Here is a 66411-nt window from a genome sequence, read left to right as displayed (position 1 = left end):
TGTTAAGCTTAGTAACCACAAATTAGTGCTATTGCAGAGCACTGATGGAAGACTTTTGAGCTTCAATAAAAACTAAAACCATCTCCTGGTGCTGCTTTCAGCGCGGGCAGACCCAACCTTTGTGTGTTAAGGATCAAGTTCAAAACATTGCCTTCCATAACTCTTCCGAATACATGTTCTTCACACAATATTCTGAATTGTACAGGTGCTTCATTTTAATCACCTGTCTGTGTATTACTATGAGTATCCCCATTTTATAGTGGTACCAATTCCAACACGAGCTGGTCACTTTCCATGGCGACACATCCTCTTTCCATGTTTTTGGCAAAAGATCTCTGAACAAGCCCTGATCATTTCAACTGTACCGTCAACTTCAAGCTCTTTAGAACCTCTTACAGTGAGTTGTATTTATGAAGGGAAGAGGGTTTGTGTTCTGCAGTCTGCTACGAAAACAGGACAGTGTTTTAATGCAAGTTATAATTAATGACAAGCCAAACATGCTTGGCTCCTTTTTAAAATGTTAATGAAGTGTTCAGCAAATGCCAACTAAGTGTCACCAATATTTGTAACTGCACAAGTAATCATTTGTGCTTCTGTTTCATGGACTCACTGTTTTATCGCAGTGAACCAAGCATTCTTGAAAGCAGGATGGCAAAGATTAATTGCAAAGTTGTGTCTCAAAACATCCAAGTGCAGAGGAGAAATACTGGTCTATGATGTCAGCTGTATTCCCATGTATCAAGGCCACTTAGAATAGTTGATTTAGTACATCAATAGTTTCAGTGCCCAATGAAAGAAAATGTGAATATAGACGTTGTGGTTTGGCTAGATGAACATATTTTGCAGGCAATAGAATTGAAATAAAAAGTTCATTTGTTTTTAATGATGACAGCTAACACTGCACAAGCCAAATGCATGACTGCTTTTCCAACAACAGACTGATTTTGAACACTTTAAAGTATTTTACAGGTCTGTGACAACTAATGGCTTGCCGTAATCTTTTTAGGAAGAGCTGCTTTCCTGCTAGCTGCTCACCACACACCTCTTCTGCTACCTGCTGATTAATAGACACTAGGTGGCACTGTTTTTTCAAATAATCTTCCCAATTGGTTACTTGTAAGTCATTGGTATGACACTGTACAGTGTTGTCTTTACTGTGTTTACACATGTAATAAATATATGAAGCTCATCCTACCCTTATGTCCTTAATGTATAGACACTACTATACGTTATCATCAAGTGAGTCAGTGGCACACTGAGCTTGGGATGTTGTGGCTCTTCCAGTCCAGGTCTGTGTTCCAAGTGGGGCTTTTAATTTGAATTATTTAATTGATCCTTCTCCTTTCAACATGAGTTAAAGGCCACAAGAACCACAAGTGAGCAACTCTGTTCTAAGTCAGAAAGCTGTCCTATTTAGTTTAAACTGGATTTTGTTTTGCAATTTAACGCGCAGACATAATATATACAATGTGTATGGTGCTTTTATGTAAACTGGATTACAAACTGGAATAAACTGGACTATAATAAGCAAGTGCGCTGCCCTAAATTGCTAATGCAACTGTCCTTTTCATCACCAGCCCCGCTCACAGCTGCACAGAAGCAGACACAAGCTGAAGGTAAGCTGAGAAGTCAGTTCCACAGTAGTACACGTCTCTTTTTGATGCTACGAAAGACTGTTGCACTGCTTGGGGAAAAATGTGCATCAACGTCGAAGAGTGGAGGGGATTGAACATATTCCTAAATACAACAGAATCATGGACACATGAAACTGCAGTACAATTACTAGCGGTAATGAAACTGCAAACACCCAACGATCATTCGTAGCTTCTCAGAATAAACCCCACACATCCCTTTCAATTACAGGAACAGTTTTCTAAGAAGCCTGGTCAGCTCCATGAAGCAGCTCCTGGCTGAAAGGGAGTGAATTTCCTCGTAAAACAGCAGGAGGCCTGGCAACAGACGGCTAGTAATGCCTTCCATATGGTGGCCAGTCCCCAGTGACTGTCCCCCTGGGAGGCCAGTGTAGTCAAGTGGAAGGAAGTTAATGGGAGAGAAAGTTGGAGCTAAATTACAAGGACTCGTTTGAGCAGCAGAAGGGTCTAGGACCGCCGTGTTAACAGTAGGAAAGTGGAGACAGCTCCAGAAACGGAACCCTTGAGCATTGCTTCCGCACTGAGAGAACAGCCTGACACTGGACTTTTTCACACATAGCTTTACCAAATTAAACATTCAAATGCTGACACTTAAATTGTATATAATTGCTTTTTTCCCCCCATCTGTGTTTGGCTTTAAAATACATCCAGATTCACAATTTTTGTTATTTTAACAGTACTTTTTACTTTAACAGCCTACATTCGATCAAATTAATATCAATTCAAAGATTTAATATTGAAAAGTTGTAGCTGTACTGGAATGAGATTTCTATTGCACATCGATAGAAACTGATGCGGTCGTGAAATTGTGTTAAATAAAAAAAAGGCAGGGTTCAGGATAATCGTGGAAGTGCAGTTTTGAAAAAAAAAAACTGGTGTTACAGTACTTCAGTTAGTCTCTACACTTTAATGAAGGGATTTAAAGGGCAGTTTTAAAATGCATTTTGTGTCTTTTTTTATATCAAATTGAAAATAAAAGGAATCCATTGTGAGAGAAAATAAATGAAAGAATCTGTGACTTGCAGTGATGTGTCCGGGAATTTTTCAACTGTTTCAAATTTTTTGTCCTGATGTGTGGGACACCTGCTTTTTCAAACCCTGATTTGTAGATACTGACTGAACTTAAGTGGCATCAGAATAGCATCCCATGCATCCCTTGTTTGCAGCTCTCCTGTTCTCAGCTCCTGGGTCGCGTGACGGACTCTCTTAGCGTATCTAATTGTGAAGGGTTCCATTCGCTCAGTGCCTGCCAGAGATTATTGCTTCTGACATGCAGAGTTCTGTGGTCTGTGAGCAGTTAAGATAAACATACACAGTTGGAGCACTTTGCAGCTTGCCGTCTTTATTCTTTAATCCACTGTACATACTTGTAATCGTTTATGAATATGCTATTATAACAGAGGTGCAAATTTGGCACCAGTAGACCTGTTTTAAAATATTACCTTTACTTAACAACACTAATTGCATTATTGATTTTAGTTTTGGCCAATGGCCTCTGATCAAAATAAAAATACTGGAGAATTGAAAACCAGCCTGCCTATAATTCATCTAGATGCTATACTGTGTAAATGACTGACTCTACAATTAAGTGCTGCCAAATTTCAACGTTTTTGGCAACCGTGGCGATGCATTACTTACCGGTACATCTGGCCTTCTCTGCTCCATGTCTTGAGACAGAATTTATTGAAAAGACGTCGTCTGAAATGTAGCCATACAGAAAAAAGTTCATTGACAGACTGATAGCTTTGGATTCAACAGATATGCAGACATTTAAAAAACTGTTCTCCCTCCCTCCCTGTTGACCTAAAAAGCTGCCGTCTGTTACTCCGTGGTCTTGATACTTCAAACTACAGGATGACAGCCTGGGCAACTGCACTGGTTCAGTGTCTGAGTGAAATACAAAACTTGTACCAATGAAACCTTAAGAAGAGCATCAGTGTATTTCTTAGCACCCGTTACTACTTCCTAAACAAAACAGCTGTTTGCAGTCACATGTTGTATAATGTTTATTTGTGCATTAGTAATGGATAGGGGTTAGGGGACCATAAGCCTTTTGTTCCAGTAAAAACTGCTAGTGTTTGACAATATGAAATAAATAACTCAGAATGGTAATTAAGGTTTACTGCAAGTACCGACAGTTGGCTTAGCATTATTTAAAAAATAAAAAAGCAAGGCACAACAGCAAATCTTTAATAAAACTGATAAATGAGATCCTATGCTCGGCGCATAGCTGAAGTTTTTCCTGTAAAAGCATGGTTAAGCAAATATGAAAAAAGAGTGGGATAGAGAAATGCATTCTTAGGAAAGTCTACCATGGTAACCGAGGGCAGGAAGGGTTCTGAGGGTGCTAGTTCATAACGTTAAACTTTTGATTTTTAAGTTACTTGGTGCCAAATGTATCCATTCACTTAGTTTTGTAATGACTGATGATGATGGCCTCTGTAAACTGTTAAATAACAGCTTAGGGAAGCAGGGCTGTCCTTGTGGGGCACATTTGTTGAAATCCACTTAAAGATCTGTGACTGTATATTATCTGGAGGGAAGCAAAGCAATGAACACAAACGGAAACATCTATCTCAATAATAACACACAGGGTGTGGGTTGGGGGGGTTTGGATAACCCACAGCTGTGAAAGTGTACCTCATCTTCAAGAACAAACACTGTGAAAGCTGGACTGCAGTTACGGAGGAGGGAGTTTAGAGACTATGACTAATCAGTACCTTTTTGTTGTGCATATCTGGTAACCTAGAACAATTCTGCTATTGTTCTGATGTTGTACACATTGATCAATGTCCTGAGCAGTTTTGGCTCTTGTATTAATTGCCCTTCATAAAACGTGCTTTTGGCAAGATATATTTAAGTTTATGTCATCACTGTTTAAGTAGTAGAATGAATACATTTATTATAAAAATCAGCCAAGAGATCAGAAGGCCTTGATTAATTTCAAGTGTTATGTGTGTCTGATGATGAAAATGCGTTGAGATATTTGTATTTGTTCTAATGTGCACCAGGTGCCAGTATTGTCACAGTGAGGAGGACTTGAATAACACAAATCAGAGGCAGCTGTTGATTTACATCGTTACCTCCGGAGCAACATTCCTGCACAGATATTCCACATTAAGCAATCAGCCACCATCTAGAGATCCCATCTAATTGCTTGCTGTCTTGCTTAGGTGAAGGCTGAAGAGATGTGTACTAGCCAGCAAACCCATGCATGGCTCAGACACAATCTTTGACTTCATCTTGTCAAAAGCTGCAGGGGTTTTGGAGGGGGACTTATATTTTTTTCCAAAACTAGTTTGAGCGCAAAATGTTTCCCCTGTTAATTAGAAAGAAGTCAGTTCACTGTTACAAGGGGACTGCAAACTTAGGAACTTAAGTACAGGGACAAATATATTCTTTCTAATTTTGTTTTTGTACAATACTTGGCTGGTGCACTATGATCTGATATCATTCGAATTTTAGTTCACAATCACTGTTGCATCCTGTCATTACAGTGGGCTGTAGATCAAAGTGAAGGAGAGAGTCATAATGCAGTAAAATTGTTGGGGGCTGCTGATTTCAGTGCCGAGTGTGGAGCTTCTACACAGTTGGGAATATGCTTCTATAATTTATTACAGTATACACACGTTGGTCTTGCTTTCCTTCTAACTGGTTTTTGAAATAATAGACTTTTGTTCCATCAGAAGGGAGCTGAGCCGTATCTATTGCCATCATAACAGCACAACACTAAAACCACAGTGTCATTAGAAACTCTTTAGCCATGTGTTCTACAGATGACTTTAATTAGTATAAAACTCATTTAAAATACACATGTACCTGTGAAGCTGAACATGTTTTTTCATTTCTTCATTTTAGGTATTTTTTTCTGTACTCTGCATGGCCAGCTCTTAGCTAGGTTTAGTACACAGTTCTGTAAATTGTTTCAAGGTAGTTTTTTTTTTTTCATTCATTTTAAACAGAAAATAGGGAAAGTGTACCCACAAGCCTCCAGGAAGTGATCCAAATTTTGTTTTCCAGTTTACCCTGAAGCTACAGCAACAGTTACTTCTAATCAAAACAATGTGCTCTGCAATGAGTAGGGCTTTTATTTATCAAAGTGTAACTGATACAACAGTCAGGGCCCAGGAGACTGAAAAATCTGAGTCAGTCAGTTTCCCTTTTTTCAGGTCTTAATTGATTAATTAAAGGATAACTGTTTAACTGGTTTCGGTGTGTGTGTGTTCATTTGAAAGAAAGTTTTGATTAAACCTTGTTTTACCTCTATAACAAGAAGCGGCAGCAACTTTTTTTAACCTAGAAATATCGTCACATACTGTACCAAATATAAGAACATCAGAAAATCTTTAAAACCTGAAAGATATTTAGCTTTTTCACTGGTATTGGAACTCTTTAAACACTGAAGATCGGGTTATAGGAAAGATTACATCTACTCAAAGAAAATATAACTCCACTTAAAACGGCATATTTACTAATACTCATGTAATATGTATACCAGTGCCCATTGTTTTGTTGTTGTTTTATTCTACAGCCTGCCTAGTCTATCCAGAATATAAAAAGGTAGCAGAACCATTTATTTGTCTCTTGTCTGATAAATGGCTACAATTGTGTTACTCTGAGGCTGCACTTATGAAATCCAGATGTTGCTATACTGTTTTAAATTGCACATCACTTTTAATTGAGCAGTTTCAGATACAACTTGAACATTATTAATGATGTTGTTTTGGCTTTGTGATATGCAGCGCCTGCCTGTCATCCTCCCAGCCCCTATATCTCCTCTAGTAGGAGAATATTCATTACCTGCAAGCTTGAAGCTCCGGTCCTCACAACGAGGTTAAGAGGCCCCACTCGAGAGTATTAGGTAAGAGGTTGTAGATGCTATGATAATCCTGAAGTTAAGGACCTTTTCACTTCTTATTAGACCTTCCCTGTGAAATCATCACACCCAGGTGCAGGGCACTGTCTTGGAAACTGCGTGAGCTGAGTGAGTCCACACAGATAACAAAGCACACTGAATTCTCTCGCCCATCATTTTCAAAAATGCATTCTGGACTCATTTTAAAGTTATTTCCAAATACTTTCAAAGGTGCTTACCTGTTTTTTGTCTTGGCTTGTCCAGAACTTTCAGCGTTATTATGTGTTAAGGGCAAAATGTAACTGTGCTATTCACTTTGACCTGTGTTCTAATACAGCTGCCATATTATGTTCACATGACTTCCTGGTTTCTAAATAAAAGCCTAGCACAAAAGTGGCTTTGTATTTGGTAAACAGCTGTATTCTATGACTCGCTAGTACAGTATTGTCCAATAATTAATGGATGCTGTAACATTTTCTCAGATTTTACTGGAATGGTTCTGATCAAGGAAGAAAGCGTTAAGAAATCAGAAAACTCAAATTAAGTTTCCAGAGGTAGCATTTGGTTTCTAGTACATCTTATCTCATGGTACATGTTTTGGTGCAGAGATGAAAAAAGTTTATTTATATATATATATATATACACACATATACATATATATATATATATATATATATATATATATATATATATATATATATATATATATATATATATACACACACACACACACACACATACATATACACACACACAATTATAATTTATTGGCCCAACATAAAAGTTGAAAATATACAAGCTTTATCAGTTGAAAGGGAAGTAGTAACCTAGCTTATATACAGTTTGTTAGTAGTCTCTCTATGTCTTTCATGTGTGAAATTTCTAACATAGAAAAGCAATTCTGCTCCTTTTGATGCCTGGCGCAGATAGTCAACAGATTATGGCCATCTAATTCAAGAGACAACATCCTGATCAGTAGAATATATGATGCTGCCTCTGATGCCTGAATTATGAGACACCCTCATGATCTAATAAAAAATACGAATTTCAATAAGCTGAATGAGAAGCTTATGGTACGTACACCTATTTTAAATGTTCAGTTCCCTATAGCCACTCTCAGCGTAAGGGGTAGCAAAGAATAGCATAAAGGGTTTGTAAATATCTTTAATGAGTTGTACCATAATAAACTTTTTCGTTGTTCTCAGAAGAGATATGACTTTGTTTATGTAACGTACGCTTTTCTATTCTATTCTATTCTATATCAAAGTTACTGGTATGTGTGTAATCATCGAGTTTAATAATTGTTTCTCGTTACTCCATGTGCATTCAATAATCCAAGTCTTATTATAATCTGTTAATGGTTCACTGGAAACCGCTTAGGGGCAAAAGGTACAGTTGAAATGAGACTCCCAACAGTTCAGAAGTTGAATTTGCTACTGCAATTTAAGTCTTTCTTTTTGTTACTTAATGATGTCCCACTAAAGTCTTATTAGCCAATGACCATGAAAAAGCATTTACAATTGGAACCGAGCTAACCATAGCCTATGTAAATCTGCTACAGAAACCCAGAACCTCGCGACAGCCCTTTTGCATTGCCCTCCTGCGAGGGTGTCTTGCGAGTTCTGGGAAAAGCTTGTGCTGCACTCAGAAGGCTCCAGCTCCACTGTCCTTCTATTGTAATTCAATAGGGACGGAGGGAAGGGTAGATTTAGTGACTTCAGTGGGGTCAGAAGTTGGAAAAAACCATATTGGTCTTGACTTCCGATGAGTTGGCAAGAGCCAGTAACGGTTCCAATAGGAATCATTAATCTAAACAGAAAGTTGGGAGTAAAACTACAATGCACTGAGCAGAACAGAGACAACATGTGGTATACATTACCAATATAGGTAATTGAGTGCAAACGGCATAAGCAAAATAACAAAGTGTGTTTCTTGCGAAATCCGAGAAGGTTACTGTATTTAGACAACACCCTACAGAGGAGAGAAGAAAGTCAACCAGGTTTTGGGATTACATTTTAATTCTAGGTGCTGCCACCCATAGTGGCTTTTAAAGAAGTAGCAAATAAGGAAACGTAAAACTAGTGGAGCTGTAAATAAAATGTATCTGAATTGGAGGCAGGCTCCCTATCCCCAGCAATGTGATCCATTCCAGGTTTTACCGTAACCATATTAATAAGGCCAGACCTGAGCTTGTCCTCTAATTTTAAAATCCTGTGATTAAAAGGATTCCCCTTATAAAACCTGGAATGGCTCAACTTGTAGGAAACACATTTTATCCAACACTGTAATCTTTCCACCCCCCACCCCCGGAAGGATCTTGCATTTTTACACAGTTATGGGACGACTGCTGAAAATAGCTAGGCTTTCATCTCTCTCACTTTCAAACAGTAGATAGTAATGGCGCTGCCATAGGAAAGGTCATCGCTTGGAAACAGAGATTGACAAGCTTGTTCCTACACAAACTGAAGTGCAATTGAATAGGCAATGTGCCCAGTACGCAGTGTAGGGGCCACGCTGGCACATCGGGGTTTCCCAGGGGTCTCTTGATCTTATTGTCACAGTGACATTCATAGGCTAATAACTTCATGCCTCCAGGTTACGCATTTCATGTTTTTGTCAGAGGGAGAACAAAACACAAAACCACTTCATCCCAGATCTTCTGCTTATTTAATGAGACAGTTGCAGTAAAAACAAAAAAGGAAGGATCACATTTGTGTGGTTTTGTAAAATAATTTTATTCCTTAAAATATAAAACTATACCCTTTGGAACAAGGTTTGAACATACTGAAAACAAAAGCCCTACAGAAGTAGAAAAAAAAGGGAGATTGGTCTTCACTGTGTAAACCCAAGTGTAAAGCACAGAAAACACACTAAACACCACCAGGGTGGATTACTGTATAATCAAATTGCAGAATAGTCCAAATCCACACAGACAGCTATGGAGTATTTGGACTCCAGCCCCTTGGTCAGACTCCTCTGTGTTTCATACACAAGGTTGTACAGTATGTTTCTCCGTTTGCTGTGTATCTGCAGTATATCCTGTTCTGGTGGTTATGTACCTTCATACGCAGGGTATGCACAGACGCAGAAAGTCAAACAAAGAAGCAACTGTGCAAAAACTCTTTGGAAATCAATTTACTCTGAAAAAAGTAAAAAGAAAAAAGTAGGCTACCCAAAAGAGTGATAACGAAGGTCAAACAATCCTTCTAAAATACGTAAGTAACAGTACATCAACCAATGATCTGATAACAGAAAACAAAAAGTGAATGAATATTCAATAAATTAGACAGTCAGAATTTAATAATGCAGACATATTAAAATCCAGCAGATGACTGAGGAAGAAAAACATTTCTTAAAATGTACTTCAAATGAACAACATAAAATTTAAAAGTACTTAAATAACATGTTCAGTGTTACTCTCAATTTTACGGAAAAAAAAAGACAACACACACATCCATGGCTTGCTATTATGGTTTTCTTTCTGCAATTCTCAATTCCCTGTGAATTATTTTGTGTCTTCATGCACCTTCCTGTAAACCATAAACAAAAAAACATTACAAATTTAGCCTCATACCGTTGCTCAAAATTCAGGCTTGATATACCCAGTTAAAACAAAAAAAAGGTTTCACATCACACCCAGTTTACATATACACTCCCGAACCCAGAACATCATTCAAACACTGTACCTACTGTAGTCTCCATTACTTGAACAATCTTGATAGACACTGATAGCACAATACTGTCACAGTATCTTCAATATTTACGCTTTCTGGATATTCTTAACATGCTAGGAATACAAGTATAACAACGTAACCCCTCTATTTGTTCGTAGTTCCCATTCCATTGCTTTAAAAAAAAACAATGCACATTTACATTAGTTTAGGCTCAGCCACAAGAAAACAAAAACATATATTTTTTTTTCTTTTTCTTTTTTGTTTTGTTCAAAAATCTCATCTCGAAAAAGTCTGTCTTTGTTAGAAATTTCCTTTTCTAAAATATATCGTACTGTGGTCCTTTTAAAAAAAAAAAAAAAAAAATTGTAAAAATAAATTAGGTAGTTAAAAAACAGTCAAGCTTGTTCATGATGTCCTTGTTGATCCATTATTATTATTGCTGACTCTTCAAAAGCTGGGGTCATTTTTTTCAAGCCACAGTTCAGCCAGCTGCTGTGTTGACCCATGCGATGAGGCTTTGGATCCCAAGCACATTTTATACTGTTTTGGATCAAGATTGGGGTCACATATGACCGCATGGTGAACATGCACAATACCAATGTCCGTGCTCCTAAATATTTTAATGCCCGATTGGACAAATTTGTTAAAAAGGTCCACATCTTCTAAACCCCATCCCTGGATGCCGACGTCAAAGCCTCCGGCCTGAACTAGGTCACCTTTATAAACACAGGTAATGCCAAACCCATAGTGCCTCCACAAACCAGTTTTGAGAGTGAAAACGTAATGGCTGTCACTTTGGACTTTTCCAGCATAGACAACCTTTGGATCGTACTGGCTAAATATGATTGGGAAATAGGACTGCTCTCCTAATATTGTATTGCTTCTACATCTTTTCATGAAGTCTGCTGTAAACAAAAGGTCTACATCACAGTAGAAAAGCAAAGAATCGTTAGAAAAACGGGAAGAGCCAACTTCCAGAGCCAGGGCCCTGGAAAAGGGACCAGACACTGACTTGATCTCCATGTCAGCCTTTGGATACTTCATATGATAGTCTCTCATCAACTCGACCTGTTTCATCTTTTCGGTATTGTTGTCTGTGCTGAAAAGCAGAAGCAGCAATTTGACATTCTGATTCGGGATAAGGCAAGTTTTCTCAAAGTTCGCCATGAATCTGACAAATATTTCGTAACGCCCTGAAAGCGGGACCAAAATGTTGATTTTTGTCTCTTTGGGCTCTTTGTACCGTGCGTTCGTGCCGCCAAGTTTGAAAGGAACCAACATCTTCAAGGAGTTGGAGAGGAATGACAAGGAGCCGAAGTCTTGGTTGATTCTGCTGGCCAATTCTCTGGCATCTAGCTCCTCCTCTTCTTTAAACTGGATCTTGCTGAAGGTCTGCTGCAGGTAGGCATGTCTCCTCACCGGGACAGTCATTGCCTTTCCCTTGTGCTTTTTGTAGAGCAGGAGCAGATCCAAGATGTACTCGGCTCCGTACATAGGGTTGACTCGGCGGTAGCCATACTGGATCTCTTTGAAGTCAATAACCCTTCCCCTGGTCTTGGCGTTGGCATTGATCATTTCCATAACCTGCATGACAATGTCGTCCAAGGCAATCTTCTGAGAGGCGTCCATTCCTCTCCGGGGAGGCTGCCCATCTGCTGCTGAATAAATGTACTTCCCAGTCAGGAACTCCCACTCTAGAATGTCCTCGCGCTGGTGGGGGTGGAAGCGCATGAAGGAGGGTGGGATTCCCAGCTGCAGGTCATCCTTGTGGACCTCTGTGTTGCTGTATTTGCTCATCTGGACAATTTCGCGGTGTAGCTGGATGGTGCGATGGCGAAGCTCGGAGATCTTGCGGCTCAGCATGTAGCTGTGAAGACGGTACTGGTAGGGCGGGTTCTTGTTCGGGTGCAGAGTCATGGCTCGGTGGATCTTGCTGTTGTGCAGGTCTCGGATGTAGCCTTTCTTGTTGGGTTCGTAGTTTTCATAGAACAACTGCTGCATCTGAAAGAACATACAACAACAAATTGCTTGTTAAGGAGATCATAAAACCTGTTTAAAAAATAAACAAATAAATTTGAAATCCGGGATCTAAACCTACAGTGAAATCACATCTTGAAAGGGGACACTTTTAGACTTTCTGTGATTGGGGTTCATACTGATTTTATGGAATATGAATAGATCTTTGTCTGTTATACATCTCTATTATCCATAACAGCTCTTCCTGTATGACTGTTCAAAGAAGCAGATTCTACAAAATAATAACAGTTATGACCATTTAAAACTTGTCCCTGATATTTCCACTGTGACAATATTACCTTACATGTGCAAATAAAAGATTCATGCCAAGTACTTTTATTGCAGAAAACAGTTCTCTCTTGAATTTTAAAATTAAATGACTTACATGTTTAACAGGCTATAATTCTTAATTGTTATTGAAAACATGTGTGCATTCAAAACAAAACAAGCCCATTTTTGAGCTGCCTCCTTCCATGATACAGAACTTTTCTACAAATTGACATTGGACCGACGAGCAATAATTAGAACTAGTTGTTAGTTTTAAATCAGGTAGCAATGATCCAGTCCAAAATATACTACTGTAAAATACCCCCCTCCTTCCAAAACAAGATGTACAGCAGTGTCCATTTAAAACACCTCAAAGAAAAATAAAAACATCTAAAAAAGGAACTATCCACAGCACACGGCATTCCAGAGACAGAAGTCTCTTACAGCTGGACGTGCAATTATTAGATTAGATTAGAAATTTGCATGCATCAAAATTACCTACAGCAGACACTGGTTAAAAACCCCTCATAGTGAATAAAGCCCCTCAATACTGTCAATTCTAATGATTTTAAGGAACACATCCTTCGGGAACAGTGTTGTGAAAGGCCACACATTGGGGAAGAGCAGGCCTTTGTTGGTCAGTGTTTACTCAAAAACCTGTCAACGCTGTAAAAACCAAATGTTGAGAGTCGTTCGGGACCAAATGTTTAAACTGTGCTACAGCTGCTACAGCCTCTTTTGGCAGGAGCTGAATACCTTGCAGAGAACTGAAAAAAATGTGTTTTATGCTGTTCGTTTCTAATGAAGAAATGATTTGTGAAAGATGGTTAGATGGAGGATGCTAATTCAAAAAGGCAGCTTGGACTGTAACCTTATTCTAGTCCCAAAGGAATCTCTCACAAGTCCCAATTTAAAAAAAAAAAAAAAAAAAAAAAAAGGAAAACAAAACCAGCACTTAGAAAATGACAGCCAATGTTGTACAGAAACAGGGGCTATGCGAGTGCTTCACTAACACTCTTTTATAAATAAGAATAGTGTGCTTTACAAACTGCACAACCACCACAGGGTCTGGATGACGTCTAACTTGGCAACATTTTCACATTTAGTATGTGACGCCCATGCTAATCAATTTGAAAGAGTAACTTTTATATAAATATACTTAATGTAATAAACTTAATGTATGTGGACAATAGCCTATGTTTCTAGTTCAAGCAAATTAAAATGGACTGCTTGCAGTAGGTCATCATTTTGTCTGCCAGTCTATTGTCTAACTTAAGTCAGCTTGAGTTATATAATGAAATTTCTCCTCACACCTGTTTTTTAACAGCTGCATTAACACAAGGGTCAAATTAATAAAACAAGCACCAAATCAGACAACTTGAACACAAAGTATCTACAGTAAAGATCTAGCTGGTTCATTACTGTGGACACAATACAGAACTGTGAAAAAAAGACCTCCTCCCCACCCTTTCTACATTTACTACAGTATGTGACAATACGAGGAAACTATTCTGCAATTTTTGGTCTATACAAACTATGCAGATTACTAACCAAAAGCAGTAAAAAGGCACACTTTATTCAGTACTGTATCTGTTTATAAACGTTGATTGACAAGACCAGGGGTGCCCAATCCTGGTCCTGGAAGGCCGGTGTCCTCCTGGCTTTTGTTCAAACTGTCCCCTAACTTACTTAATTGAACCAATCAAGCATTTATTAGAAGCTTAATTGGTCCAATTAAGCAATTTAGTTTACAATTGGAACAAAAACCAGCCCTCCATGACCAGGATTGGGCACCCCTGGACTAGACCATGCCAAAATCCAATTTTCCACGGGCTAGCACTCCAGTATCATGCTAAACAGTCCAGTAGGCTAAAAAGCACATTGTCAATTTAAAACCAAGCCAAAAAGCAAGTTCAGAAGGTTCCCATGGAAGCTGCAGTCCAGCTGTGAACAGCTGCCTGGGCAGGAGCAGGGTGTTTACTGCATGTTCATAGAGATTGCATTATTAGTCCTACAATAATTGCCTGCCCTTTCGAATCCCATCTTATTCATTATAACAATTTGTTTTACAGTCATTAACTTGGCTGCACTATTACAGCCTGCTTTCATCTAATGACCCTAGGTATGCAATTTTAAAAAGAAGGCTTAAATGGACTGTACAGGACAGCTATTTGTTTCCACCAATTAGGCGATACCAGCAGCCCCCTGGCTGTTGTACAGGTTGGCCACACTCTCCAGAACATCAGTGGCCCATGCTGAGCACATTTTAGTGCTGAAGCTTTTTTATTATCGCCAACAACTTTGTGTAGAAACCTGCCCAACCTCTAAAGGGCTAAACCCCATTCTTGAGCTCCTCGAATTAAAGTAGAAACCTGGAAATGCTCTGTTCTCAGAAAAGCTTCTGCCCTCATGGCTGTTACAACAAAAACACACTGGGGAGGAAAACATTTGGGAACAAACTTGGGAGGGACTACTTTACTTGCTGGTATGTTTTGTAGAAAAATCGGCACATCAATTGCACCTTACTTTCGTTTTTTCTTTTGACACTTGGCGCGCACACACACACACACACACACACACACACACACACACACACACACACACACACACACACACACACACACACACACACACACACACACACACACACACACACACACACACACACACACACACACAGATTGCCCAAGGTCAAGCTGAGCAGCTCAAAAGGGGTTATTCACTACAGAAAATGCCCAAACACTGAGCTATACTGTAACACAAATAAATAGGGACCTGTAATGGATGGGTTCCATTAGTGTTTAGATAAGATTGTCCAAAGCACAACTGCATAAACAAACAGAAAGACTTCATGTGCTAAGATAACAGGCCAGGGGAAAGAGATTTGCTCAATTAATGGTTGGGTCTGTTTAATGTTACTTACACAGGCGTTTCAAGCAGAGAATTTTACTTGGGAAACCTTTAATTAAACTGCCAGTACTTTGCTCTGCAACCGACTACAGAAACAGCCAGATAATTACAGCACAGCAACATTCTCAGCTATTTCATGTTTTTAAATACTATGGGAGCATCAAAACTAAGCCTGTAAATATTCTAAAAATTTTAACATTTTTTTGTATGCAATCGTTGATCATTTAAACTGCCATATACATTTTTTATAAATTAGTAGTAGACTTGAACCACTTAAACATTTACAGCCTCATATTAACAAAATGTCATCCTAAAATTCTTCAGGTAAGTTTTTTACTTCATAGACCAATTTGGAAGCTTGCCTAACAGTACAGTACACAGCACATTCCTTCAAGAGGCATCTAATGTGCAACTTCACCACCATTCCTGTAGCACCTGTAAGCAATATGTTTACACAAAGTGGAAAACCATTACTTCTTACCTCTGCTACTGTTGCTTGTTAATGCAACTCTGATATGGCCTTGTCATTCAATGAAACACAGTATAATTAACACAAAAAGGAGTAATACACTCTTGCCTTATTGTAACTGTATATAGGCAGAGCATTGTGTCTGTCTTGTTAAAACACAAAAGGACAGTGCAGTTCATCAGCATTAAAAGCACTGTTTAGAGTGCTTTCAATTACAAACACAACAGCACCGCTGCAGTACGAACAGCACTCTGGAAAGCTGGAGTTCAAAGATTTCACAACAAGTTTGTGCAAGTAGATTTTTTTACTTTATGTGCCACAAATGGATGTCAGAGCTGATAAGTTGTACTGTATAATGCCATCAAATCATGCTGCTGGTGCCGCTCAAGCCAATCTGTTAATGGAGATAACATCCCCTATTGGCTGTTAGACCAACACTGTACAAGCATGCCTGTGTGCAAATTCCAGCTTAACTCCTCTATCCAATCACTGATGAAAGACAAAACAAGATATCAACTCATTTGAATAGCATGCAGCTTTGAATCAAAGTGTAGTCCAGGATATTTGACAAAGATAAAAGGGCAGGATATTAAAATAATCTTAAAAGGAAACAAGCCAGTTTTAAAATAATATGCCTGTTATTGTTATGCAGTATCCCATAAAACTTGTAGTATGTTTAACAGAATACTTTAGACCAGTGGTCATCAAAGTGGTGCCTGCGAAGCCAGGCCATCGTGCCCGTGGCAGCTGTTCTTAAATTATGGGTTGTGAACACATTTCTAGCGGGTTGTAGCATGGGAACACATTTTCCAACAAAAGCATCACAGCAGTCTATTTATCCTCTTGTTTTAGTTTATTCATGGTTATCTGTGTAAACATGCCATTTAAAAATATTTTCATTGCGTATTTTATATAAATTATTTAAAAGAATAAGCGTAGCACGCACAATTACTGCCTGAGACTGGGTCTTATCAGAGTCAGCCAAGAATAACTCCCACTAAATATATATATATATATATATATTATATATATATATATATATATATATATATATATATATATATATATATATATATATATATATATACATACATATATATATATATATATATATATATATATATATATATATATATATATATATATATATATATATATATATATATATATATATATATATTTCATTACACACACATACACGCACACACTGTATGTCACGGGAAGGCAGTGTTTAAGATAAGAACCTATGCAATAGTCAGCGTGCCTGCAAACAGCCAAGTAAGATCAATGTATGCCTATGCCCAAATTACTTTGAGGTCCACTGCTTTAGACACATCTAGTATCACAGCTGCTAAACAAAATGTAGTATTCAGTATGATGCTGCTCCACTGGGAAAACAATTAACTATTGGGGAATATATTGTAATATTGTATTGAATGTACACTGAATTCAATTTTCGCTCTTGTGCTGAATGAAGCCTAACTATTGTTGGATGATTAAATTTGTTGATGTGCATATAAAAAAAAATAAACATCCTAACCTAGAACAAATAAATATGTATTTTAAACGTTACAGCAGTGAGTTTTAGGGGCAATGAGGAGACTAACTATGGTAGAATCAAGTCCTTTTGGATCATTCACTTGATACTTTTGTACCCGAGGCTCAATGTGTAAAACGGATTTACGAAGTCCATGGTTTTAATAAAACTTCCAAGCTCCAGCAAAAATCTGGTCTTTATCTGTGTCCCACTGCAGGGTAGCGAGAGTGCACAGGTGAATGATGTTACCTTTTTATCAAGTCAAGAAAGCAAGTCTGTTAAATAAGATTAACAATACAACTTGAAATGGAAAAACCAATATCAAATTATTACTGTGTGTGTGTGTGTGTGTGTGTGTGTGTGTGTGTGCGCGCAGCAGTAGTAAAACGACCTCACTACAGTAATCTTTCTGTGATGTCAAAGCATGAGGATTTTAATACATTTGATTAACAGGAGTAAGCCTCAATGATTTTAAAAGCAATAAAGCCGGCATAGTAGACCAATGTGAAGCGTATTAAATCAGCAGTTAATTAGCTTTTTATGACGTCCATTCGGTTCATTTTATGTTCAATAATCACAATAAGGTTGGTCCAAGGGTGGGATTTGTGCAAAACACTGAAATCTACAGCTTTATTGTTTCATTTACATGAATGTTTCATTTGAAAAGTAAATATTGCTTGGTAAAAGCTGTTGTAGTACAGTATGGAAGCAACACATGGAAAGAAAGGTTCTTTAGTTGATCTCATTATTGCACGTGTTACATGGTTTCATTTGTTGTTTTATTTTTCTATGTGCTTATTTTTTAGTTATGGCAGATAAGCTGCTCACACAAAAACACATTTTTTGCTAAAATATCAGCGGACAACTGAAAAATATGTGCCCATTTATATGCGGCAAAGTGATTATCTTAATCCATACAATGACTGGTTATTCCCCAAACTGAATCAACCTGTGCAGTGTTGTTATTGTAAGCAGCAGGATTACTGTAAACTTGACCAATTAACCCACTTTATCCTGGCTGATGTTGGTTTCACAGTAACAAAAGGCAAGGCTCAGAAACACGAATGGGAGTCACTTCTTCAGGAGGTGCTGCAAATTTAAACTAGTAAAAACTCAACCAAATCATCACATAAGAGAGAGATCTTCTGGAAAACCTTTTTGGTATGCCAAACATAAACCCACTGGATATGATAAATTAGCCTAAAAGCTCTGTGAAAGGAAACAGCAAGAGCACTAAAAAACAAACAAAGCTGTGCTGAACAGAACACACAATTTCTCCATGCATCGTTCCTCAAACAGCACTGAGAATAATTAAGCTCCAGTGAAAGTAACACCTAGCACTGTTCCTGTGGAGCTAATGCATCAGATCCAGCAGCTCATGTTGACAAAGATTTATTAACCATAAATACAGCAGCATACAAACTGGGACTTAATTAACAGTAGAAGATGGATGCAATCACGCAAGTGAAAACTAAAACTCGGTTTCCAAAAGAAAACGTTGATTTGTATTGAAAGGAAGTGATAAATGACATTCCTAAACAAATGGCTGTATAACCACGAGCCCAGTGTTTCCTCAGAGCAAAGACAAGGCCAGTTTACTCACAGGGTGGGAAGTACTGTTACAGGGCACTCGATTTCTCATTTAACGGTGAAGTACCATGTCCTTTCCAACATGATAATAACACTAAAACTACATATTAAAAATTCACTGTACGTCATGCTAAACACTTTAAATATGGCAGTCGATGTCAAGACTGTTGCTACTGACACACAACCCAAACCTGCTGACATCTCAATTTGCACTCCGCTGCACTTTGCAGTTCAAACCATTCTTACAGGTGAAACTGTCAGACTGGAGCACTATCTAACATAACATGGTACAACAGGTAATCCAAACAAATACCAGATTTTGAGAAACGTCCTTAGTTCGGAAGTAAAGGTATTTTCAGCTGCTGGAATGCTGCGCATGACAAGAAACAACACCAGCAACCTAATTAAATAACCTTCTAATGTACTGGAATTGAACGCACACAGACTCTACAGAAAGGCAGCTAATAAGATACCTCTAGTTAAAGTGTGAAGATATACACACACAGAGAATGAGTTGTAAAATAATGAAACAAGTTTAAGTCCTTCCATTTGGCAAAATTATGCTGCTAGCAATCATTACTATGACAGAAACAGAAGCAGCTGGCCAGACACCTATGCATTTTTTTCCTGCTGAAATGATCTAAAATAAGACTTGTAATATCAAAAAACCAGCCACAGCATGACGAGGCTGTCCTGCTTTTGACAATCCAGCCTTGGCAAAGGAGCTGTGACAGTCTAATTGGGACAGTAAATCTAACTGGCTGTGAAACCACAACTTTGGATAATATGAAGCCCGATGGAAACAGCGTTTGCATCAGACTGTCAAATAGCCGAACGTTTAGTCAGCTGCCAATAAAAAGTGAAATAAAAAGTTCAATCTACAGTTTAGACTTCCTACCTCTTAGACACATTTGCAAACATGTCTTAGCAAGCAAAGCTATTTATATTCAAGGTAAGCCATGAGGGAACATAGAACACCATAATATGAATTGGCTCCTTTGCTGATGTACAAAGATTTAACGGTTGTGAAGGCTTTGTCATAATAAAAGATTGTAGGCTAGAATGTGCCAAGTAAACATCTTATAGTATCATGGTTGTAAATACTCCAACATCAGCTGCAGCTGCTCATAGTCCCTTTGAGGTAGTGTGTGCATGCTGAAATCACATCAACATACTGGAAACTAAAAGGACTTCTATAGTTTAAACTGTACAAGATTCAGTATCAATAATTGTGCTACCTCTGTGCTATTCATACAGCACGTCCCTCTATCAGTTCTTCATTCTGCTATTAGAAATTAAAAGAAAAACAGGAAACCTAATTCGTTGTGCTCCAGCAATACAGTTTTTTTATCTTTTGGGGGAATCACTTCTGCAAAGACAATTTGCAATGTTGGAGAATCCATTCATCCTTTGAACCAAGCATATACAGAATCTTCATCCTTCAAATTCAATTTCATGTATCAGATGTATTCATTTTCCTAAGGGTGGGGCGGTGTGCGGGTGTACATCTGAACCAAATTACTGCAATAAGCATCTCGACCTTGAGCTAATTTAAACACTCAGATTCATGCCACATAATGACTGGATAATTCATCTTTTTTGTATTATCATTCACATTGGGTTTCCATATTAAAAGCACTGAAAACGGAAACCTGTGGAAATATAAACAGCAGCTGTAACTGGTACTGTAGCCTTGGTAAATGCACAACTAGGATTGGCTTTTGCTACTACACTGAACTGGCCTGATCCCACTCCTTCAAGGTACAACCAATTGTCCTAGGCACACGAATGCTGAGAATGCCACACACTAAAATCCAGTGTTCCAGTTCTTTGTGTGAAGCTACAATGCTCTTCATAATGGAGAACATGGAATCTATATGTTCAGTTTTTACAGGTGAACACATGTGTGCAGCTCATTTTAACGAGTGAAGTCAGTCATTTTCACTGTGCTCAATCGGCTCAGAATGACAGTAGCAATAACTTCCTCCAAAGCTGCCTATATCCTTAGTTCTAACAGCAGCTGGGTGGTACAAAGCCACAGACTTTCTGAAAGCTTGACCTCTAACAAGTATATCAAATTCCAGCCTTTCCAACCATCAGAGAACACGAGAGAAAAAACAACAAGTGAAAAGGTAGGGAATACAATAAAGATGGCAGGACAGACAGACTAGAGGATGGATAGGGTTTAATACCAACAGCATAATAAACAGGGACGATAATGAATGCAGGTCACACCTGTGCAACAAGAAGGCTGAGCTTCCTGTGACAGTGGGTGCTCAGTAGAATCAAACAGACAAAACTCAAAATGTGTGCCTTTGCCAAAGTGTCTTCCCAGGTCTTTCTGCTCCACTCTCTGTCTAAAAATAAAAAGCAGGACAGCAGGGCATGCCCAGGCTGGAAACAGGAAGAGAATCAGCAGCAGCCTCGCAGCAGGTCTTTAAAAGCATCCAATAACGCTGTATCCACAAAATCAAATATTGCTGTTAAGCCAAACGTGGAGGAATACTGTCAGAACAATGTATTGGGCTTTTTTTTTTTTTCACCCCTTGCCGAGAGATTTCTAAAAACCCCTCCTCACTAAATGATCACGCTATTTCAGCACTAATTTCTGAAACCAATGAGAGGGACTCAAGGGGAAAAAAAATGGTTCCTGCAATAATTTTAATTGACTTTCTCATTTCTTTAGGCTCATAAAAAAAAAATAATATATATATATATATACACACACACACATATATATATATATATATATATATATATATATATATATATATATATATATATATATATATATATATATATACACACACACACACATTATATATATATATATATATATATATATATATATATATATACACACACACACACACACACACACACACACACATCACCACAATCTCCAACATACACATTATAAAAATGTCCATTTCCCAAAAAGTAAAAGTAGATCTACAATTAAACTAAAAAAGCCTTCACATTGAATTAGGACTACAGACAAAATGATTAAACTGTCGATTTCAATACACAAGCATGATGTGTCAATCTGCTAATGTTGTCGGATATAAAATATGTACAAAAAAGTTTTCACAATCTTATCTATTGTAAATATTAAATGTAACATTTACTGTTTGATTAAGTTCGATTTAAACTGATCACTTGGCAGCAGGCAAAATGGTGTAACCACAGGGCAAATATAAGAACATAAGAACATAAGAAAGTTTACAAACGAGAGGAGGCCATTCGGTCCATCTTGCTCGTTTGGTTGTTAGTAGCTTATTGATCCCAAAATCTCATCAAGCAGCTTCTTGAAGGATCCCAGGGTGTCAGCTTCAACAACATTACTGGGGAGTTGATTCCAGACCCTCACAATTCTCTGTGTAAAAAAGTGTCTCCTATTTTCTGTTCTGAATGCCCCTTTTTCTAGGCTCCATTTGTGACCCCTGGTCCTTGTTTCTTTTTTCAGGCTGAAAAAGTCCCTTGGGTCGACACTGTCAATACCTTTTAGAATTTTGAATGCTTGAATCAGGTCGCCACGTAGTCTTCTTTGTTCAAGACTGAACAGATTCAATTCTTTTAGCCTGTCTGCATATGACATGCCTTTTAAGCCCGGAATAATTCTGGTCGCTCTTCTTTGCACTCTTTCTAGAGCAGCAATATCTTTTTTATAGCGAGGTGACCAGAACTGCACACAATATTCAAGATTCGGTCTTACTAGTGCATTGTACAGTTTTAACATTACTTCCCTTGATTTAAATTCAACATAATTATGTTTACAGCACGACCAGGGGGTTAGTTACTCGTTAGGGTCCCTCTGAGGGTTCAAAACGTCCGTAACCAGAGGAAGAGTGGTCCATTGCCGGAAAAAGCTGAACATTTAGAATGGCTAAAAAAAATAAAGAAAACTAATGTTATTGGAGTCCTTTCAATGGCAATGGTAATTATGCCTATGTGGTGAGGAAAGGCACACACTTGAGGGACCCTGGTATCCCAAAGAGCTGGGAATTAGATGCCATAGGGGCACTCCACCCAAGAAAAGAGAATGAACCACAGGAGCAGAGATACAGTGTGGTCCAAATCTCCTTAAGGATGTTTATTGATAAACCTGACTTACTGAAAGTGAGACAAGGAGGGGAAAAAACTAAACAAAACACAGCGTCCATTTAAATCTAAGCCTGTAATAATCTTTGCATAGCTGGAGAAAACCATGCTGAAATTTGAGGCTCCATTTTTTAGTATTTGGTTTTTTTACAATATTTTATTACTTTAGTTCCACCTTGAAGGATAACTGAAATTATAGGGATGGGAGCATGTTCTATAGCAAACTCCCCAGCTGTTGCTATTTGTTGCCTTTAATTGTTAAAATTGCAGATTACTGCACTGGGCAGCATGCTCACGTTCCAGCCTGCTCTAGTCCGTGCCAAGGAAGCCCTACAGTCTGAAACAGACTGGAAAAAAATGATCCTTTGCACAAATGTAATTAAAAACAGGAAAACGATTTTATTTTTATCTTCAAATCAAAATCTCAGTTTTCTTCAATTAAAGGTACCACGAGAAAGCTGGTTAAAATGGCTGATGTTCTTAAAACTCTCAACATGTATTAAAGTCAGAATGGAAACTTTGGGTAAAGCAATAAAACATGCATGTATTCTTTATTTAATCCACATGTTTCGTTGAACCCAGGATCCTGCTGTTAAGATTTTTTTTTTTAAAGCTCCTGGTTGTAAAGCAATCTGCTACTCAACCACAGAAATACAGTCGATACAGAAAGCATTGGAAATCATTTGGGCACGCTCACATTAAAACGTCTTCATTTGTCTCGAAGAGTAAGTCGAGGCATGTCTTTAGACTGGAGTTCAAAAGGAATTTGGGGTGATTTATGTGCAGCTTCCTTTTTTGTAGTTTCTCAATGAAAAAGGTCAAGAATTTGAGGTTTGAAAGTTTCAGACTGAACCTAAAAAGTGCTGAACACTACAGGAATTTCAAACAAGTACTTCTTAACTGGTTTATACTCCTTGTCACTTTCAAGACAAGGCTCACCGTCTTTGGTGGTTTAACTGCTACTGTATACATCCTGTATTTCCTTCTCTCCTTATCCAAGACCATCAGTGCTGGTTGGTTACAAAAACATTGTCACATATCACCTCCTCCCCCCCTTTGCCCCCAGCACTCCACACTGAAATCATACTACAACTGCCCTCCAGGCTAGAAAAGATTATACAATATATAGCAGTTGTTGATACAGCAATAGGGGAATTAAATGTTTCAGGTGTGCACAAAATCTTGGTTATGTTTTTCTTACAGCTATCGGCACAAATCAGCCAGTTAACATTCATGCTGTACACAGAGGACTTTGATTGCAGCATGACTTCTGTCAGATCAGCAAAGCAGCCAGAAAGAGACAGCTTACAAGAGGCTCTATGCTGTTGCGTGACTTTAAAACAGCTGTTATTCCTAGGAAGAGTGGGTGGCAAGACACTGTCCTTCGTTATCCTTCACCTCCTTTGGTCTCAGCCTTTGGTCTCTGTGCGGACGTTCTAGTCTATGTTGCAAAAAAACACCACCATATTAAAATGAGCACAATTAAAAATAGAATGCAAGCTGAACAAACTGTAGTCCTATTGCTGAGTGCATTATGATTGCCTTGTTTGTCTATTGGTGTTACTTTGCCACATACTTGCTTTATTAAAGACGCTTTACTGTAAAACAGAAGTGCAAAATGTACAGATCAGTAAAAAACGAGACCCCTCAGTAGGGCTATCCTTCATACATATTTGTTACCAGGTTTAGAAACACTCAATTCAGAAGCAGCATACTGGCACTTGGCAGGCATTGTTTTCCGCCATTTGTAAGACAGTGCTCCCATAATTCCTTACTGACATGAGACAAACAACACCCCAAATAATAAGCACTTCAGGTTAACAAGCGCTGTGGAGGCAGTCTCGCTGTAGATGATTTACTGTTTAACCTCTCCGGGACTCAAGATAATCACTGTTTAATGAGTTGCAAACATTGGTAACTTGTACAAATCCCTTCACTGCAAGGAATGAATGGGAACTCAAAAGAAACTTCTTGACAAATAGCTTTAAGACATCATATGCTTCCTATTTCACCATTAAAATCCGGAAAAAAAAAAAAAATATATTAGGATGAAGTACATTTCTTTATTGCCTGGAAATTGACTTTGTAGAAGTATGAAATAAGTCAGAACTGTTTATAACATGGCTTCTATTGCTTTAGAACGGACGAGTGATTCATGAAGATAAATGCTATCTACCCTGGGACTCAGTTTGGTTCTCTATGAGAATATTGGCGCTATTCATCAATAAATCCCCCCCATAAAAGTTTCAAATGAATCAACTGCAATAAACCAAATAGTCTGCCATCACAAAGGCCAATTGTGACGGCTGAAACCAAGCCAAACTGATATTTATAATTTTATATATTACGGGGTAAATGACAAGACGAGAAAGAGATAAGTTAAGAGAAAACAACCTACCTAAAATTACAGAAGGTCCAAGTGAAAACTAACTCGGTTTGTTAACAGTTAATTCATTTTGTGAGCACTCAGTAAGTGGTAATGGGATTAAACATGCTGCCTCTCAGGGTAAATGTTTAAAACAATAAAATAAAATAAAAATTTCCCTGTCGCCTATTTGCAGGGCTTTTCAGTAATGATCTCCCCCACTGCTGGAGTGCCTTAATGAACATCAAGAGATATTTTCCTCCCCACTGAAGTGTAATGGTTTCAGTTTATCCACCTTCACTCGTGGCAGTAATACACTGAGCAGAACGAAATTACTCACGCTGTGCCCAGTCACTGTTAGGAAATGTGATTAGCAGCACTAACATCATTCAATGTTGTTCTTTTTTTCCTTCTAAAGATTTGCAATATATTTTTTTTCTGCAAGCAGCTTGGAGGTAATTATTCAGAATTAAGAATTGTGTGACTTTGGACTCTGAGTGGCTCACCTGGTAGAAGCACAGCCACGTGGTGCGCAGGGCAAGTCATGCAGCGCAGGTTCACATCCTGGCTGTGCGAAGTAAGCTGGTCTTCGCTGCTGACTCCGAAGGGAGCAATACATTGGCCCAGGCGCTCCTGTGGGTTAGGGAAGTAAAACCAGCAGGGACTGTTTCTCCTCATCACTCTACAGCGAACCCTGCTAGCCAGGCACCCAGCGACACCTGCAGGGCTGGCCTTCATCCTCCAGAGGCCAGTAGTTCGCCGACATCTGATCTCAAGTCCCTGCGTGAAAAAAGTCGCTGCTCTCCTGAGCCATGTGGGTAATTGCTGCGGTGAGTAGGTAAGCGATTGGGCATTCCAAATTGGAAGAATATCAGGAAGAAAATGACAATGGGAAACACTAAAATATATTAAATACTTTTTTTTTTTTTTAATAATTGTATGACTAACTGTAAGATCTATGATTGTACTGCAATACATTTTTAAAAGCAGTTGTTATGAAATTGGGTTCTTTAACCCCAGTCACGCTTTCCACTGAAGTGGTGCAGGGCTTGAGGTAATTTAAACAGATCTTTTAAGATCTAAACAGAACCTTTATGAAATCCGGTTTGGGTATTTTCATTTTAGTGGGGATAAACACTTGGAATTCACTGGAGTTTTGGATTACATAAAGAAAAGTTGTTCTTCATTTTTTTTTACGATAATCGTTATTATAAGATAAATTCCCCAGGTGAAGAGAAACCCCCTGAAGAGAAAAGTGCTCTATGGATTAGCCACAGTAGAATGGCACACGGTCAGCCTCTGTATTTAAACTTTGAATACATTCAGCGTGCTGATCAGATCATTTAATTTAGAACTTTACAATATTATTAACAACTGAATCTGCAGGTTTTGTGTTTTGCTGTAGCTCAAAACCAAGACATTTCTTTGATTGAGCGCACTCGTTCCTTACTCGCTGGGGGACTCCTGTTATTCAAACCATTAGTTACAACTTCACAGCAGACTGTTACCTGTTTATTAGGATCAAATCAGTGCCACCTCTGCATTTCCTCCCAAACCAATTCGTTATTGTAGCTTGCAGGTAAAAGGCACAGACTGAAACTGAAATAAAAATATGACAGATTGGGCAAATGCATGGTTCTGTTAAACTCCAAGATTCATTTAATATTTTAAACTGAAGGGATAGAGCCCCTATTGAATTGTAAATGGCAGTATTCAAAGAAATCCAGGATGTATGCAAGGTACAAACAACAATGCCAATTCCTTTTCCTAATAAAAACTCCTTGAATATTTGGGAATTTAACCAGGGTTGCATTTCACAGCGAGCAGAAGACGTGGTTTTACAAGACATTTTATTGTAGTTTTAAAAATATATATCTCAGATGGTAAAGTGCTCTGCCAATAGGCCACATGTGAAAGGAAGATGACCCCAGGCACTCTCGAGAGGTTCTTCTGATGTAGAGCCATCAAGGTACGGGGTTCTTCAAGATCAAAGCCCCAGCCAGGGATCCATCAACACATGACAGAACTATTTAAGAGTCTCATTAAGTCCCACTGTTGAAGTATACTCACAACACCAGCCTATTAATCATATAATAGCCAGTTATTGGTACACTGCATTAAAACTGTTGGCCATTGTTACTTGTGTAAGAAATAAACTCTTTGTGCTCTACTGCCTTCAACACATTGCAGCAACCAGCCTGCTACAATGCCCATGTCTTTTTTATATATATATATTTTAATACTACATTAGTCAGACTTGCAATGTATTAACATTACATTTCATTTAATGTCCTCCCAGCCGATGCATATGTATCAGCCCCTAATTTTGTGTCATCTACACATTTTACAAGCGAGCCACTATTAAATCTAGTAAACACAGAATATTTATGTTTTACCAATAAAAAAAAAAAACAATCTTCCCAGACTGCTAATTAAAGAATAAACAGGTGACTCAGATCCAAGTTAATGACTAACTTCACTGCTATACTTACCAATAACAATATTGAAGGAGATCAAGCAAAAACCATGAAAAGTGAAAAATGCAAGTTTAAACAAAAAAAAAGGAAACCTTGCAGTTACCAGAATCTGACAGCCATATTTGCTCATTTAAAAATTAAAACAGAAGCTTAATGCATCAATAAATCACTTTCAAATGTTTGTCTTCCTGTACTATTTCATCCCGTTTCAAGCACCAACAATTATATTGCAAACTACTAACAGAGGGTTGGGAAACTAGGGGTTTTAAGTAAGGAGAAAAGTAGCATGTAGTGTGAGGCAATGAGCTGCATTAGAATAATGACATGATACTGTATGCCACAGGGAATCTAAAAAACAGAACTGCTAACACTGCAATTTAAGAGAAGCACAGGGTAGGCAGTATTGAACGACAAACAGAATAGAAAGACACAACAAGTATTGTATAATCCTGCACAAGCAACAAAGAGTTTACTGCACGTCAACGTCTAATAAGCCCTTAATTGAGATGTCATATTCCCACCCAGATCGAATATCACCATAGCACATGAAATCAACGCAGTTTACAAAGTGTGGTGGAAAATCTGATAGTGCAGGTGCATTTCATACCTGTTGAATGGGAGGCTGCAGTGTGCAGAAAAACAAAAGCACCAGACCAGAGGACAGGGCACCGGCTACACCAGGCTTGTACACTGTAACTGCATTCAGAACTGGATTCCTGTAACTGCATACAGAACTGGATTCCTGTAACTGCATACATAACTGGATTCCTTTTCTAGAAAACTACAAGGATCACATGCAGCTGAAATGAAAAAAAAAATGCAATACAGGTGTGGTGGAACCCAACTACTTTTCAGGACTAAAATTGAATTCTATGTATTTTAAAATGATTCGAAACTTTAATGCAGCCCCTGTGTTTGACCACGTGTGTGTGTCACGTGTTTGTACTGATATATTAAACAAAACGACCAGATACAGCACAGCGGAGTAATGTTAGCCCAAACAATGACCCCCAGGCCCAATTTCTGTCTGAGAGATGACCAAATAACCTAATTCCACATCTGCAAGGAAACGGTTATTTCCATGAAGCAAATGTACACAAACAACCATTGTGATATGCACAGGGGCTTTACGCTGTTTCTTGCTAATATGATACTCTTGGATGACAGTAACTTTCAGGAAAAGAGACCTATACTTGAACTCTGAGGGAATTACATTTCTAGATGGTTTAACAGAACGGTGATCTGCTAAACGTGTGGTTTGGTTTCCATTGAGAGGCAATGAGAGTATGGAAAGTGTCCTGCTTCTGCTCCAAGCAGGCAAACCCTGAATGCACTGATGGAAAGTTTAAAAGATATCATTCAATCCCATTGCAGGAAGCAGGTGATTCAGGCAAGTCCTAACTGATTTTTTAGAAATTCCATTTTAGTTGAAAGTCATACTTATTGAATTTTTATACTGAAATTAGATATCTAACAAATCTGTAATGGAATTTGGTAGGGAAGCCAGGAACTGAAAGCTTAAAGTCAATTAAAACGTTACTGTATGGCATGGGTGTATTCCTGAATGGAAATTGTTGAAATTACAGTCATTATTCCAGCTTCATAAATGCTTTGCAAATGAAGTTATTTTAAAAACTAGAACATCAGTAACCTAAAACTAAATATTCATTTTAATACAGACATACAGACACCTTTTTAATGTACTTTGACATATGGTAATGGGTGGCACTAATCAACATCACTCAATTCATCATTCTGACACAGTTCAGTTTTTAATCATATCATGCCCTGCCTCATGACACTTTTCTTTAACAAGCCTTGACGCATGATTGGCAGAACTATTTGTAAAGGAGATCAGGCTAGGGCCAGCTAGTAGGCAAGATTCCAGATGCATTATTATTAATTAACATAATTATATAGAATTTATAAAGTGCTTAAAACAGGGCTGTGCTGCTGCTTCCAGAAATCGGGCGACAGTGATAAAAAGGAGCTGTCAATTCTGACAGTTCTGCTCAAGGTGTTGTAAAGCAAAGTTTAGAACAAAAAGAGATAGAAAGACCACAGGCAATGGAATTAAAGCAATGTAATATGCCAATGTGATGAATTAACAACTGTATTCAAGACATATTACAGTGCAGCACCAATGTGGCACCTTTCACCGTACATGTACCAAAAATAGCCAGTTTAAAACAACACATTACACTGTACATCTGTCTCTTGTGCATCGCCAGTCATGCAGCATGTCCACTACAAGGCCCACAGCCTGCCCTTTACATCATTAGTTTCATTTTTGTTTAGTTCAGTGGTTTAACCTGCAAGTCAGAACCTACTAGTGGCAGAGTGAGGATGTGTCTCAATAAAATCAACTGGAATGGGGCCAACATTCCATGTTCCATCCTATCACCAGCCCAAGAAATCCACCACGAAACATACATACATACATACATTACATACATAGTGCTCCCTCGCTATAACGCGGGTCTCAGGGGAAACACAATATGAGTGTTATAACCAAAGAGTGGAGAGGGGTTGGGGAGCGCCGGGGGACATGTAACGACACACATCTGGCAAAATACAAAATAAAATAACTCCCTCTCTATAATGTACATATAATGAAGCAAAACATTTAAAATTCCATAAATTAACCATGCATAAAGCACCATGTAATCAATGCTATATTTCTGACAAAAAAAAAGGTAACATTCCCACTCATGGATCATTTTAATTAGCAGCTGTTAGCAAAATAGGTTTGAGAAGGCAAGCAGGTCAAGTGAGGGGAAGAGGGAATGGGCTCGCTCCATGTTCGGCTGCTGGAGCGGGGCTGAAGCTCCTCGTCTATCGGAGAAAGCCCCTCTCGCAGCAAAAACAGTAAATGGATTAGGAAAGATAACCATGTAATAGGTCTAATATTTATTTAGTTATAAAATGAATAAGATCTCTGTGTTTGAAAGTGCCAGCGCAGCGTTTCTTCAGTTCAGATCCTGTATCAAAAGGGAGCGGCAGAAACGGAAGTTGGACCGAGAGTACAGTTTGAACACCACCAGTACTGTATTTACTGTAGAAATATTGCATGAGTTACTAGTATAGGGAATTGGTACAGCTCCCACAATAAGTCGCTGCCCTGCTTGCATTATGCTGTGATCCTCTTTGAAGCACAAGCCTGCTGTAATCCAAACAAAGAGGTAATTCTGGCTGGAAACCTTACAGACAGAACCCCCCTCATCTCTACAAAGACCTTCTCTCTCCACCTCCCTCTCAGTAGGAGGTGCCCTGACCTTTCTGTACAGTGGGCACTGCAGACTCAAGGAATTCTGTTTCGAAACTGATCTGCTCCATCAGCATCCCGAAAATTAACCACTTACACAATACTGTACTTTCAGTTAAATCGCATAAAGCTCCATTCATCTGCTTAGTGGTGCTCACACTATGAGGAACCCTGCTGGGGTGGACAGTTCTTATTTTGGACCAGACAATAGATAAATTTGAAGGATACGTGCAAGCTTGGTAAAAAAAGAGAATGTTTTTTTTTCTTCTTCGTCTTGTTAGCACGTGACAAAGAAAAAAAAAGTTTTTCCAATCGTCACATTGCACATCACCATCTATAGGATCATGTGGGAGGAGCTGATATTTTCTATCAGTCTTTTGTTTTTACCAAAGCACTGAAATCTACAAAGAAGTCAAATTGAAATGTGAGAGAGAACCCCTTGCTAAGAACACTGTCTACAGTAGATTTACATCTGCATGAATGTGTCTTCACTAGTACGCTCTCTAGACATTGATCAGGTTTTACGTTGTTGAAGATATTTAAACATTATTTCAAAAGGGTTGGTGGGGTACATTAGCAGGATTCCAAAACATCTACAAAAATAAAATCAAAGTGTCAAACAGGAGCTTGGTTATGTTGGTTAAAGGATTTGGAAGATGCTTTTCTGATTATATCAAACCATCAATAAAACACAGGTGATGTGACGCTCAGCTTCTGGTAGCATCTTGTTTACAAAACCATTTGTATGCAAATATATTATAACCGGTTATCATAGAATGGACTTAAGCTGATCCTTCAAATACCAGCCGTTTCAGATTCCTTTATTGCAGCAATGGTTAATCCTCATAGCTGCCAAAATGTAATTTATGGCCTAGGGGGGAAAAAAAAAAAATAATGAAGAGGAAATAAATTCATTACAGCTATTGAACACCCATGGGTTAACTTCCAATGGAAAAAACCCCAAAACATATATGGTATTACACAGCTCAAACAGACTTAAACAGACTGAACAATACGATCCAACATGACAAATCATCCCCTGGGGCACACTGCTGGTATTTAACTGGTATAAGGTACTGCATGTCTTTTCTATTAATGAGAGTTTTCTGGTATATGGTAGCAGGTTTAAGAAGCTTATTGCACAATCCCATTTAATTGGATTGAAAGGCTTATTTACATGCCCTGAGCTTGTCTGCTGTAAATGTCATGACAGGGTAACATGTTTAGAACTGGGGAAAAGATTCTGTTCAGCTGAGCTGATGAATACACCAGCCTCCAGCAAACTCTTCAGTCAGACAGATGCTGAACAAAATCGGTGCTTTGAACTTCATGGGACATTTATCAGCCTAGCAAACCCAGTGGAAATTCAAATTGCTACACGTTTACCTGTAGCTTTGTTTAAAAATGTTTGTACTGGTTTTGCTGAACTTGCTGATTACCACTTTAAAACAAAAAACATAAATCAAAGAGTTGCTACCTTTGGGTGACGTTTTCATTCTTTGTTATCACTAAAAAGAGAATTTACAATAGAAAAAGTACTGGAACAATTATGTATATTAGCACAACTTTCTCAAGGAAATGGTTTTATCAACTTACCATGCACCTGGTAGTATTAGAGTAGCAACAAATGTTTAGATAGGGAACCAGAACAAATGGGAAAGGAATTCACATGCTGGAAATGCCTCTGGATCACTGTGATCCAGAGGTCCGATCTGGTGCTTAACCCGACACTGCCAGACTAGTACAGCATCACAAATGCTTAGGAACTCCCTGTAAAACTGGTCTGAATAGCGAGGCGTTTTCCTTTTACATTTCTGTAGCCCGGTAGAAACTCAGCCCCAGGTGTGAATGTAATCTGCTGCTCAATGTCAAAGCCTTTTGTTCTTTCACCTGGACTCCTCTGCGTCCTTTCTCAGTGCAGATTACTGCAGCGGAGTGCGACGTCAAAGCAACGCCGACTCCCCTAACAAATCAGCTTTAGCAGGATTTATCACTGGAATATCCTGCGCATGGAGAACCCTCCTGAATGGGAAACGCTGAAAGAAGGGGTTCTAGCTGGATTCACTATTTTGGACTGATCCGAAAAAGGAGCTGTGTGAACACATGCACGGCAATGAAGAACCAACTGCAGGATGATATTTCAAAACATTAAGAAGCCTATACATTTCAAACCATCCCCAGATCATATCACTGAGGAAACCATCAGATAACCTCACATGATCGTTAAGAATCCTGACTGTACCTGGACAGTAAACTTTTCAACAGATTATAACCACATGCATTAAACTCCCAAGCAAACCAACGAAGGGAAGGAAGGAGTACAGCAGAATACTGTGCAGTGCCCTAGCAATCATTTACAATGGGCTCCTATGTTATAATTTGTCCTCTATTCACCTCTGGCCTAGTGATGACAGGAACAACAGCTGCCAAAGCCGTCTCCGAATTCTAGTTGTCTGTTTATAGGAGAAGCTGTACAGTATATTTGCAGGTAAATTCCTGGTCAGGATTTCCATTGACAGCCAGCTCCTACTGTACTTAGAGGCCACTTTTTTCTTTTCTTTATAAACCGATATTTTAGACTGCCACAATAAATGCAAGAATGGAAAAAACGTGTGCAGACTGCAGAGGCTAATTAGAAAGCATGACAAAACATGTTAGACTTATTCAAACTCCCTCTGGTACTTTTTAGGCCACATAATCCTAATGGACATTTGAATAAACAGATATGCAAACTAAAATATAAACACATACTTAAAGACTTTACTATAAAATTGTATTTTCAGCTATAGCCATGGCAACAGGTTTTGCATCCCCTTGGATTTTAGTAATAGTAGTACAGTATTTCATGATAGATTTCGAAATGTCACATTTTTCCATTTTTGTCAGTTTTTCATTAAGTATCTGGAAAACTACAAAGCAGTACGGAATTCAATATGTTAACTTAACATTATTCAGCATGTTTCATTTGACTTTGAAACAAAATTAGTCAATTCTATAGGGTGATGCTAACCTTTTGGCCACAGCTGTAGATACAGATAGCCACTGAGTAAAATGCAGTCAGGAGCCAGCAGATCCTGGGGTTGAATCCCAGATCAGTCCATTTATTAGAGCACATTTAGCAGGAGGACAAGTATACAGGCTATTTATAAAAATACCCTAACGTTAACTGAAGTATGTCATGTTCCACAATGTTTTACTGAAGTGTGGTTATGTACTGTGTTGTAAAAGTTTACCACTTAACTATTAAAAGCATGCAGATCCTTAGCAACCCTTGGGCCACCCTTAGCCTCTGTAACCTGACAATAAAATTGGTTTGGTACAGCAGGCAGGATATTCTTTTGGGGGGTAGTCTGCTTTTTGTTTTGGGCTTTTGTATTGAAAATTGTTCTCGGAGACACTGGTTAAAATGATTGCATTCAGCTAACCAGCTTACTGTACAATACCATTCAGAGCATAGGCATGATCTGGGTCCTTTTTGTGCTTTTACCTAATGCTAACTGTTTGCATTTTTTGGGATTGATAAGATAAAATTACTAAAGAATGTATTGCTTCTTTTTGGGGAACATCATTTGATATTGGTTTTAATTAGTTTTGTGATTAAACTTTTGACTCCTTGCTTCATTCTACATGGGTGTGCTGTGAAGCTACTTGACCTTTGCCCGATAAAGTTAACCTGTGCTCCAAAAACCTATCTGTAACTATTTTTCTTTAGGTTTAATTCCTGATGAGGCGTGATCACGACTACACCCCAAATTCAACCCATCGCCTGTAACCAGGGGTACTGTGAACACTTACGTGTGGGGAAAAAAAAATAAAAAAATTGTTTCACAATGAAAATTTCCTGATGACATTCAAAAGCACCTGGTTTTACCAGCTTAGTATGAATGCCTGTGTTAAAAAAGTTTTTTTTTCTTTTGTAAAATCTGCAGCTTCACTACTTGGAAATGTACAAAACTGGAATGGCAACAATGTTTTCTATGTAATTGAGCGCTTCTTAGCTCACAGATTTTTAACTGCGATCACGACTACACCCCAGCTTCAACCTATCCCCTGTAACCAGGGGTACTGTGAACGCTGACCCACTTTGTGTGGTCGTGTTTTTCTATACCTCTTACACTTGTTTGGGCTACACATGTTGTATCTAAACATCTAGGACACATCTTCTAACGATTTAGAGAGATCGATTAAAAATGAACAAGAACTTACTTGGAGGTATTAATAAATGACACTTTGGCGTACCAACGATGGACAATTCCTTATTTTAAAATTGTGTTCTTTAGAATTGATTGTAAGTACAGCCCATGTTTGTTTTACTCATTGTAAGGGCAATTGTAGTACATCGTTGTGTAGCACTAGTTAAGCCTGCTCCTTTTGGTTTTACACACGCGTGAAGTAAACGGTTCTATGTTTGGGTATTTCGTGTGTCTCATGTTAATTTTTTAACACTAACATTTAACACACATGTACTTCAGTGCCATATTTGTACAACTATATTACATATCACTGTTCCATATAAATACACTTGAAAACGGGGGCTTTTTGCTTATTGGCAACTTTCAGTTTAATGACAACTTTTTGGGGAACCGAGAGGTTGTTAATAAGCGGCATCTACTATGTCTCCAAATGATAATTTGGCTTGCCATATATAGCTAACATTTGTATTGCTTACCACAATCTCTTCTTAGGGATCAAGTCCTTTTTGTTAATGCAAACGAATAAATAAGCAAGACCTTTCCCACTTAGATTTCCTCCTATATATTCACAGTATTGAATATTGATATTACTTCTTAAATGGAGTACAGTATGTGCAAGCTTAGATCGACACGTTGAAGAAGGCAGGCTATCGTTCGTTATGTGAAATAAGAGCCTTCAAAAAAATATAGTAATACCTTATCATGTTAGCGATTCATTATAATTTGTATATCGTCCCTTGTTATTGTCAATTACAACAGTAGCAGCAGTACAATCAGCGGGATTTGTGTCCAAAATGTGTGGAGGCAAAACAAATTCACAGAGCTGACCTGTAAAAACGCTTTCCAATCACTAAAAAAGTGTTATTGTCTATTTGCCATCTACAAAGCCTACTAATAATACTTTGTGCCATTTCTTTGAAAAGCCACTTAAAATAATTGTTAAGTGCTAATTGTTAGCATTTATTTGTGGTTGATGCAATACAGTTATTGAAGAATGTATTGCTTCTTTTTGGGGAACATCATTTGGTATTGGTTTTAATTAGTTTTGTGATTAAACTTTTGACTCCTTGCTTCATTCTACATGGGTGTGCTATGAAGCTACTTGACCTTTGCCCGATAAAGTTAACCTGTGCTCCAAAAACGTACCTGTATATTTTTCTTTAGGTGCAATTCCGAATGAGGCGTGATCACGACTACACCCCAAATTCAACCTCTCTCCTGTAACCAGGGGAAATGTGAACGCTTACATGTGGGAAAAAATGTTTTTTTGCTTCAGAATGAACGTCACAAGAACATTTGCTGATGACATTCAAAAGCACCCGTTTCACCAGTTTAGTCTGTACAAAAACTGGAATGGCAACACTGTTTTCTATAAAATTGGGCATTTTGCTGCTTTCAAGAATTCTTAGCTGTTTTTCTCCAGGCACAATTCCAGACAAGTCATGATCACAACTACACCCCAGCTTCAACCTATCCCCTGTAGCCAGGGGTACTGTGAAGGCTGACCCATTTCGTGTGGTCGTGTTGTTCTACACCTCTTACACTTGTTTGGGCTACACAGTTTTGTTTGGACTACACCCCAACTTCAACAAAGTTTGCAGATAACATTCTAAAAGCACCTGCATCTTAAATTTATTGGAAATGTAGCCAAACTGGAAATGCAACATTGTTTTCTATACAAGACTTAATTCAAAATACGTGATTAGCCTTCATATCTAAAAATGTTACTGCTTTACCACAATCTCTTCTTAGTGATCAAGTCATTTTTGTTTATTAATGCAAACAAATAAATAAGCTAGACCATTCTCCCTTCGATTTCCTTCCACGTAGTCACAGTATTGAATGTTGATATTACTTTTTAAAAGTACAGTATGTGCAAGCCTAGAACTACACGTTAACACATTCATTACTTTAAAAAAAAAAATAGTAATACCTTAGCATGCACGATTCATTATAATTTGTATATCATCCCTTGTTAATAAAATTACAGTACAATCATACAGTTGCTAGCATTCATTACAATAACAGTAGTGTATATGTATTGTGCAGGTGTACTGTATGTATACATTTTATTTAATACAGCTTTAGTTTTGGTTTAGCCAAAGCAATTATCATGTTTTTTATATGCAACTACATTATCCACCTCTCCTAAAAACCACAGCACATATTAAAAATTACAATTAACAACTGATTTACAGCTGGGATACAAACAAGGGGGATAAAGAGCCGATCAAAAGATGAAATAAAATCTTAAAATGTTTATTATTAAAATCAGAGGATAACCAATGTTGAATGCATTCCCTTTTACAGGCGGACCCCGTAGAATCTCAAGTAATTTAGTATTTCATTTCAAACTCCTGCATAGCAGATGGCAATTCAGTGAACTTTTGAGTATCAGATTTCCTTAAATGCAAATTTGCAAGGGATTATTAGAATATCATTCCACACATTTTCTTTGGAGTTCATGCAGATGTTTTATTAACATTCACCCATTTAAAACTACTGGAAAAAAAAACAACTCTGGCCACCTACACACCAGCTTGGAAGAGTAGAGAACATGGGCTTTGTTTTGCATAAACAGTAGTATACCTAGCTTAAATATCTGTAAATACAGTTTCTTGGAAATGCCTTTTTATTTGCTACCAAATAATTAAATTTACAGTATTATGTTGTAGAACGCTGCTAAAATCTTAAAAACTCTTATAAAAAAAGGAAATTAAACTTTGGTCCTGAACACAAACACAAAACAAAAGCCATTTAAAAATGTACTGTACGAGCCAACATATCTGTACTGATGCACGAAGGTACTCTGTGGAACTCAGTCAGGTGTCTGGGGTCAATACCATGCTCTCCTGGGTACAGTGGGCAAGCGTAAAGAGACCCATAACTTCCTTCATTATCAGTATTAAATGCTGTTCAATCATGTTAGCTGGGTCCCTGAGGAATACAGCGCTCAACCTATTAACCTTGATACTTAGATTAAATGCAGACAACTTGGACCACATTTTCAGCATGTTTCCTCCGTTCTTTAATTATGAACTGCTAACAAAATAATGTTGATGTTACAAAATGAAATTAAAAACACATTGAGAGTTCTTAAATATATTACTTAGTTGTTTGGGTCTAGTTTTTTTTTTTTCTCCCACTTGTTTGGGCTACTCAAAGACTGGAGTAAATGCTTTGAAAAAAAGACTCTTAGCATTGCATGCCTTCCTGCCCGACACTTCATTCTGATCTTCACTAAATCGGCAAACAAATATTGAATGGTTTTTGATCATGAAGCGTAAAGATTTGAGTTAATGTGCACCATTAATATTCTTCACACTTATGTAACATTAGCCAGAGGACATCATTTAAAATGTGTTACTGAAGCCTTAGGAGTCCATCACACACACATATAAATACAGTTCATACAATGTCTACAGAGACGTTCTCATTTCAAGTAAGCCTAACACCACAGTGGCTCCCAACAATAAGCTGGGGGTTGAAATATAGCCATATTAGCATCACATAACCATGCTGCTGCTAGAGCTACCAGTAAACAACAACCCCTGTGAAAGGAGCCTCATTTCTTATTTTTCTAATTTGTCAAATGGCATTCAAAGCAAAGCGCTTTGTGATGATGGTCCACTATGAAAGGCGCTATATAAAATAAAGATTGATTGATTCACAGAAACTCCCTTAGAAGGTATTCAAATGTTCTTCCCAAAAGTACCTAATGAGTCGGAGAGGGCCATAGCCTTTACAATAAATTTAAATAAACCTGTACAAGGGCCAGTGGCTTAAGAAAAGGCAAAGAGAGAAATGAGAGAGTCCTGGGTACAAAGTGAGATCTAAACGAGATAAAAGGCACAAGATTAAGAGCGTCTGCCTGAAACAACAAGCCTACAGGAAGGCAGTTACCGTGGCTTACTGGGACCCGCGCCCATGCCAGCGCCCCATGAGACTGCCAAGATTCTGACAAGCATTGGCATGAGCACAGCTGAAATGCTTCTGGCCTTTTGCAAATAGAGTAAATGATGACTGGTAGGATTGGCCAAGGCACAACTGTGCAGACAATTTTAAAAAGAAAACTCAGAGGAGTTAAGGGCTTGGCAACCGTACTGAGGCTGCTAAAGCTAGGGTTTGGTGTGGCTTAGCATGTGTTCCTGCATAACAATATATTTTTTTCACAGACTGGAGAGCACCTAAAAAGCACAAATGCAAAGGCAAAGAAAATGTTTCTGAAAGGAATAAAATAGTTGTGCAAGAAACTAAGTTAAAGGTTGTAAGTAGTTTGCTCCTTGTTGAGGGCAATTTCCTGCTAGTTTTATTTTTTTCTATTACAATTTCTATTAGGCTATCTGTTAAGATAGCTTGAGCTGCAACACAGACCTTTAAAAAAAAAAAAAAAAAGTCAGAAAAGCTTTTAAAAGGGCAAAAAACAGTTCCGACGATGAGCTGCACCTTTTGGTCCACAGCACAGAGGTGCTCCAGTTTGGGGTGAAGACGCTCACCAGTGTGTATCTGAAGCGCATGTTTCTATGGCTTCGATAGGTCATACGAAAAGCACCTTTATTGGACGACTGTACACCTGATAAAACATTAGCCCACAATCAGAACAATAAATAAGAATGGATTTTGATCAGCTCTCTGTTTTATGCACATCATGACTTTTACATTCTCTTGTAGTACAAGCTCAACACACCCCACTACCACGGAAACAGGATTCCACAGAGTGAAAGAGATCGTTAGCAGATGTCAGTATGCAGATGTACGTGCATTCACTACAAGACTATGGATGGTGGCTTGTTTCTTGCAACAGCTCTCTACTTTCACATTAAAAAACACACATACATTAATAAAACTCACACCAAAAAAAAAAAAATGTACTGGTTACGACTTAGTAATAATACTGCATATGGCTACATGAACAACATAGTGAAACTAAATCCAAAACAATCATTTTATGACACAGATACCAGTGTACCATTTTACAACAATTTACAACAATTCTCCCAAGCTTTTTGTATTTTGAGAATACAGTAGTCCCCAGGTATAGGAACACCTCCTAAGATAACACATCGGCTTAGGGAACAAGCTTGTGGTGAAATGTAATTTTCCCATTGTAAATGCACCGCCTAAAGGCATAAGAGCTTCTAAAAAGAACACCTTTTTGGCATCCACAGTGATTCGTTGCTAACCAATTCAAACCTGCACAGTACTGTTCTGTAACATAACTAATCATAACTGAACTTTAAAGGCTTTGAATATCATTTGTGGATTCATTCAATGTCAGGGGCTTTCACACAATTATTCTTTCACTACAGTTGAGGCATAAGTGGCGTGTTTTATTTTAAAGAACCAAAGAAGGGATTCTACCTTATTTATGACAAAGCCAGGAGTTCCCCATTGTTCTGGTGAGTTGTTACACTATGTTCACTAATTTTGCGCAGGTCTTGAATATTGCTCCTGTATTCATAATTAATCTAGAGCTGCTGCTGAATTTTTTTTTAAAGGTGTGTAGGGGTGCTGTGTTAATAGCCATCACATTAAAATTCATGCTCGTCTTGAACAGAGCTCTCGTATTCATAATGACTGTTATAGCCACTGCTGCATTTTTAACCATATACAATTCATTACCTTAGCTTGTCAGTTCATTTACTGACATTAGTTTATTATCATATGCCTGCCTATTGCTTTTCTCTTACTTATTCTATTCATTTCATATGCTGAGGCATGTACATCATGACATAAGTAATAAACACATTTGTATTTATTGATTCATATCGTGATTGGCCTTGGCATATTGTGTCTGCTATTCAGCTGTGTCTTAGAGAACACTTTGGCTAGGAGAACACTATGCTTGGCCCACTTAGCCTACGAGACTACTGTATATCTCCCTTCCCATCATTTGCAGGACTTTTGAAACAGCATCATATAGTATCTTAGTTGGGGGAAGCAGAAGAACAGCCACCAATTCCCCCATCATAGCATCTGGTGATTTTAAACGCAATATTGAGATCTCATGTTTCAGCTCTTCTGGGGCTACCAGCTAACAGCAGGACCCCCTATCAAGTCTAAGATTATGGTCTGAAACCTCAAACTCCTAAAAGCAGTCATAGCACTCAAATCACTTTTGTTTAAACCTTTCCCTAAAATACTAAATAAAAAATAGACTTATTTTAGTGACATCTTTTTTACCCTGAATACTGTAACGAAAAACCCTACAGAGCACTAAAAACTGTATTTAAAAAAAAAGAAAACAAAAAGGAATTTGTGACTCAAATGTCAAAACAGTTGTATGTTGTATATAGCATTTTTGAAACAGGAGACAATCTGTAAAGCTGATTAGCTGGAAAAAAACACACTCCTCCACTGAATTACTCAAGAAATGCTATGACGCTCAGATTAACATTGAAGTTGAAATGATTCAATTTTGAAAGCATGCTAACTTCCTCCTCCCTAGATGAAGCTTTTTTTGCACAGCATTTCAGGAGGGAAAGGGGTTAAAAACATAGCTAATTTATCATTAGAGCTCAAACAGATATCCTTCTCTTGCTCCCATGAGGGACAGTGTTTGGAAACACTTTCAGAAGTGAATTAGTAGCTCACGCTCTTAAATCTGTAAATGCATGCTTAAAAGGGAGACCTCAGTGGGGTTGAAGAGGGAGGATGACAGGAAGTGGCAGAAAGTCTGATCGAGAGAATATGTGTATGAAGGAAGTGACACATCCACAAGCAGCAGACTACTCTTTTTCTCCTTTTTGAAATGCAGTTTTATCTCCCCCCCCACCTTTCCTCTCACTATACTCACAAAAGTGAAGATGATATGAAGGGTTCAATTTAAAACCACTTGAATCTGCTTGGGGATGCATAAATAAATAAAATCATTGGCTTTTTACATTTGTGCTTGTTATCAGTTTTACATTATATTATGGAGGTGGTGAAGAGGGTTAACACACTGGCCAGCCCACAGGCTTCCTGAAGCATATTCTGGGAATGTTTCTCAATGAGCATGATAAAGACTGCCCTCTGTATTCCATTTCATTCTGGGAACAGCCTGAATGCAAAGCAGCCCTCGAAACAAGAAGAGACCTCATGGTGTGGTTGGGAGGAGGGGGTTAAGGATCTTAAACTGGCTCATCAGTGTCAGTGTTGTGATTAAACATAGGTCAGTGTCTTGAAATGCGGCTTTAGAAACCGGATAAGGACAGGAACAAAAAGCAATTTAGCAAACATTTACATTAATCTAAAAATTCATAACTACTGTTTCATCATGGGTTAACCCAATCAAACTGGATTTCCTCTTGGAGCATTACTGTACATACAAATAAAAAAAAATGCTGGAAAAAAGGGCAGGCAGACACATCATTCAGTTTTAAAAATGTATTTTTGTGAAAATTATGTCATGGCTTGAACAGCTCAAATCGGCAATTATCAACCAAACCAAAAATGTACTGTAACTGTACTGTACTATACTCTGTGTTGCCTGGTGGAGTCAAATCATCTATGTAACTAGAATAGAAACGCTGCTGGTTGCAAACAAAGCAAGACGCTTAGCTGCCAAACATCACCAGGTAGCCAGTTAATTGCAGCGCACAGATAAAACAGACACATTCTGGCAGTAACGCACTAATGATGTGTTCAGGCATTTGGTGATATCCGATGGGTAGACAACAGACATCAACGCCAGTTCAATTTAAAAAAAAAAAGAAAACCATATTCACTTCGATAAAAAAGAACTTTTACATAGAATGAGATTTCATTGTACAATCGAAGGTTTCGTATAACTTTTGACAGCCACGAATAAAGTCTTTTGAAACAGTACAGTGTTGTATAAATTAACTTGATGTCTGTCCCATGAAGACGACTGCAGTACTTGGTCATGTAGCTGTACTATAAATAGTGTGTGTGTGTGTCAGATTGATAGGGGAGGGGGGTAATTAACAGAGCTAAACACTTCGAAGCACAGGTGTCTCATTAGAAGAGATCTGTAAAGCAACTTTATGACCAATTGTGACATTTAACAATACAATAGCACTAACACAGGAAGCTTTGAGACAGTAAACCTTAAAAGACAGGAGGAGAACGCGGAGCAAGCAGTTCAACCAGCATTCTATCACTTTGAAGTAGACATTGTCTTACATGGCAAAATACAACTGTTTCAGCTCAAAGAGACATACAGGCCTACAGTCTGGGTTCATGAAAATAATGTAATTTAATTTGATTAATTAGTGTGTGCTTGTTTAATTTAGATCAACATGCCCCTGAGCCACACACACACACACAAAGCTGGGTTCAAAAGTACAGTCAGGCTTGTGCACTTCATTTAAATTTAATAGGAATTACTTAAAACGTGAACCATCCCAGCCTTGTTGACAGGAAATCATATTGGGATATCATTCTTGCTGATGTTCACTGAAGTCAACACCAATACCCAATTGATTGTAGAGGTTCATTTTCCCTGTCATTAAGGATTAGAGAGACACGCCGAGTTTGAGCTGCAATCTCGGGATGGATTGAACCCGCCTGCCATCACAAGAAGACAGGAGTTTTTCTTCCATTTTCTCTCTTTCAGCAAGGGCAAAAGCTGCAAAGCGATGTTCTTTTTACTAGGGGGGCATGACAGACAGGGGTTATTGGCATTGCAGTGACCTTCCCACCAAAATATTAAGGTTTACCTGCACAACATACTGATCACTAGATACCAGCACTAGAGACTGAATCACTGTAAAGAAAAAAAAAAAACAACGTAGCTCACAACTACAGTAGGGTCACTGGTCTGTAACCAACACCATTCTATAGGGTAAACAGCTGTCTGTTTAAAGGTCTAATTTTAGATTTTTGTAACAGCTACTTATAGAAGAAAGATAGCAGGGCATGTAGTAATTTTAAGAAAAGCCACAGGATATCTGAAAATAAGCTGAGGTCTCCCTCATGCTGGGCGCACTGCCTCAAAAGACTGCTTTTTCATTTGTATCATGAAAATTCACATTGCCGTAACTTCGATCTACTGAATGTGATGGTGGCCCAACGAGGACATGAACAAAATAATAATAATAAAAATGACCTTCTCTGCAGAACACTTTCAAATGAAATGCTAATGTGATCTTGACATAGTGGTTTTAAATCGCCAGATCCTAAGCTAATTATCTTCTGATTTTTCTGTTGTTATTTCTTCCCACCCATCCCCCCCCCCCCATGTCTTTAATAACCCTAAAAACCTAAAAAACACTACCAATATACAGTAGCATGTTATATAATTATGCAGAGGTAAAGTACAACCGCGTTGTTGTATAGCAACTTGGCAATTTTAAACACTGAAAAGGGTTACATTTGCAGAAAAAAAGGCTCCTTGCCTTGGAACGCATGAACCCTTCCAGCACTACCCCAGACTGCTAGAAAGTATTTCTAAACTGAATCAGTCTCCAATCTGCAAGCTTTCATACTGACTCATTACACCATCGGAAGGAAATAAAGCACAAGATGTTTGCATTACAGCCAGTGTGGCGCAGTGAGAATTCTGACTAGATCTGAACAAGTAAGCCAGTTGGAAGATTTTATAAAAACAACCATGTCATGTTTTACATCTTCTGGCGCGTGTTTTATAAATCGTGGGTGCTTAAAGATGCAGCGGACGGATACTTAGTTAATTCGTTTAACCATCAAAAAGTGGCCTGATTAGCTTGTGTTCAAAGCCAGGCAATTGCTTTCAACAGATGTTCCCTTTTTCCCCAGGATTCCCATTGCTTTGTTCCCAATTACACATACTGCATTATTCAAAACATGTATAAGAGATGCAGGCAGGTTAAGGACAGGGGTAAGCAGGCTGGGCGGTCCGATATACTATAAGAAATTATCTTTAGAAACGGTTCTACAGTCTGTCCATCAGCGAACCAATCAACACCGTGGTGCTGGAGTGTTCGTGCAAATTGTTTTTGCAGGAGGTTAAAATGGGTCATACTGAAGTGACAAGTCGTCTCTGTGTTTATTTCTGAAAAGGAAATAACATTGTTATGTACCAAAGCTAGCAAGAAAATACAGCAGTTATGGATTATTACATTAGAACTGATTTATTCATCTCAGAAAAAAAATGGAGTCAAACTTTGTATTAGTTCAGTACTTAAACAGTGTGCAAAAGCAGCAGTGTACGGTTTATATAAAACTAATTTGATCACCATATTAGAATAATAGTAAAATGTAGAATTATGCTTGTCGTCAAGTATGCAAATACATAAATACTGAACACGTCTCATCGGTTTGCGGCCAATTCCCTGGAGGCTGGTCATCTTTTGTAAATTATAGACACTGTAACTAGCATTAGTGCGCTCAAAACATCACTCCTACAGTACCAAAAATACATGAAACAATGCTGCAATTGCACAGTTGTTTCCACTGCATCACAGATAAGCTGCTGCCCACAGTGGAGCCAGGCTATCACGGAGAAGTGTAGAAGCAGAGGTAGAGAGTCAACAACCTCAAGAAAGAAGACAAAAAAGGATTGCTTTCCACATAAATTACAGTTGCTGCCACAAGTGCTCCGATTTGCACCCTTAACTGCACCCACTCACTTCTACCCCTTTCAGGTTCATCACAAGCCAAGGAGCCTCAAGGAAGCATTTTATTATGGGGGATTTCTAACCCTTTGTGTCTTCTGTCCTTCTGTAGCCAAATCCCAGCCTGATGCGCAGTAGGTTAGAGCACACTGTGCAGTTCTTTACTACAGTGTCTCTTTTCCTCCAATAACACAGAGCATGCGGTTTTTCTTTTTTTAAACTGTTCTTTTTGTTTATTTCAAAAGACTGCATTACACAGTTTTTTGTTTACAAAAAGAAATAGATTTTATTTTAATGATGATTTCACTACAATGTGAAGACCAAAACAACTTTTTTTTGTTTGTTTGTTTTGTTTATAAACTAAGATTTAAAACTTCAAAAGCAAATTTGACTTGCATAAAAGGAGTTTGGATATACTGTAAAGATACTAAGAATCCTAAAATCCACTTTGATTTATAATGGTTCATTACCCATTTAGTACTAGCTCACACATTTGTTATAAATTACCTTAGCCCATAAAAACCAGTGGATTAGATCCCTGGAGAACTTGCTTGGTCTACTGACCTTTGTAATCCTACAATTACTGAAGCTCTGAAACAACTCTCCACTAACCTGCAACTAGCTAAAATGAATATTCTCTCTGAAAGACCGGGACTAGAAAAACAAATAAAAATAAAAAGTGGCCATACCATAGTACAAGTAACAAAATGTTCCATTCTGTAGGGAAAACATGACAGTGCCCTTTACAGTGTCCAAATTATAATCAAAACAGAGTCAAAAAAGAGATTCCAATACTTTACAACAATGACATTAAAAAAAAAAAAAAAAAAAAAAAACACACATTTCAATTCTTATCACGTTTTGACACAGATGGAGTAGTTTATCACATATTTACAGTTCCTTCCAGCTGTCTCCTAAGCACATCATTCTAAGTTGTTTCTGGATCTCGGAGAGAAGTGTGTTAATATCTTTTCTGTCACAAAACAAGACGTATTTATTACCTGTTCTTGCTAAGCTCCTGTGAAAATGAACACTCACTCCACAATTTAATAATCAATTCATAGAAATGTTAGGATATTTAAAATGATCAGTCTTTGCCACCGATACAGGTGATGTAGCTTCACTCTTTGCTTAACCTACTGTCAAAATCACTCGGTACCTTCAAAACTTTACTAGACATCTGGCCAACTATTTTTTAAATTTGGAAATCACCAATTATTTCTTATTTTCGCCCCAATTTCAAATGTCCAATTATTGTTAATTTTAACCCGGCCACTTGGGAGGGACGAAGCCGGACACACATGTCCTCCGAAGCGTGTGCCGTCAGCTGTCCTCTTCTTTTCACTCTGTGGGCCTGCTACGCAACCATCTCGGAGCTACAGCTTCGGAAGAGCACATAGCTCCGGGTAGCTTACAGGCAGGCCCACAGGCACCCAGCCAGTCTACGGGGGTCGCTGGTGCGCGGTGAGCCGAGGACACCCTGGCCGACCTAGACCCTCCCCACCCCTGCAGCGCTCAGCCAATTGTGCACTGCCCCCTGGGAACTCCCATCCACAGTCGGCAGTAGAATAGCCTGGACCCAAACCAGTCCATCCAAGCACCTCACCTGGTGTGAAGGAACAGAAAGGCAAAAATAAAGCATCCTCACCTCGTAAGACCAAGCGCACTGCACTCCTGCGAACCTCCTGACACAGCGGCCCACCTCCACGTCCTCATGCGTGGTGTACATCTCCTGCAGGCAGGTCTTGATGTGGGGCACCATCCTCCGCAGCACCTCTCTGCTCATGATCACGCCCGGGCCGCCCATGCAGAAGTTCTCTCCCGGCTCGAGCGCCAGCTTCCCCAGCTCGTCCCTGGCGCCCATGCCAGTCTGCCCCAGGAAGAGAGCCTCGCTGCTGTTGAGGCTGCGCAGGAAGCTCTCCAGCCGGTCGCTCTTGATGTAGACGTCGTCGTCTGCCCTCATGAACCACTCGTACTGGTTCAGGAAGTGGTCATGCATGTACTTGATCATCATGAAGGACTTCTTCTGGGGCGGGTATGAGTCGTCCACATGCTCCAGTGCTACAACGGGGATGGGCAAGGACAAGTCTGAGCCTTCGCTGGAGAAAAACGCCACCTTGCCAGGGATTGTCTGAGCCCAGGTCCTGAAAACCAAAGCATGCATTCTTTATTTATTTATTCTTTGATGTTACTATGAAACATGATGATGTAACTACAAAACATGATGAGCTACTTGTGTAACGTATATCAATAGACTGGTTTGATAAAAAGCAAAATTTCATATAAAAAAATATGTAAAATATATATTTTATATATTTAACAAAAGCTATGTAGTGTGAAAGAAGCAATACAATATCATGTTAAGGAAGTAATCAGGATTTATCAATACTAAATACACCTTTGCACAGCAAATGATTGTCTATACTCTTGGAAGTAACCCTAATTGAACCGCTGAGTAATTGTATTAACTGTATTTACTGACACATGTAGTGATACTCTGGTAAAGGTCTCTGGAGTGAAAATGCCAGGTAACTATTTGACTAGCTAGCTATTAAAACTAAATTGGTGGTTGAAGTGTTAAAGACTTGACCTGTTCCTTACAGACAGGAAAAGACACCCTGTTAAACCAAAAGGCAGGAGAGACACAGCAAAGTTCAGACTTGGAGCTGCACATTTTCAGATTCTGCCAACATGTGAGCTTGCAGTGTTTGCTTGAACTAAAACTGGCAAGCTCCTAAAAATCCTCCACACCAGACTAAGGAACTTTGACAAAAACTGACTAAATAAAAATACAAAAGAAGTATTCTGACAATTTATTTATTTAATAATTAAAAATAAATAAATAAATAGATAAAAATCTACTCATTTGTGCAAATGCCTTCCACAATTTACTCTTGCAGAAGCATGGCTGCAAATGCATAAAAATACATTTTCAGCTATATGATGCACTGTTATATTCTCAGCGTTCACTTTCATAATTTGAAAAATAATTCTAATGTTCCTTATCAAAAAGATTGTGTTCCTTATTTTCAAATCTTGCACAAGGAAAACTTATGCAAAAGATCACCGCACCCCAAGTTCTTGACAGATAAGTTTCACTAAATTAAACCTAACTGTGTTGCTCCAGCAACAAATATCAGAGAGGTCAATCAATACCCCCCTCAGCTTAGCTCAAGAAGCCTTCCTTTTCTTGAGCCATTCCGCAGTTTAAGTCATGTGTTCTTGAAAAAGACAAATTTGGGGGACATTATCAAGGTCTGTACAATAAATTCGACCCTTTTTGGGGAACAATGTATATGTTAAAATGTATAGAACTACTAATTAGGCATAGTTTGTCGCAAACTGTCCGATTGTCAACTGTCTTCGTCCAGGATACTGTGCAAGCTACCTGAACCAAAAGGTAGAGCAAACACTTTAAGCTTTAGACCAAGCTGCTCTGGGCTTACAAATGGCACGTGATAAAACTCCCCAAATTATAAACAAATGATTAAATACCTGCTTAGACAACAAAAATCCATGCAGTGATTAGTACTGCAGTACATAACGGTAAAGGTAACCCTAACCCAGCACCGTCACGTACCTATGAGCAGCTACTACCCGATTATCCAGATACTTCTGTGCTGTCATTACGCCGACAAAGAGGAAATTCTTAGATCTGGGCACCGGTTTGTCTGTTGACAGCAATCTGTTATCTTGTTGCGGTTGCCAAACTTGTGAGCCGCTGTACTCTCTGCGCAGACCCCGTTGCTGCCCGCAGCCGCCCGTACTCGCTCGCTTGTGTCCGGCGTTCTTCAACTCGGTGGCCCTTGGCAAGATTACAAAGGAAGCCAGGGTAAACCCGACCACCAGCCCCAAAAGCACACTGAACCATGATCTGCAGCTTCGTCCAGCCATTCTCAACAATAAAGCCAACTTTCTCGGTTTCACCACTTATTCTTAAAGGGGCTCTCTAAAGCAATCTCATTTCCCGAATCCAGGCACCTCCAGAATGCTCAGATTCCTCTGTCATTATAGACAGGACCCCCTTCCTCCCTGCTGTGTGTGTGACTGACTGCACACGTAGTAACACAGCAGTATTCCCGTACCTTCCTCTTAAACCGCCCTCTTCGTGTTACCCCTCTAACCATTAAAACTGGTATTGTTCCATTTCAGCAGATAATTATGTCCTTTCTCTGTTCATCCTTCTTAGCTGGAGAATCTCCTCCAACCTCTCCCCTGTCTCGCCATTGAAAGAATGCCCCAAACGTCATGCTGCTACGCGGCTTAAAGCAGCGCTTGACCTAGCTCGGCTTCCATAGCACCAGTCTGATTGGTGTAAAGTGAAGATTGCTCCCACTGCAGGATGTTGGAAGAATTTTTTTGTTCTGTAAATGCGTCTTTCCCCTGGGGTCTTGGAGTTGGTGGGACGTTAATTAATCCATGTGCAAAAATGTTTGAAGTAAATAATGGTGCGTCTTGTGTTTTTATTGTGTGTATTAAAACAATATTGCATGGCAAGAAGGGATTTTTGTGGTTCAGCAGCTCAAACCAATTCAACATTGTAATTAAATATGCAGGAACAATAAATACAGTATCTGAGCCTAAAGTCTGCATTTATGCAATGACAGCATCTTTTACATTTTTGGCGCATACGGTTTAAAATTGTGACCTGATTGTAGCTGACATTAAAAACAAACTTCATATTAACAAGTATTGTTTCCCTTTCAAAGTGGTTTGATCTCTGCCGTTTCATATACTTACCAGTCCTACAAGAAATAAATTCCTATGCAAACTTAATTAATCAGTAAAATGATTAATCAGTGATTGTGTTCCCCTTTGCCTCGGGGTTATTTCCTTACTCTGTCTAGGGCATCTTCAAATCAAACTGTCTAAACGAGCATATTTATTTTAAATTAGGGGCATACAGAGAACGTAATGTGTATTTTTTTTATTTTTATTGATCTACCCCTTCAATACTGAATGATCAGATTGTGAACTAGGTGACCAGATATTAAAAAAAAACAAAACAAACAAAAAAAAAAACCTAATTAGAGACTTTCAAAAATGCTGTCTGGTTGGATGGGAGAACTAGTAAATCAGGTACTATAAATCTTTTTCTAGTAATTTCAGGCTGTCAAAACAGGCAGAGGGTGTGAAGGACTCTACCGTCTTTAGCAGTTGTATTATTTTTTAATAATATGACAATGTTTTAGAATTTGGAGCTGTATTACACTACATTGCTACTCAAATGAACACAGCTTTAATATATTCCTTTAAAATAGGTTTTAAAGTGTGCTCCAGGAGCTACACATTATCCCCTCCTTGTATCACTTAGCTAGTGCAACATTATTGGGATAGATACAATGTGCTCAGAAAATTTCAAACGAATGGTGGGAAACTAGCCATACAAACTGTCAAGATGCCAGCAGCGTATGGGGCACCACTGCACTTGTGAGACGGATCGCTCATTCAAATCTTTTGCAAGTATTTAAGAGAAGACCAAGGTTGTCCGAGTGAGGAAAAATGGGCAATAAGTCATTCTAGCCCAAGTCATTCTAGAAAACGGATAACATTTGGGTGGTACCAGTGCACTGATGGGATGAGAATTTGAATTTGCGATAATAATTTATTTAGAAATACCAACAGAACAAATGCTCCAACCTTGTCTCCACCCCATGTCTACAGGTTTATCAGCATTGTTATCCATCACTCCACCTGTACAATAGCCCTGTGGCTTGGGAGGAACAAAATGTGTATATTGTGTAAACCACTTATACTTTTACAAGTACTCTTCATGTAGGCATCAGAGAGCTCTTTACACAAAGAAATAAAGGAGCCCAGCACCCTGAAACCTCACAGTACTTGCTGAGGCTTAGGGAGTGAGCAGTTCCATGAGCTAAGAGGGTCCATTGTCCACAGCAAGAATAACTCTCATTCAGTATCACTCAAGTGTTTTGTGTAAACCACCAACAACCTATACAGTTTGTCAGTGGATTAATATGAATAGAATTAAAAAAAAGCAAATTCAAAATAAAACACTATAGGGGGCTACAGGACAGTGTTTTAAGCAGGGGTCTCCCACCCTGGTCCTGGAGGGCTGGTGTCCCTGCTGCTTTTTGTTCCAACTGTACTCTCTACATTACTTAGTTGGACCAATTAAGTGATTATTAGAAGCTTAATTGGTCCAATTAATTTAGTGTACAGTTAACAAAAAAACAGGAGGGATACCGGCCCTCCAGGACCAGGGTTAGAGACTCCTGTTTTAAGGATACGGTAACAGCAACATGGTATTTAAAATATACATGCAATTACCACTGTTGTTAGTTAGTTTGCAAACTATGCAGTGAACTTCATTTGTGATAGGCAAACATTGTAGATTAGATATGTAATGTGCAACTGAACAGTACATTCTGTGGACAAGCATGTGGGCTCCCTCTGGTGGTCTTTTGGCAAATTGCAGGAGACAGGAAGTAGGTTGTCATTAACTTGTTCTTTCCTTGGGCTGATTGTGGTATTGGTTCTGTACCAATAGCTAGCATAGATGCTGATTTTGCTACTGTATCATGAGTATCTACATTAGACACCTTGGACAAGGCTGCACCTTTTCAAGGCAGCAGTGATAAACCATTATTACAATAAGAATCGGTTCAGTTGCTAAACTTGTAGCTTTCCCTTTGCCTCTGTGCTACTTACCACCTTTATGCAAACTAGTAACAAAACACAAATGCTAGCTGGAATGGTTTATGAGATATTAACGGTTGTAGGGTCAGCAACTGAGATGCAAATTCATACAAGCTTCCCTAGATGCAGAACAATAAGTGCTTCAAGTCATGAAAACATATGGGCTTGCTTTACTGATGCTTCGGGCAGTTATACTTCAAACTGTATTAAACACAGTACACTCAAATACAACCACTGCACTTTTTATTAATAAAGAGCTTGTACAAATGGCATTCTTTTGCAGTTTTCTTTCACATAATGCAACATAGTCAGCACTAGAATTGTTTATTCAGTGTTTTAAAGCTTCAGTTAATGAAAAAATGGATTTGGATTGAAAATGGTAAAGGTTTTCTATTAAAAAGATGAACCACATTTTCTAACTCCACGTGAATTACGTTGGTATAAACAGGATCATTAAATTCATATGTGATTGGCGTTCCATACGAAAGACATTCTTTGAAATTCCGATATGATAAAGTCTCTTAATCCTGGAGACATTCTAATAGAGACGAGTGGACTTCTTACCTAACAGCAGTTCAGCCTTGTTGACTCTTAAATCTGCAATGGAAGCATGGCGTATAGGCTAGCACTACTGTAAGTAAATATAGTATTGGCTTCGACTGACAAATACATGTTCACGCTTTCAAATTGTATATATATATACCAGCTGAAATCAGAAGCATTTCTGTAAATGTGTTGATTATATTGCGCTTGACTGCATTTGGATAACATTATGGTAACCTAGACTTCAGACTACATAGATTAGAAGATATGGAAAGCATGGATCCACACAAGGCAAAGTGACCACCCACTAGATATTAGAGGGTGCATCACTATGGAAAAAAATACAAGAAACACACCAGACTTTGTGAACTATATCAGTCCTCCCCACTGACTGGTTTGCCATTTACAAGGAAGACATCATTGGAAACGGGCAATCTCAGGAAATCAGCAGCTTATCGAAGGAATCAATCAAATAAACATATGAGAAAGAACCTGGGTCTCAACAGCGGCAACACATTTAGAAACATTCAGGACGATTACAAAATACTCTTACCACACCACTTCACTGATGTGCTAAACTTACTTTCTAATCACCCTGGATTTAGCAGTCTTAAGTCACTAAAGACATTACTTCTCTTTGGATAAGGTTAGTCTCCCCTTTCCAAAAGTATTTTGCATTAATTGGAAAGAATTTATATGAAGAGGAACCGGTCTCAAATATCGCAAAATGCTAAGAAAACAAAACAATGTGTTGCCACATGTTTGAGAATTCATTTCTGAATCTCTCACTTGTTTTTGCAGAGACCTGCAGCTGGCAGGTCACAACCCTCAGAAGACTTTGTAACAGTGGAAGCTTTTTGCACCTACGAGCTTCCGCGGTCTACACTGTCATTTGATTTTTTTATCAATTGTAATTTTTCACTAGGGGTGTTAATAATAAACCTTTGAAACCATTTAGGTATTGCCAACAAACATGTCAAATACAAAAATCCCAAACATTTTAAACATTAAATGAAAAAATAAAAAAACTTCCAAAGTTGAACTGTTTAACAGACTTACACCCTTAAATTAGTCTTGGATTTTCTGAGATTAGCCAATGTTAGTCACAGTATGTCTGTGTGTGCTCTTGAAGCAATAGGTCAGGGTTCACTGCAGAGGTGAAGCACTGACGTGATTTACCCTCATCCGCCACTAGAGGGACCTCTACGACCGGGTCTATATGAACAAGCTCCTCCACCCTCTCCAGACAGGGGATTAAACCCTGTGAAAATGAGTAACACAAAAACAGTAAGCACTTTACTAAAAACCCGGATTACAGGCTGTTTTTGTCACTCCTAAAAACAGGCCGTTACTACACCTGCATTACCCTGAAAATAAAGAATAAGAACATTTTCATCTGAAATGTTGCTAACAAAGTAGGTACTTTTGGTATAAGGCTTCCACAGTCATATCCCAGTACTCAGTTCTTACAGCCCTCCTCAGTAGCTTTATCCAGTCAAAAACTAGGGCTTTATTAAACAGGCTTCAGTCAATTTTTGTCGGTGTTAAATTTGCTTTTTATATTTTCAAGCACATTTATACAGACAACTACAGCAATCATTGTATACATACCACTGCGCAGCGGTTTCTTTGCAGACTTGGGTTTTAAGACGGACGTGGAGCTGGACTCATCTGTGCTTTGCTGCTAAATTAAAGAGAAAAGACATTAGGCCCACATAACAGGTTCAACAAATCAAACCATAAGAAAGTGTGCTATAATATTCCTCACCTGACTTAGTTTTGTATTCCCTTTGTAACTCTTTCCCTCCTGCATGCTTTCCCACATCTCTATCTTCTGCCTTCTCTTTTCCTCTTCAAGCTGAGGATGAACAACAAACCCTTTATCCAAACGTTTCATACCACCTGTATGAAATGCTGGAATTTTCAGCCTTCTCGTTTACGGGTCAGACCTATGCTATGCACGCTTACTTGCTTTTGTTTTTCCTTGTATTGTTCAGCTTTAGCATCCAATTCCTCCTGCATTCGCTGGCGAGCCGCCTCTAACGCTTCTTGACGCCTCACAACTGTAGCAGGATCTAGAAAACATAATTTCTTTATAAAAGACCGAACCAATTATACAAAGGTCTGGGCACACACCTCAGAAATTCTACATCTAACTGAAAAATATTGTTGCTAAAGGTGCAGAACTGCTCTGCTTGCTTGCTTATCTGATTATTCAAATGGATTCTGATCCCTTTAGACGTTATTAGCTCTTCAGCATCTGTAGCCTTTTCTGAGGAGCTATAACCATAAACAACATACAACAAAACAAAAATCATAACTCAAAACTAAACACCAGCAAGCTCATTCTTAATAGATGTCCACTATATTGAACCATGAAGGCAGAGATGTGTCGAGACTGTATTTATCAGTACCTGGAACGTCCCTAGGGCCACTACTCTCCTGTCCTCCTCTTCGTTTGCTCAGCTGCTGGATAACCCAGTAAACTGCAACAGCGCCGAACAGGATATACCAGCCATAGTCCGAAACAAGGGCTCCCACTACAAAGAAACAAAACAAGCAGGCGAGATGCAAAGTCACTACATTTTAGAATTGTTTTAGACACCTGTTAGTTTCAATCATGAACGAAGAGTATTCTGAATGTGAGGCGCATTAATAGCTACACCCCTAACTGAAACTTTGAGCTGCCTGAGAGTCTAGAATCTGTTGCGCACTTCATCCACGAACACTACCACCTCATTCTTAATTTATATTTTGTAATCCTACGTGCCAGTCCTTCCTAGATAAAAAAACAAATGTCTTATCCTGATCACCAACTGACTTTCACCATTTCAGTCCACGGTCACGGGCTCATGCTTATATTCTGTAAGAGCCGGATATAAATACAGAAAAACAGGCTCTATGTTTACGTCTTCGTACTTTCGACACTGTGCCGGTAGGTAACCCCACTTTTCCACGTTATTTTAAACTCACCTGTCTGTTGCAGGAAATCAACACCCTGGTGTTCAACAGTCGGTTTAGTTTTTATTTCTGTCGTATCCTGTGTTTCCATTTTCAGATTGTAGAGTAGTAAAAAAACGATAAACAATACAACAACATTACTGCTCACACTAGTTCCACCACGCCGCGTCTAGTTCCGGTTTGAGTCAAATTACCCAACCGCTGGGCCAATCACAGCAAGAGGGGACGTGGAAGCGCTTGAGCGAGACCTCAGGGGGGGCGGGGCAATGACGCAGACAGACACCGCCCATCTGCGCTACAGCTTAGTCATTCGTTGCTTACAGAAAGTTTGTTCTGTACCAACATTTAGTTACATATTGCAATAATCATCTAATGCAACCTTTCAGCAATCACACATATTGATTGTCGAGTACCGAACCAGACAGCAGTTTATTTAACAGCCCATATGATTAGTTGTCATAATTAGGATTCAGAAAAATGTTGTGCTACTTGTAATAACTTCAAACGAATTATAATGTATCATCTTTCAGACTTTACAGTCGTCTTGTTCTGCCATTTCAATAAACAAAAAAAACAAAAAAAAATTACGTATCCCAGGACGAGGGTAGGGCCGAAAATATTGACAAGGACTTGTGTGACACATCGTGGTCGTCATTTTCTAAAGATGTATTAATGTATATATATAATATATAGTATTATATATATATATATAATATATTATACTATATACACACAACATGGTTTAGCAGGTTAAACAGTGGAGTACATGTGGAGATGAAAATGCATTGTATCCCCAAAACCCACATATGCTTCATGAAAATGTATCTCAGCATACAACTTCAAACTGGATAATGGTGTCTGCCAAATAAAACCCACCAAGGCAGGGGCGTAAAGCAAATACTCTCACAGGGGTTACAGCCACTAGGACCTCTTGAACGTTCAGACCCATTGCGCTAATCAAATAATGTAAATTAAAAACAGTGTACACTGACTTGGGTAGCATTTCCCAGGCAAATACAAATCTATGGGTATAGCTTAGGCCCCAGTTTAATGGGATTGTCACACCCACCCACTCCAAAAATAATAAAAAGTTAAATTGCCACCTAGAACAAGCAGCACAACTTTATTATAGAGCCCAAAGTTTTTCAAAAAAGTTTTGTGTAATTATGAAGAATGCAATGAGTGGGGTCTAGTATCAAAAACATGCATTTCAAGAACACCCTTTTGAACAGGCCACTTAACCTTTTTAATTTTTGAATGGCCAATACTTAAACATTTAATTTGAAACAGAATGCTACACAACATAAATCTGGTGACAATGGTTTTGTGGGTGCCTGTATGCTTCCAGATGTCTAGAAGTTTGCTTTCACGTATAACAGTGGTATGGTTATAATCATATTATATAGCAATGCAGTCCAAAAACAAAAGAAAGGCTTGGGAATTTAGATTTCTGAAGTTAAATTCATTCAAACCACAACAATTTAGAAAAAAAAAAGTTTAATGTACTTAAGTGTTCTCAATCACTTGAAAAAGATTCACAGACTGTCTTAAAACAGAAAATATCTACCCACGTTAACAGGATAGCACAGCATTATCTACAGTTGGCTACTTCTGCCTTCTCCATCAACAAAACACAATAAATGACTTAAAAAAATAAAAATAAATTATAATCCATTCATTGGTGTGTCCTCCTCCATGTCTTCCTCTTCAGGTCCATCCTCTGGTCCTAAAACAAAACAAAAGACTTAACACACAGTACTTTAAAGCCTTTACTCTCAAAGACTGTCTAAAGATGTACTTTTCACTGACAAGCAAGAACGTGACAATTAAGGTAGCTAATATCTACCACCCCCCTTACTGTTGTCAAATTAGATGGAGCATTTACCATCTACTGAAATATAAATGAGGGCAATTTAATGCCGACTGGCTTTGCTTAAAATGCAATCATTAACCAATACAGCATTTTAACCAAAGGTAGGTTTAACCTTTCATTGTTCAGCTTGGATGTACAAACCCAAATCACAACACCTGAAGAACATACCTGTTTTCCGCTCTCTGCCAGGAATCTGACCGGACTGCAACATGCCCTTTAACCTCTCCACTTCATCTAGAGAAGTGGCATTGGCAATAGCACTCTGCAGACGCACAATTCAGAAGGAAACAATTGTTACATTTGATTGTAAGCAATTAAGACATCACTTATTTAACACATTACTACACAACAATTTGTAAAGCAACTGGCAGAATTAAGTGGCAACGACAAAGCACTTAAGTGGAGGCTATTTCAATCCCTATTCTCAAACTCAATTTTATTTGTAAGATTTGCAGTGTATTTATGTAGCCATGCATTAATTCACACCCTGACTGCGTATGTATACAAAAGACCCAGTTAAAAACATTACCTTAATTGCTTCAACATCTGCTGGAGAAGGCCCAGTTTTCTTCTTTTCAGCTTGCAGACCTGCTCCCGGGGTGAACCTAAAACACAGCAGAGCCTGAAGAGTCATACACTGCTCCAAAACGCAAAGCTTCTCAAAGCCTTGAGCACCAAGCTTTAATTACATCAGTGTAGTATCTCATCTTTGTCAATAAACTGATACAGTAGAGAATTCCTTGAAATCAGCTTCCCTCAGAAACACTGGAGTAGTTTCGGAACGGATTTAGGCCAATGCCTCCACAACACACTTCCAGGGGGTGGAGGGATTCCCCCAAAGAGGGTACAGATTCTAAAATAAACAGTGATCCTATAAACCCATCAGATTTAGGAGCGTGTTCCCAAATGGCTCTATACCCATCACCACATCCCAGTGTTTCTGAAGGTCAGTGCTAGTTCAAGTATTTTCATCTTACGTTTTTGTTCTCTTGGCAATATCCTTAGCAAGCTGTGCACCCCGCTTGCCTTTGAACATTTTCTCCGCCTCCTGACGCTCCTATGGCGATACATCACATCGTTAATGCAAACAGTTCCAACACTAACCATTCAAAGGCAGATCCCTACTACTGCTGCTAGGCAAACTCATTTGAATAAAATGAAGATGCGCAATTTCACTGTCTGAGGAGATCAAGTAAGAATTGTGGTTCTTTAAAATTTAAGATTTCCACACACTGGACGCGAAGAGATTTGTCCTGCGATAAAATCTTTCTTTAACACCAGCGTTGACAGGCACTCAATGTTACAAGCGACTCTCCTGACTATCAGATGAAAAAAACAGGACACGGATGATAGTCCTGTTATACAGCTAATAAAAACGTAAGCTACATAATAGCCTCAGATTACTTATTTCAGTAAAGGTAAACGAATCACACACAGCAGCTAGATCCAGTTCCCTGGAAATGGACTGCCAGATGCTCTCCCTCATTGCCATGTCTTTATAATTTTTGTCCTTAATTGTACAGCTCCAGGTATTTTGATACCGCAAGAATTATATTTTTCCGCCATTTTACTGAAGGCGTGCAAGAGAAGCTGTTCCTCATTGGTCAGTTCATTAGCTGCCACTTGACAAATCAAATAAACACCAATCCTATTTTTTTCGCATTGCTTCAGTGTTGCCGGTCGCAGGCAGCGTGAACAGCTCACATCACATGCATGTTTTATTTATTTTTGTCGTGGTGCTGTGTGTCGTACAACACATTTGCATCGCATCCGGTGTGTAGAGGCCTTTTTCACAAGAAATGCTAGCCAAAGATTGCAGCTCTATCATGCAAAACTCCTTGAACGACTGTGGAACTCGGAAGTAAAACTACCAGTAATCCACATTAATTGTACTAATCACAAATGCAGTTTATGATTTAACTACTACACTTGATAAATTCTGCAACATCTAATACTGAATACCTCACAACAATTACTTACCTTTAATTTTACTTTCTGAAAGTCAAGCACTCTGATTTGTGGGACCTTGTTGATCACATACAGTCTGTAATGCTTCTTGTTTGTCACAGGGTTCCTTAAGAGACTGCAGATACATTTTATTTAAACCACCAGCACAGAGTAGTGGTTTTGCACACAATTAACATTTGTCAAACAGCTAATTGTATGGAAAATATTGTAATACCTAGAAATTTATTTAGGTAGTATTACGGCACAAGATTACCAATCCCCATTTACCTTATTTAAGATATGTGTAATATCCAGTACGTAACAAATATAATGCAAAATTGATATAATATTGAGGTAACAAGGATAAATGATACCTGAGCAAGGTCAAGGTCTTTACAGATGCAAGAGAATCCAAATCACCCTACAAAATGGAATATTAGTTAGAACATGCTTGGATAAAATAATAATAATAATAATAACAACAACAACAATAACAAAAACAATAATAATACTCAATTCCAACACATCATTGACCAAAATTGCAATTGACAGCACTCTGTTCAAATGAGCTTCCCACAGTAGTAACACATTACTTCAATTGAAGTCACTGTTAGTTAATTATTGAATAGAACAGGAAATGACCCCAACCCTGGTTTCTTTGTTGACTGGTTAAATATTTCACTCTACTTTCTTATAATAGCTGTTGGTTAAGACAAAACAATTACACACACATTAAGCAATGTATACTACCATAACAAATATCACACAATTTAGCACATGGTTCTGTGGTAACTTACCAGTTCTTGAATGTTGTTGTTTGTTAAAACCAATTCTCTCAAGTCTGGCAGAGACTGTTCAATACCTTCCCCTATGCGACTAAAAAAAGAAAAAATCAAAACCAACTGCATTAGCAAACGGAGAAAGCCTTTGTAAAAGTACCGGTCCGTGCTCTGTATACTCACCACACTCTGTTGTTGCTCATCAGCAGTGTTTTCAGTCGTTTCAACAAGGGGAAGCCATCGAGTTTCCTGATTTCGTTATCGGAAAAATCAATGGTATCAAATTGATCCAAAGTGGCGCCCAGATTTTCAATAACAGGAATCTTATAACCTGCAGAAGGGAATAAGAAAGGCAGGTTTGTTATTCTGGGTCATATTGTAGCGTCCCACGACGCAAAATGACACACGCATTAGGCAACATATCCTACCGCAGCCACATTATTAAGCACACGATTCTGTGATAGCTTACCAGTCCTCGAATGCTCTTGTTTTTCAAAACCCTTCTCTCAAGTCTGGCAGAGACTGTTCAATACCTTCCCCTATGCAGCTGCATTAATATAGTTTAACACAGCGCTCAAACTGCATTAAATGTGTGTGCGAGTACCGTTCACTTCTAGTAACAATGCTTCACATGCAATTCAATTTATATTTTAAAATGAAATTGTTGTAGTCATAATAACTCTATAAATATGAATAGTAAAATATATCATTGAAATACACCCGCTGACACTGTGGTTTGTACCTAATCTAATGCAGGCCTAATTAAACTCTACAGCGCTCCAGCCGCTAGGCTTGACTTCACTATGCACCTCTGAGATCCAGCTCTCGATCTCGCACCGGGTTTGTGTACTGAGCCGCCTGCTCAATCAGTTCCGCTGATAACTTCACCATGGTGATAAGAAACTAGTCTAAATGGTACAATATGGCTTTTCTACAAATGTTTTATTGCCCCGTTCAGTTTAAACCTCTTTGCGGTTCACACGCTGCCGCCAGGAACCATGTTCGTTATTACCCAGCATGCACCACAGGCTGGGCTGTCTAAACAGAGTAGAACTGAGAGGGGTGTTTTGGACGTTACCATTACCCCGTGTAAAACAGAGAAGGATGTGTTTTTCGGAGTCCTTTGTTTGGTGCGTAACGCCACCTGGTGGATTTTGCAATAATGAAAATAAATAAATAGATAAATAAATAACTAAAATAAAACAAAACACGTTAAACTGCTTTAGGTGCATACTGTTTATTGTCTAGTAAATAGCGTGTACAATAGGGCTATCACATGACTCCATATAGACTAAGACAGCGGAACAGTTCAGGTTTTTCAACTCACTTCGCAATGCATTCCGGTAAGCGTAGTCCTGCTGTGAAAGGAACTGAGACAAAGGAAACGTACCAGCTTGCATTGCGATGTGAGTTGAAAAGCCTGAACTGTCTGAAACAGTGTACATGGAGTCATATTATTAACTGGCCCTAACACAGTAACACAAAATTAGCAACATACTTTTGAATTATTGTATCCCACTACAGACTTTAGTGGTTTCTTTTCATTTGATAGATTTGTACAATAAATGCATGAATATGTATAACATTGATTCTTATTTATGTATTACTCTACTTCAGCAGTTATTAAGTAGGTGTAACATATAGATTGTTATGTAAAAGAAGAGATAATTCTATTAGAAGGTATACGTTGTGCATATTGAATGATAAGCAAATAATAATTTGGATAGATATAGTTTGCAATATAAAATCTGGCATATTCCTGATATTTAAAACCAGTAAAAATAATGCAAATAATAAAATAGTGTGTTTGTCTCAACAAGGTACCATCTAATTAATTTAGTTTCAACCTGTCTCATGGGAACTACCCTTTACAGGAATGGCATCATTAAAGCTTTCAATCTCTGAATTCAATAACCAGCTGAAAAGATACTCAAGTTCCATACTGCACATCTGTCTATGTATTTTTAAAGCACGCTCTGCCATATAACCAAAGAAACAAAGCTGAGCATTCTCCCACTGTTGAACTGAAACCGCATGAACTATTCAGGCTCAAAGCATTTTCTTTACCAGTGGTTACACAAATGAAAGCTTCCGGGCTATGCAGTACATTCTATCAAAATGTTCATCGTGTATGACTCAACGAGACATTTTCAGCTGTATCGTTCCATTGCAAGGCTCCCGCTAATGGTGGCGTGTTTATTACTGTTTTCTGCATGTTGAAATCATATTCATTTAGCTTACTAAACTTAACATATCACGTGTTGCTTAAGATTTTGCTTTAGCATTGTGTGAAACATTAAATATTGTAGCGGATCCCTCAATTGCCCCTTTCAAAGCCCTTTTCTAAACTTGTTTGGGGGAATGCACCTCTCCCCCTATGAACAAGCATTATTATCAGTACACAGATCACAAAACAGAAGTGCAATGTAAACACTAGGGGGCACCACCCAATTCTTCACATAAAGAACATTTTTGGAACCTCAACACGCCAGTTTCTCATTCGGTGTGATGCACGCTGGTTGGAGGGGTAGGTCCTCCCCTTCTGAACCCCTCTGGTTGTCCTTTCTTGAGTATATATGTTGTAGCTGTCGTACATAATTCAAAATTTGATAATCTTAAAGATATGAGACGATGCCTTCATTAACCCACGCTGACAGGAGTCTTACCTAACCCCCCTCTGGACGGGTTGCTGCGTCTCTCTCTGTAGGAGTAGTGCTTGTTCCTTCTCCAGGCAGGGGGTTGTAGTCTGAAAATCACATACACAGTCACGGCAACTTTGGTCTTTCAGTCAAACGAGTAACCCATTGAGTACCAAATACACTTTTCTTTGAAAAAAAAAAAAAAAAAAAAAACACAAGCTGCTAAATGTGATATATTCAAAATCAGTATCTCTTCACAAAACACAAATGAAAATCCTTCGTTTTGACTACAAACTGTTTTGAGGTCAGTCAAGTTAAACAAGCCCGTAATTAGAGCAGTGTAATTTAACACTGAACACATAGAAAATGGAGCTTTAATATCACTGCGGGGATGAAAACACCAATCACTTTTAGGCTCCAGTTTCTTATTTTCTATTGAGGCATCACAAAAGCATCTGAAGCAGAATTGCGAGTTACATTTAGGCTTAACAAAATTACAGTGAGTTATCATAGCAGTATAATTGAAGAGAACATTTAAATAACCGGGAGATACATGTTAAAAATGCGCCAAAAAACGACAAAGCAGCCTGTCCTCAAACGAAGGCAATGGCACTTAATGGGTTAAGAAACGCATTTGCAGTAAAAGCCTTTGAAATCAGCAGCGCCTTCCTCCTCCTGAACACTAGGTGGGCGGGGCTGAAACCTCCCCCGGCTAGATAGATTGGTGATTGGTTGTTTTCTTAAATTATTCAAAGACAGGTGCACACTGGGTATTATGTATCTATTTTTGTTTTGTTTTGTTTTCATTATTCATGTTACTTAATTGTGTGAATTTTGTGTTTGAAACACATTGGAAATTATTTTACATTTCTATAAAGCAGCGGTGTACCAGAAAGACGTCTGGGGAAGTAGACACCCTCACTGGAGTGATACGTGGCAGGAGTAGGGAAGTTGCGTAAAACAGTTGTTTGTTAAGACTATACTTTCAGGGATCATTTCTATAGTTTGTTACTAGTGAAATGCGTTTCTAAAGTGTCTGGTCTCGCTAACCATGTTGAGGAGTTACAGTGTTCCCTTCTGAGCGCGAAGCCGGTCTTGAATGCTGCTTCACTGTAGCTGTTCCTGACCATTGATGACCGTTCTGCCCTCATTAGAAGGTGGAGGAAGAGAACACATTCTGAGTGGTTAGTTTTTTTTTAAGTCATTAAAGAAGAGAATTGGCAGGGGAAGAATTAACCATTTTGAGATCTGTTTAGGTGTTTTAGGGGCTAGTTCATTTCATCAGTATTAAGCTGTTGATTTTTATGATATGTGTTTGACCATGTTTTGGAGTATTTCTTTAAAATATAATCTACCTGTTATATGAATTTTCCCTTTAACAACATTGTTATAACTTATCCTAATAATGTTACATTTTGCTTTAAATTCTATAACTAAGAAACCAAAACCATAAAAAATGACAAATTTCTTGGTGTTTCCCTACCCAAAGTGATGAGCTTCAATTTCACTGGTCTGATTACAGGCTAATCTGACTGTCCTCAGAATATGAAACTGGGGATATTATAAACATACCTGTCATTTTACACTTTAAAACACTGAAAACTTCTAGAGTGGTAGTATATTCAATTAGAGTGTATCAGATGAAATGAATACAGCTTGTGTTCTGATTTATTCAAATAACAAATAATTAGGAACTGAATGGGTTAATGAAACTAGCACATGTTATGCTGCTACGCCTGCTGTTTCAAATTCAGCATTAATACACAGCTGTTGGCACTTTAAAACAATACTGGTTATGACAGTGCCTACTTCCAATAAATCACTTCTGTGTGTTTCATGAAAATTACACTGGATTAAATTAATACATCAGCTTTCAAAATAAATGCTCAAGAAGATCAAATCCACACATGCCAATGTTAACAGTGTGCTATACTTTTAAAACATCTAGTATGATGGTAGTTGTGCCCTTTTGAGGTAGAAGCTGCATTATTGTGCTGTTGTGAGGGTAAACTATTCAACACTGGAGAGAAAACAATGACCTGTATCCACTGAGGACCAAATACATTTTTCTTTGAAAAACGTCAAACACAAGGTGTGTTTATGTAATCTGATACATTACATCTAGACTTAACTATTGTGATTAGAGTAAGTTATCATAACAATAGAGCTGAAGAGAACATTTAAATACCAGGTAGATACCGATTAAAAACGCTTTACAAATTACAAAGTAGCCTGTCCTCAAATGAGGGCAATGGCACTTAATGGGTAAATTATTGAACCAATAAAAGCCTTATTAGTTCATCAGTTTGAGGATTGTGAACTGTATTATCAGAGCACCATTAGAACATTCCAAACCCTTGTTCTTCCAGGAGAAAGTTTGCAAAGTCTTTTAAAAAGTCAAAGTTTTAGGAAACTGGCCCACAGAATCCCAGAATACCCTTATTGTTTCAAAGAGAATGCTTGCCATGTATAATGCACTGTGCAATTTTGCAGTCGTGTCCCACCAATTATGCAATCCAGTCTGTTTGATCATTAAAAGCCCCTACCACTCTGCCGCAGTGGCTTCTTGTCTCGTCTGCGCTTCACAGCTGCTGTGGGCTCCCTTGTCTCTGGCTATTAACACAGGAAAGACATTTCTTTTAAGCTGATGGCATGGCAAGCATGGCCTACTTACCTTAATTGTGGATTCAGAAGTGCTTTAGGATATAGCATTGTTTATAAATAGTTTATAAATGAATACATGTAAAGGTGTAGTTGAAAATGTTTATTTAGCAAATAACTTTTTTTTATCTTAGTTTTCCAATTTTACAATAAAAACATTATTTTATTTTTGCCTTTTTTAATTCCAGTTTGTTTAATTAGACAATTTGAAATTGTTCTATTTTGAAACATTGAATTTTCATCTTACTTTTTCTAATTTCACAATTAAATTGTATTTTTTTTTTCTTTTAGTTTCCTGCCAATATTTTTTTTATGACTATGTAGTAAAAAAATATTAAGAACATTAAGGTTCACACATTATTGATTTCTGTAACAGCAATTTAATATAAAAAATATGTTGTCTGCTTTTTTATTGAGCTTTTTTTTCTCCATATTTGAT

At 38.4% G+C, this 66411-nt stretch overlaps 3 protein-coding genes and 1 non-coding gene across 5 annotated transcripts; 1 reads left to right on the top strand and 3 right to left on the bottom strand.

The window, feature by feature from the left end:
• Positions 1 to 10543: 10543 nt before the first annotated feature.
• LOC121294908 (chondroitin sulfate synthase 1-like) lies at positions 10544 to 50153 on the bottom strand. Its single transcript, XM_041219096.1, has 3 exons — positions 49490 to 50153; positions 47558 to 48053; positions 10544 to 12182 (listed from the first exon to the last, which is right to left on the bottom strand). The coding sequence occupies exons 1-3, from the start codon at positions 49801 to 49803 to the stop codon at positions 10629 to 10631; spliced, it is 2364 nt and encodes a 787-aa protein (XP_041075030.1). The 5' UTR covers positions 49804 to 50153; the 3' UTR covers positions 10544 to 10628.
• A 2642-nt stretch (positions 50154 to 52795) lies between these two features.
• LOC121294916 (selenoprotein S-like) lies at positions 52796 to 56266 on the bottom strand. 2 transcript variants are annotated; one of them, XM_041219110.1, is made up of 6 exons: positions 56086 to 56266; positions 55527 to 55652; positions 55081 to 55187; positions 54881 to 54970; positions 54724 to 54796; positions 52796 to 54373 (listed from the first exon to the last, which is right to left on the bottom strand). In XM_041219110.1, exons 1-6 carry the CDS (start codon positions 56162 to 56164, stop codon positions 54294 to 54296), a joined length of 555 nt encoding a protein of 184 aa, XP_041075044.1. In that variant the 5' UTR covers positions 56165 to 56266; the 3' UTR covers positions 52796 to 54293. The 2 variants fall into 2 exon arrangements, with proteins under 2 accessions (XP_041075044.1, XP_041075045.1); XM_041219111.1 differs by having other exon boundaries at positions 54724 to 54793; positions 56086 to 56264.
• A 1287-nt stretch (positions 56267 to 57553) lies between these two features.
• Positions 57554 to 61694, bottom strand: snrpa1 (small nuclear ribonucleoprotein polypeptide A'). Its single transcript, XM_041217827.1, has 9 exons — positions 61482 to 61694; positions 60856 to 61003; positions 60691 to 60769; positions 60268 to 60314; positions 59927 to 60029; positions 58924 to 59003; positions 58476 to 58551; positions 58115 to 58208; positions 57554 to 57799 (listed from the first exon to the last, which is right to left on the bottom strand). The coding sequence occupies exons 1-9, from the start codon at positions 61561 to 61563 to the stop codon at positions 57738 to 57740; spliced, it is 771 nt and encodes a 256-aa protein (XP_041073761.1). The 5' UTR covers positions 61564 to 61694; the 3' UTR covers positions 57554 to 57737.
• Positions 61695 to 64284: 2590 nt separating this feature from the next.
• LOC121295132 lies at positions 64285 to 64497 on the top strand. Its single transcript, XR_005946853.1, has one exon. It is a non-coding gene; the product is annotated as a small nucleolar RNA U3 (small nucleolar RNA).
• The last annotated feature ends 1914 nt before the right edge of the window (positions 64498 to 66411 follow it).

Source organism: Polyodon spathula, chromosome 19, assembly GCF_017654505.1.
Source record: "Polyodon spathula isolate WHYD16114869_AA chromosome 19, ASM1765450v1, whole genome shotgun sequence".
Classification (NCBI taxonomy): Eukaryota; Metazoa; Chordata; class Actinopteri; order Acipenseriformes; family Polyodontidae; genus Polyodon; species Polyodon spathula.
Note: the sequence above shows the minus strand (reverse complement) of the source record. Positions and strands in the feature narration are given on the sequence as shown.

Coding starts and splice junctions, on each gene's coding strand:
- LOC121294908 (XM_041219096.1), bottom strand. CDS start 49,803: ATGGCTGGACGAAGCTGCAGATCATGGTTCAGTGTGCTTTTGGGGCTG. Junction 48,054..49,489: donor CGGGTAGTAGCTGCTCATAG/GTACGTGACGGT, acceptor TTTGGTTTTCAG/GACCTGGGCTCAGACAATCC. Junction 12,183..47,557: donor AGTGCGCTTGGTCTTACGAG/GTGAGGATGCTT, acceptor ATGTTCTTTCAG/ATGCAGCAGTTGTTCTATGA.
- LOC121294916 (XM_041219110.1), bottom strand. CDS start 56,164: ATGGAAACACAGGATACGACAGAAATAAAAACTAAACCGACTGTTGAA. Junction 54,971..55,080: donor ACAAGGAAAAACAAAAGCAA/GTAAGCGTGCAT, acceptor GTTCATCCTCAG/CTTGAAGAGGAAAAGAGAAG. Junction 54,797..54,880: donor GGAATACAAAACTAAGTCAG/GTGAGGAATATT, acceptor TCTTTAATTTAG/CAGCAAAGCACAGATGAGTC.
- snrpa1 (XM_041217827.1), bottom strand. CDS start 61,563: ATGGTGAAGTTATCAGCGGAACTGATTGAGCAGGCGGCTCAGTACACA. Junction 61,004..61,481: donor TCGAGAGCTGGATCTCAGAG/GTGCATAGTGAA, acceptor TCCCTTCTGCAG/GTTATAAGATTCCTGTTATT. Junction 60,770..60,855: donor ATGAGCAACAACAGAGTGTG/GTGAGTATACAG, acceptor TTCTTTTTTTAG/TCGCATAGGGGAAGGTATTG.